General features: G+C 42.7%; 2 protein-coding genes across 2 annotated transcripts; both read left to right on the forward strand.

Moving 5' to 3' along the window:
* The first annotated feature begins 8410 nt into the window (after positions 1–8410).
* LOC142217270 (alcohol dehydrogenase 1-like) lies at positions 8411–36609 on the forward strand. The gene is made up of 9 exons (XM_075285467.1): positions 8411–8485; positions 16702–16803; positions 18411–18549; positions 19078–19165; positions 27103–27322; positions 28251–28511; positions 28600–28735; positions 30302–30440; positions 36497–36609. Exons 1-9 carry the CDS (start codon positions 8468–8470, stop codon positions 36519–36521), a joined length of 1128 nt encoding a protein of 375 aa, XP_075141568.1. The 5' UTR covers positions 8411–8467; the 3' UTR covers positions 36522–36609.
* An 11875-nt stretch (positions 36610–48484) lies between these two features.
* Positions 48485–65704, forward strand: LOC142217522 (alcohol dehydrogenase 1-like). Its single transcript, XM_075285809.1, has 9 exons — positions 48485–48512; positions 49972–50073; positions 53134–53275; positions 54805–54892; positions 58888–59107; positions 60985–61245; positions 61405–61540; positions 63258–63396; positions 65572–65704. The coding sequence occupies exons 1-9, from the start codon at positions 48495–48497 to the stop codon at positions 65603–65605; spliced, it is 1140 nt and encodes a 379-aa protein (XP_075141910.1). The 5' UTR covers positions 48485–48494; the 3' UTR covers positions 65606–65704.
* Positions 65705–72089: the final 6385 nt, after the last annotated feature.

Consider the following 72089-nt stretch of genomic DNA (forward strand, 5'->3'; position numbering starts at 1 on the left):
GCTTTCTCCGCTTGCGCAGTGCACATAGTCTGCAGCTGCTTCCTGTGTGTGTCCTAGCGAGGCCCCGGTGTCAGGTTGCTATGATGCCAGGCTGCATAGAGGACACTATGTGGACTGAGAGAGCGGCGGCAAGGGAGCGTGGCCAAGGTAAGTGCTACTACACTGGAGCCAATGTAGGAGGGGGACATGAAGCTGGGGGCAGAGATGGGGGGATATGAAGCTGGGGGCAGAGATGGAGGGGACATGAAGCTGGGGGAAGAGATGGGGGGACATGAAGCTGGGGGCAGAGATGTGGGGACATAAAGCTGGGGGCAGAGATGGGGGGACATGAAACTGGGGAATGTGGTTGATCCCTGGGGACACCCCCTCCCCCAGGACACCCCCTCCCCGGGACACCCCCTCCCTCCGCTGCACTGACCTGTATGTGGAGTGTTGGGTGCAGCAGCCTCCTCCGTCCGCGATGTGCGCAGGTGGCCTTGGATAGCTGCAGCTCCAGGACGATGTGGGCTGCCGATATCTTCTTCACTGTGTCCCTGCTCAATCGGCACGCCCATATTCAGCCCCCAACCTATGGTGCCGCAGCCCTTCCTCTATAGCCTGCCATGCACCAATAGGAGGTGCGTGGACAGACCAGAGCTGGCAGAATGCCAGGTCCTACAGCCAAGCCCGGAGGTGTTTTTGGGTGGTCACGGTGGCGATTTGGGGTGAGTGACCCACATTTTAAGTAGCCTACTACCTTTTCCTGGCAAATATGTGTGTGTGTGTGTGTGTGTGTGTGTGTGTGTGTGTGTGTGTGTGTGTGTGTGTGTGTGTGTGAAATTTCCCCAAAATTCATTCAGCCGTTTGGCTGTGATTGAGGAACAAACATCCAAACATCCAAGCATCCAAACACATAAACCCACAAACTCACAAACTTTCACCTTTAATAATATTAATAGGATAATAATATAACTCCCTATAATGAATAAATAAATGGAAATGGAACGTCACACTTGTAATTGTGCCAATAACAGTAGTTTATTAGGTAGAGTTAAACGTTTTTCGATATTTCATATATCTTCTTCAGACTCTACACACATAAAAATAAAACAAGAAAGAAACAAAATACATTTGCATTACTTCATGCACAAAATGATGAACAAAATTCTATATACAACAGAGCCAATCCAAATGGTGCCGATATGGGCGTGATTTCCAAGTCAAGTGAATTCATATGTCGTTCTGATGTAACGATAGGATAAGTCAGGTGAGAGGCCTCAGAGATGTTAAAGAGACGAGATGTTAAGAAAAACATAGATTGAATCTATGTAACAAATGAACAGTGACCAAATAGAAAAATAGAAAATAAGAGGAGGGGTAGAAAAAGAACTACGTGGATTATAGGTCATATACAAAACAAGGTAAATGAAATTAGAGGGAAAAAAAACATAACTAGGAAACAAAAATACCTTCAATTCAAAATCAAATTCCTAGCTAAGATTTCCTGGATATAGATACCGAGGATGATAAACTCTGTAAACCATAATAAAACAATACAAATGAATACTCAGTATCTAAGTAGGGGTTAATCCTCAGTCAGTGATATATAACAAAATTAAATAGAGACTACACTCCATAATGAACCATAAACACTGACCAATGAATTCACCATCACATATTCGGTATACTTGTGATTTTATATACACATACATGCATAATGCTGTTGCATGCATATGGTGGAAATACCAGGAAATGATTCACAGTTCTCAATAATTTTCAAATGTGTCCTATTGTTCAAATATATTCACTGAAGAGATTGATCAAATCTCAAAAATAGGATAAAAAGATAAAATATAACTTTTATTTGACTATGCTATTAAAATTTAAGCACAAACAACCCACACCAACTAGTGAGAAACAACTTAGTATCAGGGAGAAAGCATGAAATCCATGTTCAATATTACTGACTCCCTGTCTAATAGAGCCGGACTAACTCTCAGTCTAACTGCTGCAAGGGACTCTCAATGATGCTCAGCATATCATTCCCCAGCCTTCTGGAATGCCGGCTAAATGCCGCGCCAACCAGGGGGGGAAGGGTTAAATGCTGACTAGGACCCAGTGCAGATTCACTAAAGCCGATTACAAATAAAAGATGCGTATTTTCTTTGACCCAACGCGTTTCGTTTGACTCATCAGGGGTCAATCATAATGGTTCTCTCTCAGTATACTAGCAGTAAAGACTGCTGTATTAATTAAGAAGAAAGTGCGGTTGGTATTCTGACCGCCAGCAGGACCGCCGCTACCTTTATCAGCGATGAATTGCCCAGCTGGAAGGCACTCCTTTATCGTGCCCGTGGTCCCTCCCACTCCTCATAACCCGCCAATAGCCGCCGTGCGTCATGACGGCAGTGATACGTCAGAAGGGCTATACCGCCCTCAATTCTCCATTGGCCGGGAACAATAAAGCCCACTCATTCCAGCGCGCATGCGTGATACAGCTGACCCGCGCATGCGCGTCTTGTTGTCATGCCTGTTCCACCTAATTTACGGAGCTTTATGCTCCCTTCGCGTTCCACGCACCTGCGCACTGGGGATCAGAGCCCGTGCGCGCATGCGTGATGCAACTGACCCGCGCATGCGCGTATTGTTGTCATGCCTATTCAACTTGATTTACGGAGCTTTATGCTCCCTTCGCGTTCCACGCACATTCCCCTTTGCCCCATTCCGAATGGCACATTAGAAATGAAGGTCCACTTTGAGATGATTGATGGTCCAACATTTGGCCTCACTTTTTTGGGTTGTGAAGCGCTGGGCTGGCAGAGGGTTAAAATACTCTAAGCTCACACGTAATGTGAATTAGTCGCTTCACAGTAGTCATCGTTTGCGCACGGGCTTTGATCCCTAGTGCGCATGTGCGTGGAACGCGAAGGGAGCATAAAGCTCCGTAAATCAAGTTGAATAGGCATGACAACAATACGCGCATGCGCGGGTCAGTTGCATCACGCATGCGCGCACGGGCTCTGATCCCCAGTGCGCAGGTGCGTGGAACGCGAAGGGAGCATAAAGCTCCGTAAATTAGGTGGAACAGGCATGACAACAAGACGCGCATGCGCGGGTCAGCTGTATCACGCATGCGCGCTGGAATGAGTGGGCTTTATTGTTCCCGGCCAATGGAGAATTGAGGGCGGTATAGCCCTTCTGACGTATCACTGCCGTCATGACGCACGGCGGCTATTGGCGGGTTATGAGGAGTGGGAGGGACCACGGGCACGATAAAGGAGTGCCTTCCGGCTGGGCAATTCATCGCTGATAAAGGTAGCGGCGGTCCTGCTGGCGGTCAGAATACCAACCGCACTTTCTTCTTAATTAATACAGCAGTCTTTACTGCTAGTATACTGAGAGAGAACCATTATGATTGACCCCTGATGAGTCAAACGAAACGCGTTGGGTCAAAGAAAATACGCATCTTTTATTTGTAGTCGGCTTTAGTGAATCTGCACTGGGTCCTAGTCAGCATTTAACCCTTCCCCCCCTGGTTGGCGCGGCATTTAGCCGGCATTCCAGAAGGCTGGGGAATGATATGCTGAGCATCATTGAGAGTCCCTTGCAGCAGTTAGACTGAGAGTTAGTCCGGCTCTATTAGACAGGGAGTCAGTAATATTGAACATGGATTTCATGCTTTCTCCCTGATACTAAGTTGTTTCTCACTAGTTGGTGTGGGTTGTTTGTGCTTAAATTTTAATAGCATAGTCAAATAAAAGTTATATTTTATCTTTTTATCCTATTTTTGAGATTTGATGGAAATACCAGGAAAACTTAGAGCAGAAAGTAGCAGCTCGTGTCAGGATTAAAGGTCTTACCTCCGCACGGGGAGCCTGCAGGGTCCGCTTGACTGAATAGCAAATGCTATGAGTAGCGTGGTCACGCCAAAATAAATGCCAACCGGCGGGAAATCCTAGCTAGGAATTTGATTTTGAATTGAAGGTATTTTTGTTTCCTAGTTATGTTTTTTCCCCTCTAATTTCATTTACCTTGTTTTGTATATGACCTATAATCCACGTAGTTCTTTTTCTACCCCTCCTCTTATTTTCTATTTTTCTATTTGGTCACTGTTCATTTGTTACATAGATTCAATCTATGTTTTTCTTAACATCTCGTCTCTTTAACATCTCTGAGGCCTCTCACCTGACTTATCCTATCGTTACATCAGAACGACATATGAATTCACTTGACTTGGAAATCACGCCCATATCGGCACCATTTGGATTGGCTCTGTTGTATATAGAATTTTGTTCATCATTTTGTGCATGAAGTAATGCAAATGTATTTTGTTTCTTTCTTGTTTTATTTTTATGTGTGTAGAGTCTGAAGAAGATATATGAAATATCGAAAAACGTTTAACTCTACCTAATAAACTACTGTTATTGGCACAATTACAAGTGTGACGTTCCATTTCCATTTACATATTTTGGGTTGGGACCCTACGTCTACACCTACCCATTACCTTGGGCCTTGCATCCCTCAATCACATCCCTATAATGAATAACACCCCCAAAGTACATCTTTAAATTAATAGCGTCCCAGTGTACCTGCTTTAACCACTTCTGGACTGCCCATAGACTTTATACGTCTGGGAAGTGGTTTCCTTATTCTGACAGGATGTGCCAGTACGTCCTGTCAGAACACAGCTATTGTACGAGATCGTGCAATTGCTGAAACTGGAAGCCGGCTGGAACTTCAGTCGGAGCTCCCAGAGAGATGGCAGGGATAGTTTATTCCTGTTCCTGCCTTCTCGATCGCTGTGTATACAGAGCTCAATGAGCGCTGTATACAGCGCTCAATGAGCGCTGTATACACAGCTATGGGCGCCACCATCATTTGGCCACCCCCTGACCCAGCGGTTACGTGATCCACCGAGATCAGTGTCTTGCAAGAGCTGCTGGGTCCTACAAGACCGAGATTAGCTCTGTATACTGTGTATACAACGAGTAGGAGGCTGTATTCCTCCTGCAACTGGGGCTAAATGTACCAGCCTCAGTTGCAGGGGAAATCAGCTTCTCCGACAAAGAAAAAAATGATTAGATGTCCCCAAAGGTCTCTTGTGACCTTATGGGGACAACATCTGGAAAAAAAAATTAAAAAATTAATAAAAAAAGTTTTAAAAAAATTAAATAATATAATTTTAAAAAGTAAGTAAAATAAAATGCCAATAAAACGTCGTTATTAAAGGTTATAGCCCCACCCCCGACAACACCATACAAAATAAAAATTACCGTAATGGAGAGGAAAAGCTATTTTATAAAGTTTTTCAGTAGCAATTTGTGCTATTAAATTTAAAAAAAAAAGAAAAAAAGAAAACTGAAACCAGACACAATTTCCCTCCTATTTTGTTTATATGTTCCAGGATATAAAAAAAAATTAAAACACATTCGAAAATAAAAACAACATAAAAATAAAGCCCTATGTGTCCCCGAAAAAATACGCAAAAATTAGTTGAATGAGACGTATGAGAAAAACGTTACAGCCCTCAAAACCGCACATACAAAATAAACCTAAAATGTGTCTGGTCCTGGACTACAAATTGGCCTGAAGTGGTTAAATAGCATCCTTTATTAATAATGCCCCAAGTGTTTCCTATTTAAATGGTAAAAAAATTAGCAGGGTTCCAATACCTGGGACCCCCAGGATCAGCAGTTTGAATGGTCCATGGTATCTGTGCAAGCGCCGTGCTCTCTTCTCAATTTATATAGTACTAACCTCTGCCTGTGACTTTGTGTGTTGTTGGCATCGATGGTCCGTTTATATTAAGCAAGTTACTGCCATCAATGGTTTGCCTGCTCTGGCATTTCAGCAGCTCTCTAGCTGTCCTGCTGCTGAACTTGTTCCTCACGCTGTGTCTGTGATTGTTTCGGCATCTCAGCAGCTGGCTGGGATGCCATATAATGAGCGTGTTGTTGGCGTTGATGATCCGCCTGCTCTGGTGTTTCAGCAGTTGTCAAGCTCGCCTCCACTGAATTCGTTCCTCGCGCCGTGCCTGTGATTATTCCAGCATCTCAGGTGCTCGCTAGGATGCCATATAATGAGCATGTTGTTAGTATCGATGATCTGCATGCTCCGGCGTTTCGACAGCTCTCAAGCTGGCCTGCTGCTGAACTTGTTCTTTGCACCTTGCCTGTGATTTTTCTTGCATCTCAGCAGCTCGCTGGGATATAATGAGCGTGTTGTTGGCATTGATGACCCACTTCTCCAGCGTTTCGGCAGCTGTGAAGCTGGCCCGCCACTGAACTCGCACTGTGCTCCTGATTGTTCAGGCATTTCAGCAGCTCACTGGGACACCATATAATGAGCGTGTTGTTGGTGTTGATGAGCCGCCTGCTTTGGCGTTTTTCAGCAGCTGTTCCTTGTACAGTGCCCGTGATTGTTCCAGCATCTCAGCAGCTCACTGGGATGCCATATAATGAGTGTGTTGTTGGCTTCGATGATCCCCCTGAGCTCCGCTTGAAGAAAACTCTGTTGACTTCTGGCTATCTTCATAGCTCTCATTGTTTTAGAATTTTGTGACAAATTAGATTTTCTTTTTCCCGGCATGTTTAAAGGTGTTTTCCCATCCAGTGCGTCAGCACACTGCCTGGAGCAGATCAGAGAACATGCAAATGCATGTACACAATGGACTGAGGGTTAGCTCTCTGTTTACATAGACAGATAACAAACGTGGCTTCATCAGAACCTGATATAAGCTGCTGCCAAGAGCAGTTTAGCATATAGTATGTAAACTTAAATTTAGAACAGTCATGAAACCATGTCATTTACTGGTATAAAAAATAGCCAATGTGTTAATCCAGGTTACAAACTATCTATGTGCCAAATTTAATCCAAATCCGTTTTTTTTCAGCCGTTTTTGCATGATTGAATAACAAACATACAAACTTTCACATTTAGAATATTAGTAGGATCATACATCCCATAGTAGCTATGTAATGTAACTACAGCCTCGTCCTATACATGTGTGTGTGACAAGACTGTAACTACATCACAAGGTCACTATAGGCAGACAGCATGTAATATAAACAGGCGCCATGGCCCCTTCATACAGCTGATCAATGGGGAATCACTTATCTCTTATTGATAATCTATTCTGAGGATACTTTTGCAAGGCACTGCATGTCTGGGCAGTCCACTCTTAACCCTGTAAGGACGTACCTATATTGTGCAACTGTAGAACTGGGAAGCTGGCTGTAACTACAGCCGGAGCTCCTCTAGAGAAGTCAGGAAAGGTTTATTACCATCCCTAACTTCCTGATGATTGTATACACTACACTCATGGTGCTGTTTCTCTTTGACCCAGCTGTTACATGATCTGTCAGGAGCCTGGAACAGTATTTGCTGCTGTGTCCTAGATGACCCAGATCAGCTTTGTACTTATGGTTAGGAAGCTGCATTCCTCCTGTAAGGACTGAGTGTGCAAGCCAAGACACTCACGAAAGAACATCTGAGGCTCTGTTTCATTCCAATGAATATAGAGCAGGTCCTATCCTGCTCTGTGTTGTCAGCACAGAATGTATTGGAAACTTTCATAGAGGTGAGTGCATTGTGGAAAGCACTCGGAGAACATTCAGATATACCTCAGTGTCATCCGAGTTCATTCTGCTGCAAAATCAGTCACACTGCAGACAACAAGCAGGGGCTTACAGGGGCTAAATATATCAGCGTCAGTGCCAGGGGAAAATAATTAAAAAGAAGAAATACTTTCGAAATACGCCCTAATGATAGCACCTTGTAGAGGCGATTCTATAGTTTCCAAATACTCTCTGTTATTCAGCTTTGGAGCTCCATTCCCCTCATTTGCATATTAATAAAATAGTGATTTACATGAACATTGCCTTTACATGAGAATAACAGTGGCATATTTGGAAACTATAGAATCTCCTCTACAACCAATTTACTGCTGACAGACTCCTTTAAAGGGGCTGTATCAGCAAAATTATGCCATATGAGCCCCACATATGCCTGAATAGCCTTTAAAAAGGCTATTGAGGCACGGCTAATCGTATTTTAAAAGCCCCCCCCTGTTTTAAACTAAGACCGTAAAAACATATATGCAAATTATACTTACCGTGTACAGTAGGCGGTTCGTGCACTGGTGGACGTCTTCTTCCAGCGACGTCCTCCTTCCATGCCTTCATTTTCTTCTCTTCGGTGGGTTGTGTTTAAATCCCGCGCGTGCGCATTGGTGTGCCCCTTTAAGTTACAACATAAATAGGAATGTGAATAAAGTTCATATCTAAAAGGAAAGAGAATTGTTCTAATTGTTAATAACATTATATTGTGCCTCATCCCCTGTAACTACATGCAAGGGAGACGTGCTAATGCAGAGCTATATAGAAGGGAGGAACATGGGAGGAGTAATTCGGAGCCTTTCTAAATGAAAAGTGTGAGTGCTGTGCAGTTCACAGTTATCTCTGGACAAGTCTGTGGAAGGAAGTATAACATGGCTACCGCTGGGAAAGTAAGTAGGAATTTCTAATGTAATGCAAGGAGTGAAAACCTTTCACAGTGTATTCCCTAGATAAATATTCTTACTCATATACATGCAGAACACATTGAAGGGGGGACAGAAGGGCGACTCACTGCCCTCTACTGCTTCTTTGGCTCTCTGTAACTTCACCGCAAGGCTTCTCGTTTGTATTTGTCCGCACTAACCGCAAAGTGAAAAAGATTTTATCATTAAAAAAAGTTTTTAAACTAAAAGCACGTAGGAATAGCATTTAGACAGGCTAATATCTTACACAAGACCACCGCAAAATAGCCGCGGAACATGCGCAGTCTGCCGAAGAGGAGATGCGTCAGGAACAGAAGACAGAGGTGGCACTGGAATTGGGTGTGCTCTGAGCAAAGGGGGAACACACCCTGTGCCCTCTGACCACAATCAGCATATAGAAGAAAAATTCGAAAACGGCAGCATGGACATGCAAAATAAAAGTAAGCGATGAATAACCTTTATAAACACTATTCCTATGTGCTTTTAGTTTAAAAACTTTTTTAAACGATGGAATCCCTTTACAATTAAAAATGGAAGGTTCCTTCTGTTACATTCCTGTTTTGTAGATGGGGGGACTAACACTGCAATTAAAAAAAGAAATCCAACAGAAGGAACCTTTTGTTTTTTATTTTTAAAACAATGTAACCACCATGTAAAGCTAGTGTTTTACATCCAATATGGATACATTAGATCTTTGGCTATCAAAATGGCCAATTTCCAGGTATTGTTTTATGTGCAGTCCTACGAGGCAGACCTGTGATACACATTTGGCTATTTTCTAGGAATAGTACAGTGTACACATTTCTTACAACTGCATGAAAATGAAATGAACATAGAGCCCCACCCCCGAAACTGAACTGTGAATATGAAGTCTGCAATATGATTGCTGTACAACATTTTAGATTACAATGGCACGTTGGTATATTATTACATATCATATTTAAGGACTGACAGTTAAATACTGTATATACTGTGAGAAGATGACAGGTGAAGTGCTGGAGTCAAGGTATATCAGCCCCAGGTTCCTGACATATGTGTGGTCCAGGGCAGGTCAGGAGTAGACCTCAGCCCAGGTGTAGATCCTGGGCTCCTCACTGACCCATAAAAGGCTGCAGAGTCTGCAGACGAGAGCAGAACCTGGGAGTGAGAGGAGGTTCTGACTGCCCTGATATTTTGAGTCTGGTGAGACCAAGTTGGACTAGCTTGTTTTTGTTTGGGTGTCTGACAGTAAGCCACACATTTAAAGGGTCCATTCACACGGAGGAAAATGGCGCTTTATTTGGCGCTGAATTTTCCACACTGAAAAAAAGGGCTCTCATTGATTTCAATGGGCTCTGCTAGCTTTTTTTTCCGCTAGCGGAAAAATCTGCTAGTAGAAAAAAAGCTAGTGGCACCCATTGAAGTCAATGAGATATATATATATATTTTTTTTTTTTTTTCAGTATGGAAAATTCAGCGCCAAATAAAGCGCCATTTTCCTCCATGTGAATGGACCCTTAGTGAGGTATTATTTTTGTTACTGTGTAGTTAGTGCTCAGTCAAGCAGAGATTTGATTTAGTTTTGCCTAAGTTAAGGCTTTGTTTTTTTTTTGTTTTTTTTTATGCCTGAAGTCAAGGTTTGTTTTCTGTCTTTTTTTGTGTAAATAAAACCAGCCTGCTGAATTTTGTGTCCCTGTCTTGACTGTATGGGTCCGTACTAGAGATGAGCGAACAGTGTTCTATCGAACACATGTTCGATCGGATATCAGGCTGTTCGATGTGTTCGAATCGAACATCACGTGGCAAACTCCAAAAAAATTAGATTCCCCCTCCCAACTTCCCTGGCGCTTTTTTTGCACCAATAACAGCGCAGGGGAGGTGGGACAGGAACTACGACAACGGGGGCATCGAAAAAAATTGTAAAAAGTCATTGGCTGCCGAAATCAGGTGACCTCCATTTTAGACGAATAGTGGATTTCAAATCCGGGTCATAGGAGAATGTGAACTTTGTGACTATGAGACAGGGATAGCTGTACAGGCAGGGATAGCTAGGGATAACCTTTATTTAGGTAGGAATGTTATTAAAAATAACTTTTTGGGGCTCTATCGGGTGTGTAATTGTGATTTTTGTGAGATAAACTTTTTCCCATAGGAATGCATTGGACAGCGCTGATTGGCCAGAGTACGGAATTCGACCAATCAGCGCTGGCTCTGCTGGAGGAGGCGGAGTCTAAGATCGCTCCACACCAGTCTCCATTCTGGTCCAACCTTAGACTCCGCCTCCTCCAGCAAAGTCAGCGCTGATTGGTCGAATTCCGTACTCTGGCCAATCAGCGCTGGCCAATGCATTCTATTAGCATGATGAAGTAGAGCTGAATGTGTGTGCTTAGCTCAACTACGCCGGTGGAGTCAGCTCTGCTTCATCAGGCTAATAGAATGCATTGGCCAATCAGCGCTGGCCAATGCATTCTATTAGCGTGAGCTGAGTGTGCACAAGGGTTCCAGTGCACCCTCGGCTCTGATGTAGCAGAGCCGAGTGTGCACAAGGGTTCTAGCGCACCCTCGGCTCTGCTACATCTGATGTAGCAGAGCCGAGTGTGCACAAGGGTTCTAGCGCACCCTCGGCTTTGCTACATCTGATGTAGCAGAGCCGAGTGTGCACAAGGGTTCTAGTGCACCCTCGGCTCTGATGTAGCAGAGCCGAGGGTGCACAAGGGTTCTGCTGATTCTGTATACTGATTCTGTATACTGGCCAATCAATGCTGGCCAACGCCAGCGGTGATGCAGAGCTGAGTGTGTGCCGAGCTCGCACAGCAGGGCTGACCGGCACACGGTGTAGTTGAGCAGAACTGGCTCAACACTGCTGAGTCTCTGCATACCCATAGGAATGCATTGGCCAGCCTTCGGCCAATCAGCGCTGGCTCTGCCGGAGGAGGCGGAGTCTAAGGTCGGACCTGAATGGAGACTGGTGTGGAGCGATCTTAGACTCCGCCTCCTCCAGCAGAGCCAGCGCTGATTGGTCGAATTCCATACTCTGGCCAATGAATTCCTATGGGAAAAAGTTAGCTTGCGAAAATCGCAAGCTGACAGGGATTTCCGTGAAATAAAGTGACTTTTATGCCCCCAGACATGCTTCCCCTGCTGTCCCAGTGTCATTTCAGGGTGTTGGCATCATTTCCTGGGGTGTCATAGTGGACTTGGTGACTCTCCTGAGACGGATTTGGGTTTCCCCCTTAACGAGTATATGTTCCCCATAGACTATAATGGGGTTCAAAACCCGTTCGAACACTCGAACAGTGAGCGGCTGTTCGAATCGGATTTCGAACCTCGAACATTTTAGTGTTCGCTCATCTCTAGTCCGTACCACTGCTGCTACCAAGCTAACTTCTCCACAATACCCACAAGCCCCCCTGACTCATTGTGTCCCCACAAATACATCCCAGACTCTAACTACTATGAACAGAATCCCTTATACATTTATTATCACCTCTTCACAACTGAGCAAAAATACCACTAGTAGAGCTGTATTTCCATGCATCAGTCTGTATTGTGTAACTATGGTGTCACCTACTGACAGTTCATTGAAGTGCAATGTGTTTCTATGGATAAATATTATTATGCCTTTCTGTATTAGGTACAATTTAGTCTCTGTTCCCATTGTAAACACAGCAGAAATCTCCTAACTATCACTTTTGGCATATATACAATAGTATGAAATCATAGAAATCTATAGATACAGTAGGGCAGATCTACTACTGAAAAAGTGCCAGCATTCTGCTGGAGATAAGTGAACCGAAATTGATAAGGGGCATGGAAGACCTCAGTTATGAGCAGAGATTAAAGGAGTTAAATGTGTTTTAACGGAAAAAGGGTGTTTAAGGGAGATGTGATAAATCTATATAAATGATCCATATTAGAAATATGGGGAAAAGCTGTTCCAAGTAAAATCCCCTTTTATATGTGTTCTAGGGAAAGGCGTGTGATTTGAATTTTTAATACTTTTTTTTTTTTTAATTGCATTTATTAGACCCACTAAGGGTCTTGAACCACAGGGGTCTAATCACTAATGCAATGAATTACAATGCTAATGCATTGTAAAAATTTGGCAGCTCTATTGCAGGCTGCATAGAGTAGCCTGCAATAGAATCCATTGAATGACAGGCCAGGGAGCCTTCACAAGGCTCTTGGCTGCCATGCCAGTCCCTGATCACCAGGAAAATAGTGGCGTCCACGTTTCACTGGTAAAATGGCACCTTGGTTAGCTTTGACTGAGGTGTCAGAGGGGTTAATGCCTACAATCGGTGCGGACATTAGCGCCAAGTGTCTGCTGTATAAAACAGCAGACACCCGGCAGCTAAGGCTGCTGCCCGGCTCCCGAGTGGCCGCCATCTTTAAACTCCTGGGATCTGCCGTATTACATATGGTGGATGTCAAGAAAGGGTTAAACTAGAATTTTCATGAGTGATGGGTAGGTAGATTACAGTGCTGTTTGTTTGGCCTGTGGGTTTTTTTTTTTTTTTTTTGTGTGTGTGTGTGAAAAGGTTATGAGGGGAGAAAAACAGAACTGTTGTACCAACTATAATACAGAGACCAATTAGTCAAGAGTACAGGAAGTCAAGGAAATAGGATAGAGCGGGAAGATACTGCAAAAATATTAACCTTCACTTTATTTTATATAAGATAAAATCATATAGGAAAAATGAGGCACACTAAATATCACCACATATATCTCAATTAGAGATAAGCGAACACTGTTCAGATCAGCCGTTCCGAACAGCACGCTCCCATAGAAATGAATGGAAGCACATGGCATGTACACTTTGCCGGCGGCCGGTCGCCGTGCCAGGTGCTTCCATTCATTTCTATGGGAGCGTGCTGTTCGGAACGGCTGATCCGAACAGTGTTCGCCATCTCTAATCTCAATTGTCAGTGTAGAAATCAGAGATAAAGACATATATCATGCACATCAGGTGTAACACGTACAGTGGGGCAAAAAAGTATTTAGTCAGTCACCAATAGTGCAAGTTCCACCACTTAAAAAGATGAGAGGCGTCTGTAATTTACATCATAGGTAGACCTCAACTATGAGAGACAAAATGAGAAAAAAAATCCAGAAAATCACATTGTCTGATTTTGTAAGAATTTTTTTGCAAATTATGGTGGAAAATAAGTATTTGGTCAGTAACAAAATTTCATCTCAATACTTTGTTATATATCCTTAGTTGGCAATGACAGAGGTCAAACGTTTTCTGTAAGTCTTCACAAGGTTGGCACACACTGTTGTTGGTATGTTGGCCCATTCCTCCATGCAGATCTCCTCTAGAGCAGTCATGTTTTGGGGCTGTCGCTTGGCAACACGGACTTTCAACTCCCTCCAAAGGTTTTCGATAGGGTTGAGATCTGGAGACTGGCTAGGCCACTCCAGGACCTTGAAATGCTTCTTACAAAGCCACTCCTTCGTTGTCCTGGCGGTGTGCTTTGGATCATTGTCATGTTGAAAGACCCAGCCACGTTTCATCTTCAATGCCCTTGCTGATGGAAGGAGGTTTGCACTCAAAATCTCACGATACATGGCCCCATTCATTCTTTCATGTACCCGGATCAGTCGTCCTGGCCCCTTTGCAGAGAAACAGCCCCAAAGCATGATGTTTCCACCCCCATGCTTTACAGTAGGTATGGTGTTTGATGGATGCAACTCAGTATTCTTTTTCCTCCAAACACGAAAAGTTGTGTTTCTACAAAACAGTTCCAGTTTGGTTTCATCAGACCATAGGAAATTCTCCCAATACTCTTCTGGATCATCCAAATGCTCTCTAGCAAACTTCAGACGGGCCCGGACATGTACTGGCTTAAGCAGTGGGACACGTCTGGCACTGCAGGATCTGAGTCCCTGGCGGCGTAGTGTGTTACTGATGGTAGGCTTTGTTACATTGGTCCCAGCTCTCTGCAGTTCATTCACTAGGTCCCCTCGCGTTGTTCTGGGATTTTTGCTCACCGTTCTTGTGATCATTTTGACCCCACGGGGTGAGATTTTGCGTGGAGCCCCAGATCGAGGGAGATTATCAGTGGTCTTGTATGTCTTCCATTTTCTAATTATTGCTCCCACAGTTGATTTCTTCAATCCAAGCTGGTTGCCTATTGCAGATTCAGTCTTCCCAGCCTGGTGCAGGGCTACAATTTTGTTTCTGGTGTCCTTTGACAGCTCTTTGGTCTTCACCATATTGGAGTTTGGAGTCTGATTGTTTGAGGGTGTGCACAGGTGTCTTTTTATACTGATAACAAGTTTAAACAGGTGCCATTACTACAGGTAATGAGTGGAGGAAAGAGGAGACTCTTAAAGAAGAAGTTACAGGTCTGTGAGAGCCAGAAATCTTGGTTGCTTGTAGGTGACCAAATACTTATTTTCCACCATAATTTGCAAAAAAATTCTTACAAAATCAGACAATGTGATTTTCTGGATTTGTTTTCTCATTTTGTCTCTCATAGTTGAGGACTACCTATGATGTAAATTACAGACGCCTCTCATCTTTTTAAGTGGTGGAACTTGCACTATTGGTGACTGACTAAATACTTTTTTGCCCCACTGTATGTCAATATTATTCAGTCACATATGTCAATGATCCATTATCTCCATATACAAATGTTGAGTCAGGGTTCTGTGTGTTCTTACTCCTCCTCTGCTATTGTAATGCCTAATTTTCCATGCTGCCATTCTATACTGTCAACCATGTCCTCTTCATCTTATCTGACACAGATCCCATTCTCTATTAGTCATTTGTCATCTGCTGATAGAGATATTCCTCAAGCCTAAGTCTTTCTCTTCTTGATGAGTTGAATGAGAACAAAGATTGTTTTTATAATTTAGAGGAGGAAGGTAGAAGACATAACCATTGGGGTGTGGCACTGTTCGTCTTGCTGAAAGGGGCAGCACTAGAGGGAATCTGGAGGAAGGAATTTTGAGGGTATAGAATCCCATTGCCATGATGAATAAAAAAAAATGTGGGGAAGATGATAAAATTATTGAATCCAATGATGATTCTATTGCAGATGGGACCTGGCAACTGCCAGGGTGAGATCAGAGGAAGAGGGTGGTGGCAGAGGCTCAGGATATCAAATGTGTCAGCAGCAGAGACAACTGCAGCATTAGTGATGTCATCCCTTTAATATATATCTTGCATGAAACATTTATAGTTAGGCGATGAAAGGTAGAAGAAGAAGAATAACAACTTCTACCTCTTGTTTAATCTTGGAAGATAACCCAGCTTTTTCATCTGGCAGTCAGACACACTAACCAGAAATTTTGTTGAAATTCTGTATATTGCCACTCTATCAACACTATGTTGTTGTAGCGTTTCTTTTCATAAAGGGATGACCTGCAAGTCAGTTTGAAAGCCCTGGTTTGGTCCTAGAACAGGTGAAAAGAATTGTTTGTACCCTTCCTAACAACGGGGTATTTCCCATGAACATAACCAAATTTAATTTCGTAGACAATTAAAAGTTAAACATTTTTGCAAATATAAGTAAATAAAATTTTTGCAAACAACATCTCTAACCAGTGTATGTGACCATGAATGGGGGAACTTTTTATGGTCTAGTGCTTGTTAGAAACCCAGTCATGATTTCTTTGTAGTCAGGTGCATGCATGAAAAGATAACCCGGCCAAGGAATCATAGGTGGGTTAGTACGTGCCCACAATGAAGGCTGCCCGTATCATCTGGAATCTTCTGTCTCTGGAATATTGTCTGTTAAAGACAGCTGTGGTCTTCCACCTAACAAACAAGAGCTCCTCCTTTCTGTCTCTAATATTTAGGAGAGTGTTCATTTAGGTAGGTGTATATTCTTTGAGGGTTTTTTTTTTTTTTTGGTACTAGATAACCATCCATAGGAAAAGATATAAGGAAAATCAATTCTCTACAGTTTAGCAAATATCTCTTGTGTTTTTCTACTGGTTTGTACAAAATGCATGGTTTATCCTAAACACTTCAAGTACATCAGGTTACATAGAAGGTAGTTCTGTTCTGGTTGTATAGAGACATAATTATATCTGATTATTTATATATATATATATATATATATATATATATATATATATATATATATATATTGATCTAAAACAGGGTGACAAATGTGAATACAGAAATGGAGTGAATGCCATTTTTTTTTACATAGGCAGCTGAGGATATTGAATTCTACTATTATTTCAGGCAATCAAATGTAAGGCAGCCGTGTGCTGGGGACCGAAACAACCACTCTCCATTGAAGAGATTGAGGTTGCTCCGCCAAAGGCTCATGAAGTTCGCATAAAGGTGATCTACTATTTAGTTATGACAGACATTATAAATTTACCAATTGTATGTAGTGGTTCTGAAAGTGAAATATCACCCAAAAGTATGATCTAAGTAACATATAATCTAGCGTTTAGGTGACTGCAGAAACACAGCTTTTTCTTTTTTGTTGCAGATTTTTTTTTTGGCTACAAAAAAAAATATGAAATATGTAGGAAGTTCTTATACTTTCTGTTAATTCTCCTTGCTTTGGCTCAAAAAAACAAAGCAAAATCTGAAGCGATGGAAAATCACTAGGATATGCCATCAAGTTATGAACGCTGGGGGACCGACCACCAAAAGCAAACTGACAATTTTTCCAGGACACTGGTGGCTCCCAATCCCTAGCTTTGAAGGGGAGCCATAGCATTGTCCCTCTTAAAGAAGACCTATCATGTCCTCATCAATGTGTGATTTTTATATACTGCTAGAAAGCAGACCGTGAGTTGAATTCAGCGTGCTGTCGGGTTTCCTGGTATGTGCCCTGGTGCTGGAGATATCTCCCATCTGTGAGAAGGGCAGGGCTTACAGCCTAACGTCAAGCTGGAGAGTTAGGAACGCTCCCTCTGATAGTGCAAAGCTATGGAAGGTTACAGTCATGGGGACGGCCCTCACAGCCCAGTGATTATACTAGGCTGTAAGGCCTGCCCTTCTGACAGTGGGGAGATATTGGTGCCAAAATTAAAGGGGTATTCCCATAACCCTTGTTCACCAACCTGCAGGCTCTGTGCTCTGTTCAATTCCTGGTTTTCTCGGCACATTGGTGGGAGGGGTTTCACTTGCTCTGCTATCTGTTATGTTTGAAGTCAGTAATGAGGGATTGGTTGTAAATGCAGCTGATGTAGCAGAGCTGGATTTGAGTCAGCTTGCATTACATACAGAGGTATCGGACTCCCTATCCCAGCCCTTATCAATTAAACCGGCTGAAAAAGTGGAAGAGCTGAAGATAGAGTTCAGAATTCCTGGAGCTCTTACCTCCCCCTCCCCTGTCTGAGGAGCTCCATTACTTGTCAGACATAAACAGCTCAGAGCTGCTGCTGAGCACTTGTCCCCTTCCCCCCCCCCCCCCCTGAGAGCAGGCAGCTAGTCACTTGGGAAATGAGCAGATAAGCCCATGGCCATAGAAACAGAGTGTAAACAATGAAGTGAATAAATTAAGATAGCGGCCAAACAAAGCAGTTTTGATAAAGCAATGTATTTAGGAAAAGTCTTAAATCCACATAAACTAGCAATATAGATAGGATCCTTGTTATGGGACAACCCCTTTAATGGTAAAATTCAGCACACTGTCGGCTTTCTAGCACATTGATGAGGACGTGAAATGTCCTTTTTAAATATCTAGTATACAGTAAAATCTGTGTAAGTTAAGCAGCAGAGCTAAATCTCAAGATAAAACACACTAGGCATAGACCATGACTTTTCATGAGACACTGCCAATCTCCAAAGATACTAGAAGGAAACAATTCACTCTGATAAATAAATGGTCTTATGAAATACAATTCTGGAGAGATCCGTTGCTTGTGATATTTTACCTGAACTGGTGTTTGAATTCCAAACAATTCAATGTCAAATCTTGTGTATTCCTGCAGATTGTGGCGACTGGAGTTTGTCGCTCAGATGATCATGTTTTAAGTGGAGCGATAGATGTAAAATACCCTGTAATACTGGGGCATGAAGCTGCTGGTGTAGTGGAGAGTGTTGGTGAAGGAGTAACAAATATGCAACCCGGTAAGGCTTGTCATGTAGAGGGCTGTAAAAAAATTATCAACTGATATTAAATAATATTGATTAAAACAGCTTGCAAAAACAGTGAGGATTGCTATAAATGTAACACATTATAGGCTATGAACCGCTTTGTGATTTTATTTTTGCAAGTTAGTTGAAATAAAAATGATGCAAATGAACATAGTTTTGACTAAAGGTCTCCTACTATTTTCTGTCTACAGGTCCTATGAATATTTATATTTCCAGGGTTACCGACTACAAACAAACCCTGTGTAGTCTGAATCTCTGCTCTTTCAATCTGCCCCTACTTCTCAGATAGAGGTGGCTCAGTCATTGCGTAGGACCTCCCACTAGACTTATAAACCAATAATAAATGAAAAACATAAATGACAAATTGTAGTATATTTCCCCACAAACGTATGTACAATCTGGTTCATGTTTAACATGTCTGTTCACCTTGATACTATACTTGAAGGTATTTGTAAAATAAATTTTGTACACTAAAATGTTTCATACTTTGCATTTTTGTAGGAGATAAAGTCATCCCATTGTTTATTCCTCAGTGTGGAAAATGCAGATGTTGTTTAAATCCAGAGAGTAACCTTTGCTACAAAAATGAGTAAGTATAGGAACATCTCTAGATCATACAAAATAATTTTTAGATATAACTATTCCCCCCCCCCACATGTGATATTTTATTTTGTTTTTTAATAAATTTGCAAAAAATATTAACATTTCTATTTTTTCCTTTCAAGATGGAATGCTGAGTGTACACTAATGAGAAATAAAATGAACTTTTTTGATTTTAGCATATGGCTGCAATGAAACCAAAGAGTGAACATTTTTAAGGGGTCTGAATACTTTCCATACCCACTGTATTAGCAAAAAAGTCTGGTGGGTTGTAAACTGCTCTAATAACTTCCAAGGAGCTTTTGAATCTACACATATGCACCCAATGTGCCCCCAGAATCAATAAATACATCAAGTGTATTCCATAAAACAATTAACATAAATCAACCAAAAAGCCCAAAATACACACAAAAAAATAAATAAAAAAATAATCCAGCTGCCCCTTCCCAGACCACTTAACAGCTCCCCTGGAAACATCTTAGCTCAAAAACAAACATTGAACCCCTCCCTCCGACATACCACTGTGCCATCAGATAAGAAAAAAAACACCAATAACAATTAAATCCTGTTAAAGTCCATCCACTGATCAGCCTTTTCTGTAGTATCAAAAATTACAGGGCATCCTTCATAAATTACTCATTTAATCCAAAAACAACAAGTCCAACAGTAGTGTAAATCTGCCCTCCTGACCTTGTTTTTAACCTTTATAAAATGTAATACTTTTTTTTTTTTTAATATGTGAATAATGAGGATAGAAAGAAATGTTCAACTCAATATAAGGCATATCTAAGAAAGTTCTTCGCTCTTGAGTACTAAGTCTCGATATCTTTTAATCAAAATGGCTCTAGCTGGAGTCCATGGTGGTCTGGGCTTCAAAGGGATTCGATATGCTCTCTCCACTAAAAAGACACTAGATGAGGAGTGTAGAAAACAGAGGAAAAAGGCAGTGGCACTACTCACATTACTGCACCAAGTCCATAAATAAATATTTCGGCAGCATCTATAGGGAGGTGTTCATACTAGGATATTAAAGCCACACTAGGCTTAGCCTTAGTTAAGGAGGTGCTCTACTCTACTCTACTCGGAAATGGCCCATTTTCGATGACCAGATGCATCTATTCTTTCCTGATGTTTTTATGCTGCTATGAATAAAGAACCTGTGTTTTAAGGAAAATCAGCCTCGGCGAGTGCCCTTCCTCTCTTTTCCTCTTGCATATAACTGTTTCCACTAGATGAGGAGTCCTCTGCAAATTTATCCAGCAGCCAACTCTTGTTAAATGAAACAGTATGGGCCTTCACAATTCTTTGGAAAGCCTACTAAATACAGATTAAATCAGCGTTATCTGTCGTCCATATCAAGTTTGTTGGTAATTTCTTTATTGGGAGCATTCACACTTGCACCCCTGTGTGACCTGTGTCATTCCATTGGGTTTCCATTCTGAGCCCTAGAGAAACTGCATAGGGGACGGCTTCCCAGCAGTCAGTTTTAAAACCTATTCATTGTTCATATGCAGCCTCTTCGCAGGGAAATTATTTTTTTTGTCCGGGCACAAAGTCAGACATTCAGGACGTTGTGTCCAGCCAAAAAACCCGGTTTCCCCGCGGAGAGGCTGCATACGGACACTGGTGATTTCCTTTTAAAATCCATTCAAATGAATGGGTTTTAAAGATGCTCTATCAGCAAAATTATGCTGTATGAGCCCCACATATGCTTGAATAGCCTTTAAAAAGGCCATTCAGGCACCACTAATCTTATTTTAACCCTCCCCCCCATTTTAAAACAATACCCTGAAACCGAATATGCAAATTATACTAACCATGCTCGGTGGGCGGTCCTGCGATGCCCAACCTCATCTACTGTCATGCCTTCCTCTTCTTTCTTTCTTCCAGCGACGTCTTCCTGCCCTGGCTCTTCCCCCCACCTTGATCTTCTGCTGAGTTGTGTTCAAATCCCGCGTGTGCACAGTATCTCTCCCTCCGGAGCGCTACTGCACACGCGGCAGCACCATTTTTGTTGTAGTTCTATGTACCCCTTAGAACTATGTGAACGTACTGTGCATGCGCAGTACGCTCGCGAACTTCTTCTTCATTCCGGAAGAACAGAAGATCAAGGCGGGGAAGAGCCAGGACAGGAGGATGTCACTGGAAGAAGAAAGAAGAGGAAGGCGTGACAGCAAGATGACGTCCGACAGTTTAGGACCGCCCACTGTGCGTGGTAAGTATCATTTGAATAATTGTTTTTATGATATTATTTTAAAACTGAAGGGGGGGGGGGGGTTAAAATAAGATTAGTGGTGCCTAAATAGCCTCTTTAAAGGCTGTTCACGCATATGTGGGGCTCATACAGCATAATTTTGCTGATAGAGCCCCTTTAAAACTGACTGCCAGGAAGCCGCCCCCGATGCAAGTTCTCCGGGGTGTCACGGGATGGTTAGAGTCTATACTATAGGCAATGTGTAATATATATTTCATGTGGAATGTATTCTCTAACCTGTTGTAAACATCAGTGTGTAGTTGGCTGATTGGGGTCTAGTGTGTTAGCACATTGTATGCAAATACCTCTAACTAGTGAGGACAATGGGTGGAGATAATCTGATCAGTGTCTCCAAGAAGATGTTGGACTGTGCATTGTTCAAAAGAGACAGGGAGTCTGCTCTCCTTGGCATAGGTGAGGGGGGAAGGATCTGTGGCTCAGCCCTTCCCACCCCCAGGTATAGGAAGTAACAGTTTAGTATATAGATGTAGCTTGCAGTTAGTATGTGTTAGCCGGCCTGTGCACAGCTCTGCAGAGAGCCAGAATTTAGTTACAGGACCAAGGAACCAAAGTTATCATTGGATTGTGACTTCTGTGGACTTATTGTTATTACGGTTGATGTGACCGCCGCCGGCTACTAACTTTGTGGATTACAATAAATTGCTGTTGTCTCCCGACCTCTTGCGTCCCTGTTGATTCAAAAGACCATCCGGAGGAAGACGTATACCTTTGCTCCGTGACAACTGGTTGGCAGCGGTGGGATCAACAGCGGACAGCGAGATGGACTACAGCAGCCCAGCGATTAATGGAGCCACAACCTCAGAATACAGGAACTGGACTATGGCAAGTCTACAAGTAAGGGCCCGGGAACTAAACCTGAGTTACCAGGGAAGAACGAAAGATCAACTGATCGAGGCACTGGAGGAGATGACCCTGCAAAGCGACCATGAGGAGGGCTGCCCCCAGGAGACTGGAGAGATACAGGAGTGGCAGGTACAGACCCAAAAGAGCAGATGGGTTGTTTTGTATGAGGAGGAATTGGCAGTGCTGGGGCTAGAAGCAACTGCAGAGCAAAGGAGTAGAGCGTTACAGAGGGCTCAGGAAACGGAGAAGGAGGAACAGAGAATGGCGCATGAAAAGGAAAGAATGGCGCATGAAATGCGAATGGCTGAGATAACTGCGCGGAATTATAATCAAACGTCGACCCCCAGCCCAACAGTGAGAGAACCACCATATGTCTCCCATAAACACTTCAAGACCTTTGATGAAACGGCTGGGGATGTTGATGGATATTTTCAGGACTTCGAACACCAGTGCCGCCTGATGGAAGTCCCAGAGAAGGATTGGGTCCGGTATCTGGTGGGGCACCTACGAGATGGAGCTGCGGAAGCTCTCAGAGCCATGGACCCTAGTGATCAGCGGGACTATGAGGCCATTAAAAGAGCGGTGCAGAAGTATTATGCCGTCACTCCAGAGACCTACCGAGTTCAATTCCGCTCTTTGTCTTACAATGGGGGAAGCTCCTTCCACATGTTCGCCCACAAGTTGAAGCAAGCATGCAAGCGCTGGCTAGAAGGAGAGGAGGCTGTCACAGTCGATAAGATCCTCCAAGTCATACTTAAGGAACAGTTCTTTTCCCAGTGCCCCGCTGAGATCCGTGAGTGGGTGCTGGAACGGAACCCAGCCACAGTGGAGCAAGCTGCTTCCCTTGCAGATGAGGGCCTGACCATCAAGCCGCAGTGGAAGAGGTTGTTTGCAGAGGAGCGGAAAACTACCACAGTCCGCCAGACACCCTTCATCCAGCCACCCACCTTTCGTGCCCGGCCTCAGGATTACAATTCCCCCTCTACCCCTGCCCCAGCCCATCGGCCTCCAGCTATGAACAACCCTGTCCCTAGACAACGACCTACTGGAAGAATGCTAGAGCGCAGATGTTTTGGGTGCGGGCGGCCTGGACATTTGCAAGCTAGTTGCCCTGTTAACATGGGGGCACGGGCCACCGTGGCATCCCGGCCTATTCACTACCTGGGAACCACCCCTAGGACTGAAAGTTTGGCCCCATTTCCAGATGACTCCATGAATGACCCATCTGTTCCACCTCCAGGGGTCTATGGGATTCAGCCTTCCGCCACACATCCCGCAAACCTTCAGCGGAAGCACTTGCAGGAGGTCCTACTGGATGGCCGAACAGTTGTTGGATTCCGGGACTCGGGAGCTTTCCTAACGGTAGCGGACCCCCGAGTGGTTCGACCCGAGGCCCTAGAGGAGGGCCCTGGCCTTTCTATCGAGTTGGCAGGAGGTACTCGGAAACGTATTCCTAAAGCTACCGTGGAACTCGACTATGGTTATGGACCAAAACGATGCACAATTGGTGTGATGAGCGGGCTGCCGGCCGATGTTCTGTTAGGCAACGATGTTGGAAATCTACAGTGCCACTTTGTGGGAGCAGTGACCCGAAGCCAAGCTCAGAGAGACGCCAACATGGATCGACCGGATTTTTTGCCAGATGCCAGCCCTTCAACCCTACAACTTTACCATTCAGTACCGCCGAGGGAACCAACACCAGAACGCAGATGGGTTATCCCGGCAGGAGGACATATGAGCTATAGAGACTGATGTGCATTCCCCAATTTACCTGTGTAGGCCAATTGTGTCATGCACATGTTTTGAGAGGGGGAGGGGTTGTCACGGGATGGTTAGAGTCTATACTATAGGCAATGTGTAATATATATTTCATGTGGAATGTATTCTCTAACCTGTTGTAAACATCAGTGTGTAGTTGGCTGATTGGGGTCTAGTGTGTTAGCACATTGTATGCAAATACCTCTAACTAGTGAGGACAATGGGTGGAGATAATCTGATCAGTGTCTCCAAGAAGATGTTGGACTGTGCATTGTTCAAAAGAGACAGGGAGTCTGCTCTCCTTGGCATAGGTGAGGGGGGAAGGATCTGTGGCTCAGCCCTTCCCACCCCCAGGTATAGGAAGTAACAGTTTAGTATATAGATGTAGCTTGCAGTTAGTATGTGTTAGCCGGCCTGTGCACAGCTCTGCAGAGAGCCAGAATTTAGTTACAGGACCAAGGAACCAAAGTTATCATTGGATTGTGACTTCTGTGGACTTATTGTTATTACGGTTGATGTGACCGCCGCCGGCTACTAACTTTGTGGATTACAATAAATTGCTGTTGTCTCCCGACCTCTTGCGTCCCTGTTGATTCAAAAGACCATCCGGAGGAAGACGTATACCTTTGCTCCGTGACACGGGGCTTAGGACGGAAACCCGGCGGAATGACACAGAGCGCACAGGGGTGCAAGTGTGAACGCCACCTTACACTCTTTCAACATTGAAACCCCTTATCAGATTTGAGACCACGTCTTCCAGATGTGAAGTCCTGCCCTCAACCAGACATACTTGTGCCTTAATTTCACAAAGCATCTCTAATCTCCATGATATCACTTCTCAGCCCTTCTATTTGTTTTGACAAACCAGACTGTGACTGGGTAAATAAGTGAGAGCTGACAGAGATGGGAAACTGAAGAGTTATAAAGGAAAACTTTAATAAATCCCTCAATCTTAGCTCAACATTCTAACACATCAGTAGGTAAAACAGATCAGGGAGTGCCACCCAGAGTTCCGACACCAGGCAAGATATAGTCCCAAGTTCTTACTGTGGCAACCATGACCGTGACATGGCCTCATTATCTTCATCATCATTGTTATTTTTATTTATTTATTTTTAGAGCATCATTAATTCCATGGTGCCATACATTTAAGGGTTAGCAAAGACTTACAATCTATGAGGCAGAGGGGATAGAGACACTAGGTGAGGGTAGCAGCTGTCTAGATGGTGGTGTGGTTTCAGTAGTGTTATGCTCACTAAGAGGTTCCTAAAGAGGTGAGCATTCAAATTCTTCATGAAGCTTGTGATTGTAGGGGATTTTATGTGTTGAGGTAGTGAGTTCCAGAGTATAGGAGGATACATGTGGGAAGTCTTGGAGGCAGTTGTGTGAAGAGGAGATAACTGTAGCGCAAAGTAGGAGGTCTTTGTCTACATGTGGGTAGGTAACTGGAGGTTAGGTCAGAGATGTATGGAGGGGATAGATAGTGGTTGGTTTTTATATGTTAGCGTTTTAAACATTTTAAACTCTATTCATTGGTTGATGAGTAACCAGTGAAGAGATAGGCAGATGAACAAGGAGTTATTGAGTGCTTGGATGTGCAGGTTGAAGGAAGTCAGTCAATGTTATTCCAAGGCAACGGACCTCTGACATTGGGGTAACTGTGGTACCATTAACTATGATAAATGGGTCAAGTAGGGGAGCCATGTGAAGCAGGATGAAGATGATGGACTCAGTTTGCTCCACGTCGAGCTTGAGAAAGCAGAAGGAGAAAGAGGAGGCTATGTCTGCTAAACATTCTGGAACTCTGAACAACAGATGGTAATGTCTGGTCCAGAGAGATATTTGAGGTAGTCAGTGTAGTGATGATATTGAAAACTGTGGGATTCTATGTGAAGGCCAAGGGTGTAGATGGAGAACAGGAGAGGTCTCAGAGCCTTTGGGGACACCTACAAAAAAAGGGCACAGTGAGGAAATGGTGTGTGAGTGGGAGACTGTAAATGTGTAGTTGGTTAGGTATAAGAAGATCCAGGATGGGCCAAGTCAATGATGCCAAGCCAGGGGATGAGAGTTTGTAACAAGAGGGAGTGGTCGACTGTGTTGAAAGCAGAGGAAAGCTCAATAAGGAGGAGAACAGATAGTGCTGCTTGGCAGTTATTAGGTCATTTATGACTTTGGTTAGGGCAGTTTCTGTGGAGTGGTAGGGTCAGAAGCCTGACTATAGTCTGTCAAAGGCTAAGTTGGACGAAAGATAGTAGGATAGTTCAAAGTGGACGTGTTCAAGGAGTTTTGAGAATAAAGGAGCAATAAGAGATGATAGTTGGCTACTGAGGATGGGTCAAGGGATGGGAGTGATAGTAGCCTGTTTAAAGGAAGAAGGGAAGGTACCTTTGCTTATAAATAGGTTGAAGAGGTGGGTTAGAGCAGGAGTAAAGACTTCATTGGGGATAAGGTGTGATTGCACAGTTGATGAGGTGGGATTTTGGAATTGGGGTTGAGAGCTTTTCATTGGTGACAATTGAGAAGCAGGTTAAGGGTGAAGACCACCGCACAGTTGCGTAGAGTTGTTGTGAGAGTGTAGATTGAGGCTCTCTTATGGTGTCAATTTTATTTTTGCAGTAAGAAATCAATGATATTGGAGGGAGCCCTGGAGGATGGAGAAGGGAGATGAAGGTATTGAATAACTGTTTGGGGTTGTAGGATAGGAAGATAATAGTATGGTGAAATAGACCTGTTTTGGACAGTCTGTTTATAACTAATCAGTGGCTGGAGTGGCTTTTCTTCTGGAGGCATTCCTCAATCCATGAAGCAAGTCTGTTTTTTTTAGTCAGCACCATATGTCCCATATGTCAGGGTTGTCTATTGGTCAGTCATGCTCTGATGAGTGTGAGGGGTGTCAGGTCTTGTCCCTTGTCCCTCAGTCACAGACTGATGGGCAAGGTCCAAGTCATTATATATATGACTGTTTATGTATAGGTGTGTGTGTGTGTGTTTTTTAGATAGATATAACAACAATAATAGTTTCCAATGATTTATTGTCATTTCTTAAACAGCATTGGAAAATATAGTGGTGTGTTATTGGACGGCACTACTAGATTTACCTGCAAGGGAAAACCGGTTTATAACTTAGCTAGCACCAGCACATTTACTGAGTACACAGTGGTTGATGACATTTGTGTAGCCAAGATACACAAGGATGCTCCGCTGGACAAGGTCTGTCTTATTGGATGTGGATTCTCTACTGGATATGGCTCTGCTCTGAATACTGCTAAGGTAATTGAAAGATTTAATTCTAGATATACATTTTACTTAATGCATTTGTCCATTTAATACATCCTTTGCAGCTACAGTATGTTCGTATAAAAGTCTCTTCACTTTTTCGTGGTTTTTTTTTTTTTTCTGTGCCTTACCTGTTTTGCTTCTTATGTAACATTTAACCTTTGCATTGCTAACCGTATATGAGACCTACAACCAGTATTGGACTGGCCCACCAGAGTACCAAAGGATCCTCTGGTGGGCCCAGAATTTTGGTCAAGCAGATTCCCAAATTTGAAAGGTCTATTTCCTATGAGTTTGTTGAAGGGTGGGCTCCCAGAATCATTTTATCTGGTGGGCCCAAGGAACCTCAGTCCAACACTGCCTACTACAATAATTGACATGTTGTGGGTTTAAAACTGCTGTGGTTTATTTGTAGCATTTTGTGGATTTGTAAAAATCTCATTCACAGTGCTGCTACTGTAGATGGCAGTGGGTTAGATACTGGCAAGTTTGCAGCAAATTATTTGCAACTATTACCGGTGTCTCCCCAGCGTCTTGTTCATAATGTATTATACATTATAAAATATCCAAAAGAATTAGCCAGACAGCATTACTAATGTTATAGCCGCATACAATATAATGTCTTGTCGTACCCCCAAAGTGTAATAGCCCCCCTTATGCCCCACACAGTAATGATTCCATTATTATGCCCCAACACAGTGCAATGGCCCCCTTAAGTCCCAATACAGTATAATGAACCCCTTATGACTCCACACAATATAAATAAACTGTGTTTCATAACAGTAATTTTAGAACTCATGAAGCTATGCACTGCAACAGATACAGTGTAGATAATGCAAAATAAAAATGATTAAAGTAGCATGGTAAGTATACATATTATCAGTAGCGGAAGCGGTGGTTACAAATGTTTTACTTACTACAGGTTAAACCCGGCTCTACCTGCGCAGTATTTGGTCTCGGGGGAGTTGGATTGTCAGTGATTATTGGATGTAAAGTAGCTGGCGCTTCAAGGATTATTGGAATTGATATAAATCCTGATAAGTTTGCAAAAGCCAAAGAGTTTGGAGCCACAGAATGTATCAACCCCAAAGATTATGACCGTCCTATCCATGAAGTTTTGGCAGAGATGACTGGTGGTGGAGTGGACTATGCCTTTGAGGTCATTGGAAACCCTGGGGTCATGGTATGTTGACAAAAACACTTGAATACTGTACTTACATTATTATGTATTTATTGCACTTTATGAACTGTATTTTTGCATTTTCCACTAGACATCTGCTCTGTTATCCAGTCACTTTGGCTGTGGAAAAGCTGTATTAATAGGTGTAGCTCCTTCATCTGCTACCATCACATTTGATCCATTGCTAATCCTAACTGGACGTGTTTTGACTGGAGCACTTTTTGGAGGTAATGTATTATACAGAAGAAATTACATTCTTTGAGCTCATGTACTATAACTTTTATTTGCTTTACACAGCAAATCTTCAATTCAGTGGTATAACTAGGAATGGCGTGGGCCCCAATGCGAACATTTGACATGCCCCATAGTGTCCCTACATACACATAGTGTTATGCCCCATAGTGGCCCCTGTACAGTGTTATGCCCCTGCACACAGTATTACTCAAAAAAGAGCTGCTAATGATCTTGTGAAGCATGTTTCTTTGGTCACCGCACTACAGAAACAGTGTAATTTTTTTAATTTTATGAATTAAAAGTCAAGTTTTATGAATTTTGGAGAGCTGCCGGTATATCCTTTATTCCACTACCGACAGTGTCACAGTGGTGGTTGAGAAATAAAATGCCAATACCACTTTTTTGGCTGCTTGTTACAGGTGCAGTGGTTCAATTCTGACTACGAATAGTGGGAGCTGAACATCACATGTAGTTTGGTGAGATTTAGGTCTGAGAGATGAGAGAACGTAGTATTTAAATCTAGATGACTTTAGTATGTCAGGTTGGAATTTAGATACCCTCTAACATTTTCTGGACGCTCCTTTTGAGTCTATTGGTCATTATGGGCAACAGTTGGGTATAAGGTGGTGGAAGCAACACTCCTTCCACAAAATTACTTTAGGTAGGTGACCACCAGGTCCTTAGACATGATTGGCCTGTCAATGTTGTATACAAGACTGTGCAAAGGTAAAAATAGAATTGTTAATAGTTTTATTTTTGTCAATTAACATAAGCAAATGAACAAACATTGTCTAAATTTAAATCGATATTTAGTGTGACCAACCTTTGTCTTCAAAACACCATCAATTCTTCTAGGTGCATTTGCACATAGTTTTTGAAGGGATTTGGCAGGAAGATTATTTCAAACTTCTCAGAAAACTAACTGATCCTAACAGATCTTCTGTGGATGTAGGCTTGCTCAGATCCTTCTGTTTCTTGGTGTAATACCAGATTGACTCAATTATATTAAAATCAGGGATATTTGAGGACCATATTCTTACTTCCAAGTCTCCTTCTCCAATTGGTGGTCACACCAAGTATTAATTAGAATTAGATTTCTCTTTTGCTTAAGTTAATTTTGTTAACTCACAAGAATAAACTGAATTCTAAAACTAACGCCTAAAACTTTTGCATGGTATTGTATAAATGTTTGTGTTTTGTATGTTATTCTGCACTGTATGATTTCATGCTGATTATTGCCATGTATATGCTGATAAATAATTGCTCTCTTGGATGCAACACTGTCACTTCAATTGTCTTTGTTGCTAAGTCTTTGTGCCTACTTCAGACTGGTACTTTCTGGAAAAAAAAGACAGAAAACATATAAATTAGTCAAATTCCAATGCTCAGCAACCCATCCACAATAGTACAGAATTGTAGTGGTGCTGGGGTAGGGGGGCAGTATTAGTGTTTTGAGAATTTTTACTTAATGAGGTAACCTTGTTGTTTTCTTAAACTGATGGTGGCTTAAAATTAAAAGGAAAATTATGCTATAGTTTATATCTTCTTTGTTTGAACAGGTTGGAAGAGTAAAGATGATGTACCAAAACTTGTGTGTGACTATATGAATAAGAAGTTTGACTTTGATGGCCTGATAACACACAAACTACCACTTGAAAAGATCAATGAAGCATTTGACCTTCTGCACAAAGGAGAGAGGTGTGTGTGTATAAATATACAGGGCTAGTGTAAGGTTAGGTGAAACCCTGTGCAAAATCTGATTGAGCTGCTACTCACCCATCTTAAATAGGACCGTTCACCATCTGGGGCACATGCGGTTTAATATACCTCTAAAAAGCCAACAGTTAGCTGAATTCAGCGCACTATCGGTTTTCACGTTCTGTGCCCCCGGGAAGAGCTATAGGTGCCGGTACCGTAGCTCTTCGCCGTCAGAAGGGCGTTGCTGACAGCAGTGTCTATAACTTTGTACTGTGAGAGCGGGGAGGAACACCCTCTCCCCTCCTGATAGTATTCGTCCATAGACTAGTACTGGGGGGGGGGGGGGGCGTCCTTCACCACTCAGCGTTATCGCCGGGCGGTAGGCAACGACCCCTCTCACAGTACAGTGCAATAGATGCTGCTGTGAAGAAGGGCATTCCTGACTGACTGTCAGAAATGCCCTTCTGACAGTGAAGAGCTATAGTACCGGCACCAATAGCTCTTCACCAGGGCACAGAACGTGAAAGGCTTTCTAGCGGTGTAGTAAACTGCATGTGCCCCAGATGGTGAAAGGTCCTATTTAAGAAAAAGATTCCTTAAGTCTTTTAGGGTGAAGGGACATGGTTCCCATTTGCTTCTTTTTGCCTCTTTAGGCCACTCTAATGTGCCCAGATTTCCTGCAAATCCTGTTCAGACCTCAGGTCTAATGAGAAGAACTTAATATGTGATAGATTCTTATATTTTTACGGATTACTCCACTCTAGAGATGAGCGAACAACATTTGATCGAATAGGTTTTCAATCGAATATCAGGCCGTTCGAGGTATTCGTTTTCAATCGAATACCATGCGGCATACGCAGTAAAAATTCGTATCCCCTCCCACCTTCCCTGGGATGCCATATAATGAGTGTGTTGTTGGCGTCGATGATCCCCCTGAGCTCCGCTTGAGGAAAACTCTGTTGACTTCTGGCTATCTTCATAGCTCTCATTGTTTTAGAATTTTGCGACAAATTATGGTAGATTTTTTTTCCCGACATGTTTGAAGGTGTTTTCCCATCCAGTGTATCAACACACTGCCTGGAGCAGATTAGATAATATGCAAATTGACTGAGGGTTAGCTCTGTGTTTACATAGACAGATAACAAACCTGGCTTCATCAGAACCTGAGATAAGCTGCTGCCTAGAGCAGTTTAATATAGCACGTGAACATAAATTCATAACAGTCATGAAGCCATGTCATTTACTGGTATAAAAAGAAGTCAATGTGTTAATCCAGGTTACAAACTATCTATGTGACAAATTTTATCCAAATCTGTTCAGCCGTTTTTGCGTGATTGAATAACAAACAAACAAACATCCAAGCTTTCACATTTATAATAGTAGGATCATACATCCCACAGTAGCTATGTAATGTAACTACTAGAGATGAGCGAATGCCATTCGATCGAATAGGTATTCGATCGAATATCATGTCGTTCGATGTATTCGTTCACAATCAAATACTAGGCCGCATACGCAGTAAAAATTTGTGTCCCCCTTCCCTGGCGCATTTTTTTGCACCAATAATTGTGCAGGGGAGGTGGGACAGGAACTACGACAATGGAGGCATTGAAAAAAAATGAAAAAACCCATTGGCTGCCGAAAACATGTGACCTCCCATTTATAAGAATAGCCAGCGTCATCATAGTGTCATTTTGCGGCTTGTAGACATAGGGACAGATGTACTGCTGAGGGCTAGAGAGGATTAGCTTCTAGTAGGCAGGGAAAAACTGAAGAACAACAGCTCTTTTCAGAGCTATACTGCATGGAGAGGAGTCGAGCTTTCCACAGGGTGTCCCCCCTAAACAGGGATACAGAGCAATTCAGTCCAGTTCTATACCCTCAACCCAGCTTTGCAGGCGGTGTCCCCCCAAACACCTACCAGGGATACAGAGCAATTAATATATAGAAAAAATAGGTAAGGCTCACCTATGAGTTGACAATATCCAAGGGCTTTGTATGTCCACAATCATTCGGGGTGCACGGCAATACACTCTATTCCAAGAGCGTGTAGTATATTCCATGTGAAAAATAGATGTCCGGCAGCTCTCCGTTTAAAATATAACTTTTATTTAATCCAACATCATAAAATGACCAAAAAAATTGATGTAACAAAGAAAAGAAATAAATAGAAAAAACAGAGCAATTAAGTCCGGCTATGTACGCTCAATCTAGATATTCCCGGTGTGTACCCTCAAAACCTACCTGGGAGACACAGCCGTTCATTCAGTCCATGTATGGTCAAACCTTTTTTTAATGCTGTACCCCCCCAAAGCTATATGGTATACACAGCAATTCAGTCAGTCTAGATCAGGGGTCCTCAAACTTTTTAAACAGTGGGCCGGAGGCAGAGCAGGTCGCACAGATATCGGGAGCGGTGCCCTCCAACAGGTAAAGTGAAGTGCGCTCCATGGCCTGGCCCGAGCTCCGCAGGAGCTTCATTATAAATGCACGCCTGCCGGCGTTGTCGGCGGGGCCAGACAGAAGTGCTTGGAGGGCCGCATGTGGCCCTTGGGCCGCAGTTTGAGGACCCCTGGTCTAGATACACAACATCCAGCTTTTCACATGCTGTACCCCCAAAGCTAAGTGGGAGACAGCCATTCAGTCAGGCCATGTATGGTCAAACCTGTTTTTAATGCTGTAACCCCCAAAGCTAAGTGGGAGACACAGCAATTCAATCAGGCTATATCAGTTCAATCAAATTTTAAAGGTCTACCCCCCCCCAAAAGCTAAATGTGATACACAGCAATTCAGTCACGCTATAAAAGGTCAATCCAGTTTTTTGTTCAATCCAGTTTTTTGTTCAATCCAGTATTGTTTGCCCTCCATGATGTGAACTATGCCTTTGTCTCTTGAAAAGCAACCCAACATGAAGTCAGCCATGTGTGCCAGTGTGTTACTTGGCATGACTTCACTGCCCCAACTGTAAGGGTCACTTTCCACTCCTCTTCACACCATCCGTGCTGAAGCAATGGGATGCACTGAACTTCACCCTCAAGCCTCGTGTGGGACAGTGACATAAAATGCCACTTCATCCCCCTCGTCTTCCTCCACCAGCCAATGGTGCCAGATGACAGGAGTGTGGTCTGAATGTTTTCAGCCTAGCAGAGGCTACTTTTCACTTATGAAAATGGCCGCACTTTGACCAGTATATCAGGCACAATGGTGTCGGTTTCAAAGTCCACAAGTTGAAAACGTGGACCGAGTTGGAGTCTGGCAAGCTCCAGATCTGCTACCAGGTTTCGGCCATTATCACATACGCAAACATACCTGGGCCCAGGTGTAGCGGGGAAAACCATATTACCATATCATCCAGGATGGATGCACTGTCAGCTGACAGCCAGCTGTGCTTATCCGTGATGATGCCACCGGCTGCGCTGAAGACACTTTCTGATAGCACGCTGGCGTCAGGGCAGGAAAGGACCTCCAAAGTGCATAGCACAAGTTCCAGCCACAAATCCAACTTGGAGACCGAATAAGTGTAGGGCGCAGAGGGATCGGAGAGGACAGGGCTGGGGTCGGCCAGGTACTCCCGCAACATGTGCCTATACTTGTCCCTCCTAGTGACACTAGGCCCCTCAGTGGCAGTAGTTTGGCCAGGGGGTGCTGCTAGCCTCCTGTGTGACAATGAGATCATCTGCCACTTCGTCATCCTCCTCTTCCTCCATCAATATACGCTGTGAAGCGGACAGGAGTGTGCACTGACTATCCTGCTGGGATGGTTCTGCTCCTATGCCCGACGCCTCAGCGTACAATGCGTTATCCCTGATGACGAGGAGGGATTCTTGTATCACATACAGGAGCGGGATTGTTACACTCACAAGAACCTTCTTCACAGCTGACCCTCATGGTGGACTCCTCAAAGACAGAGAGATCTCGCATAAGTCTGCCAACATGGGCCAGTTTTGCACGAGTGGCTAGTACATGGAAAATCTTTGGCCTTGCTGCCTCTGGACATGCCTCTGCCTCTAGCCACCTTTTTTTCCTGCTTAGCTGGTCTCCACATCTATACTGCTTTCGTCCCTAGACATCACCCCTGTCCAAGTTGGGTCGGTGGCCTCGTCGTCCACCAACTCCTCTTCCAATTGCTCACTCTCCCCTTACTGCAAACCGCAGATAACCACAGCTTGCCCTGATGGCAACTGTGTCTCGTCATCATCACTGAGGCCCAGAAACCGTTGCACCAATAAGTTGAAAACATGGGCCAGGCATGGACCGTTTTGGAGGCTGGCAAGTTCGAGAGCTGCTACCAGGTTCGGTCCATTATCACACACACGACAAAAATACCTTGCCCCAGGTGCAGCGGGGAAAAACACATTGCCATATCATCCAGGATGGCATTCCTCACCTCGGAGGCAGTGTGCTGTCTGTCCCCCAAGCTGATGAGCTTCAGCACGGCCTGCTGATGTCTCCCCATGCCAGTGTTGCAGCGTTTCCAGCTCCTAGCTGGGGTCAATTTAACGGAGGAGGAGGAGGGTGGTGTTTCAGCACTCCAGCCAGGAATATTGGGCGGGGAGACAAGGCAGAGCCACAGTTTGCAACCCGGTCCCAGCCTCAACTACATTCAGCCAGTGTGCCGTGATTGAGATGTAGCATCCCTGGCTGCATGCACTTGTCCACGCGTCGGTGGTCAAGGAAAACTTTGTGCAACTTAGCGCAGAACTTAAGGCCCGCCTGATGTTACGGGACATGTGCTGGTGCAAGGCTCAACTCACCCTAAGGGCCAAAAAACACTGCTGGTGAGTTTTGTTCTGTTCCAAAGGACTCTGTGTTTAGATTTGGCTCAGTTACAGCTCCACAACATGCCTTGGAAGGCAAGGTTTCCTTTAGTGTCTCCATCTCAGCAGGACGATGATGATGCTGCTGCTGATGAAGCTTGGTTAAATCTGGTGTCGGAAGGGAAAGTGGTTTCTGATCTACATGTGGAGCACTGGAGCAAGTTGTTTGGACTATTAACACCTGATCAGAACTGATATTAGAGGACCATTACTGGTAGTAGTGGTTGCAGCCAATTCTCCACCTTTGCGGTCCTGGTGTATACAGCCTGCAAAAGAGATGATGCTTTTTTGCAATGCATTGCAATGCATTAGCATTGTAATGCATTGCATTAGTGATCAGACCCCCTGGGGTTCAACACCCCTAGGGGGTCTAATAAATGCAAAAAAAAAAAAAAAAAAAAAAAGTAAAAAAAAATATAAAAATATATAAAAAGTATTAAAAGTTCAAATCACCCCCCTTTCCCTAGAACAGATATAAAAGTAGTTAAAAACTGTGAAACATATACATGTTAGGTATCCCCGCGTCCGAAATCGCCCGCTCTACAAATCTATACAAATATTTTTCCTGTTCGGTAAATGCCGTAGCAGGAAAAATAGTCAAAAGTGCCAAACCGCCGTTTTTTCACTGTTTTAATTCTGCTAAAAATTTGAATAAAAAGTGATGAAAGCAATAACATTTCCCGAAAATGGTAGAACTAAAAAGTACACCCGGCCCCGCAAAAAAAGACGCCTTATGCATCCCCGTACACCTATGTATAAAAAAGTTACGGCCGTCGGAATATGGCGACTTTTAGAAAAAAAAAATTTTAACACCGTTTTGGAATTTTTTTTAGGGGTCAAAATGTAAATAAAACCATATAAATTTGGTATCCCTGGAACCGTACCGAAACACAGAATACAGGGGACATGTCATTTTGGCTGCACAGTGAACGCCGTAAAACCAAAGCCCGTAAGAAAGTCGCAGAAATGCATTTTTTCTTCAAATCCACCCCATTCTGAATTTTTTTCCTGCTTCCCAGTACATTATATAGAATAATTACTGGTGGCATCATGAAGAAAAAATTGTCCCGCAAAAATTAAGACCTCATATGACTCTGGGAGCGGAGAAATAAAAAAGTTATGGGGTTTAGAAGGAGGGGAGTCAAAAACGAAAAAAGAAAATCAAAAAATGCCATCGGCGGGAAGGGGTTAATACTGTTTGTAACGTAAAAGTCTATAACCATTATATTTTCTTTTTAGTATCCGTACAGTGTTATGCCTTTAAGGAGCCTGATCCTGGTTGACATCTAACAAAGAAATCTCAAAAGTCATCTACTTGGAAGAAATAATATTCATTCATCATAAGAAAAATTTATTACCTCCTATTATATAACTGGAAGGTCTAATTTTAGAGAACATGGCTGATGTATACTGTGTCTTCAATATATCTAATCTTATTTACACAAGCTTTCTTTATAGCCACATTCAGCAATGGGAGATGGTTGTAGGCCGCATAATAAAATATGCGCACAATACTTGCTGGCGGTCAGAAGGTTACATTGGCAACTGTCCCACAGGTATAGAGCAGCATGTTTCCAGGCTTTATTAGAGGCTCTGCACTGTGACTGTAAACAGCTATGATTTATTAGCGTACAATGTTACACCACTTATTAAATCAAGCTTTCTGCCCCAATGGTATGATATTCTTTTAGGTGGCCATACTCAAGCTGACTGCATTCCTGAAACCTGTGTAAGTGAAGATAAAATCAACATAGTAATAGGATGGATACTTTCATCTTGAGAATCCTTGCTTTAGGCCGGGACCTCAGGTAGCATAATCGCCACCCTGTTTTATAGTCCCTGCAAAGTGGATGGGATTCTGGATAATCCTAAACGCTCATCGCAGAAAATAATACCACAGCAGAAATGCTGCGATTTGACATATCAGAAAGGCTATTGATTTCCCTATAGGTACAATAGGGGCAGAAAGTCCACAAAGTAAAACTCTGCAGACTTCATATAGATATTTAATTTCCATCTATTCGCAGAATAGTGTGCACAAATACATATCTCACTTGTAGCAACACCAGCGGTTCAATGTACCAAGTCAAAGTTTCCAGGGTCACACAGCTATGATAATTTTTTTTCTCTAGTCCTGATAAATGATTATATTGTGATGTCTCCCTTTAAGTGTCACTATTGCTGTGCATAATGTGTTCTAATTAATAAAATTGTCTGTTAATAGTCCTGAAAATGGTGTGCAAATGATTTTCATGTCATTTCCCAGTCTTACTTGAGTAGCAAACAATGTGCGTTTATTTAGCAGAACAAACAGCTTACAACTTATAGAATCCAGTTCGGTGGAGACACTGCAGCAGGTCCTGCAGCCATGACATATGGAGGGAGAAAGAGAGACACAGGAAGAAGGGGAGGAACATCCTATCTGTGAGTTTTGTTGTTTTTTTTTCAGCAGAACTTAAAGGGTCTCTATCAGCAAAATCATGCTGATAGTGCCCCACATATGCGTGAATAGCCTTTAAAAAGTCTATTCAGGCACCATAAATGTTATATTAAACTACCCCCCCCCCCCCCCCCCCCCGTTTTAAAATAAAACCCTAAAAAAGAATGTGCTCTACTTACGCATCGTACCCCCTATTGGGGGTAGTAGTCCCTCTGATAGCTGAGCTGTTGTAATGGTCACAGTAGCTGTAGTGGTGGTCCTGACTGTGGGGCACCTCTAATAGGACACACAGCAAGTCAATTTTCAAAAGAAGGATAGCAAAAGACAGTCCTTTGTTAACCAAAATTTTCTTTACTGAGGACTCTCATGAAGTACAGCAATACCTCACAGTGATACAGTCTCATGTACAATACAGTGGGTGCATGTGATGCAGGATTCCCTTGTAAGCTGACAGGTAATGGCTGATGCTAACACAACTTTCCTCAGATTTGGTAGTTTAGAGTATTGAGGAGACACAGTCCAGATTATAGCTACAGAAGAGGGATCTTCACCGGTTGGCTCCTGGTGGGTGACTAATTTGGGGTATATGTAGTTACTCACGGTTACTGGGTCGCGGTATCCGATAGCTGGACGCAGACCTAATACACATGGCCTGGAAACCACGGAGCACTGGACTTGACTGGAGGCCCTCTTTAGGTCCAGGAATGCAGAAAGGCTCCTTTCTAGCTGCTCCTTTCTGTCAGGTTCTCTCCTTCTTGGAGGCAGTAGAAATATGGCTGTTATCCCCTCTGTATGGACTGGTGAATAGTCCTAGGAGGATCTGTATCTTACATGGCCTGTGAGATTCACCATGTAGCTCCTAGGATTGGCAGGAGGACCAGGAGGTGCTGTTACCTCACACACTACACTCTCTAGAACAACAGTGCCCAATACGTCAATCGGGATCTACCGGTCGATCGCAGCAGCTCCGGTGGATGACGCGCACCCTGCTCTTAGGGATGGAGGGAGCCGGGGTGCTGCTTGTTCACAGCGTAGGCTGAGAGCCATCTCCGGACACTGGCAGGCGGGGCTGCCGCAGCCCCAGACTGCCAGTGTCCAGAGATAACTCTCAGCCTGCGCTGTGAACAAGCAGAGACCGGGGATCCCTGGGCGGCCAGAGAACGCCGCTGTCTCCTGCTCTCACGCTCTGCCCAACCCCGCCCACAGGCCTTCCCCAGCCCCGCCCACAAGAAGTGGGTAGTAGATCTTTTGCCTTGGTCAGTTTATAAAGTAGCTCACATGCTGAAAAAGTGTGAGCACCCCTGCTCTAGAACATGGCTGCTCTGGTTTCCTTTCCCCTGCTAAGAGGGAGGTGGGGCTAAAGTCTCCACCCACAGCTTGCTAGAAACTTCTGCAGAAGCTCGTGCTGTGTATGGAGTGATTGGGTTCCTATATCATATGCATCTACATAGCGTAAACCATAGGTGGCAGCAAAGTAATACATGGCAATAAACACAATGTATGCACACAGGAAATACAGATTATACAATAGATAGTGATACTCAGCATTAGTGTATGTGAGAAACATTATATTACATAGCATACAACTATTATAATGGAAGGAAGGAGTGTACTGGGACACTACACATGTTTATGTTACAAGGTGACTTTGAGGGTGCGTGCGATTGGGACAATGACAGTTGCACAGAAAATACTTGCATCAAAGTTTACTTAACAGGTTTCTTTCAGTCACACGTAACATGGAAGCACATTCTCTCACATCAAGCAGAATTCACTATTTTGGGCACACTAAAAACATGAACAGCAGTGGTTTCTGTTCTTTACTCCATTAATCTTCTGATCCTTTCCATCTTGAGATATTTGGGCGCTCCTTAGAATTTGATGATCAGTGTGCATTTATTTATTCATATAGTATATATGTGAGTTTGAATGTTGTGTAGTTGTGTTACCATGGACAGTGTACCCCGAGCAATAAAGAGGCACAAGCATTCGTTATAACTGAAAACACTTGAGATGCAGGTACTCTGTGTGCCTCCATATTATGATACAAGAAGGTACAATATGCATCTTATTAAGCATATAGCATGTTTTCAAATTCATATGGAAGCAGAGATGTAGCTAGCAGGTGGGGTAGAGGGGGCAGCTGCTCCAGGCCCACTGACTCTGTGGGGATCACTCCCAGGGCCACCATTAATGCTTTACTTTTAACTAGATCGGTGTCTGCAGACACCGATCTATTTAAAACCCATCCTGTCTTGTAAACTGCAATCCGCTCCAGGTCTGCAGTTTACAGGACATCGAGACCAGATAAAACACATTTGTTCTCGGCACAGACCATCACGATGACATCATAGCATCGCACCTCCTGCATCGGGACGCAGACTTTGTATGCGTGGACCCCGCACATAGAACATAGGGCCAACAAAACAAAATGAATCACGTTTTTTCCTGCAGCGCTTTTCACAGAAAGTCTACAGAGGTTTTCTCTGTGGAGCTTCGGCTTCCATTATACCTATAGGGACACTGCCAGTGGTTTTGGAAATCGAATCATGTCCACTTCGCATGTTTTTCTGCAATGTGTGGATGGAATTTGTTAGAATCCCATCCACTTTACAGGAACTGTAAAATGCTGAATTTTTTTCTATTGTGTTTACACCATGGCCAAACCACGGCATTTACACCACATGAGGCCTGGCCTTATACTAAGGTGCCACTTTGTGGAAACACAGCATTTTTTGTTGCAGATTTTGTTGTGGTTTTTTGAGCCAAAGCCAAGAATGGCTACAAAAGGAATCGGAAATATATAGAAAGCTCTTACACTTCTAACTTTTGCTGAATCCACTCCGGGCTTTGGCTTAAAAAACTGCAACAAAATCTGCAACAAAAAAAAGCTGTGTTTCTGTAACTTGGGGCCTTAACCTTAAGGAGTTTTCCAGCTCATTTTTATTGATGATCTCTACTCAGAATAGATCATCAATAAGAGATCAGTGACTCCCCGCTGATCAGCTGTATGCAGGGGCTATAGCACCTGCTTATATCACACACTGTCTGTCTATAGTGACCGTGTTATGTAATTCCATCCTTGTCACATAGACTTGTATTAGAGGATGAGATTGTACGCCTATTTCGTCATTGCAGTGGACCCTCTAGATTACGTACATGACTTTGGATTCAACTTCCAGTTACCTGTTCATCATCCGGAGGGTCCTTTGAGTCCGTTCCCTGGTGGAAGGTATACTGGTCGGTGGAGGAGCCTGATGTCTACAACGGATGACCGACGGGGGGGCACCAGCAGCTGGACGTGGTGAAAAATCAGCCTCAGCTATTAGTTATAGCAGGAGAAGGAACTCATTGAAGTCAATGGGCGGGGTTTTTTTTCAGCGCTGAAATTCCATACCAAATTCCTTACCATTTTCCTCCGTGTGAATTGACCCTAAGACTCCCCCCTCCAGTTCATAAAGGACATCCGCATATGTCAATGGAGTGGAATTACTTTCCTCCTGCTTTTGTTACTCTTGTGGAGCAAGGGATTCCAACTGGTCCTCTGGCTCCGGTAAGTTTCCAGAGGTTCTATTTGTAAACAAAAATGGAATAAGTAAAAAAATGACAAAAAATACTTGTGGATAAGTTGGATTATCAGTTCTTACAGTTGTTGTCCCCTGCTGGACAGGAGGAACAGGGGCTTCTCATACTTCAGCTGGCCTTCAAGAACCATACACTCTTACACTGGCTTTTGATATCCTTCTCTGTACAAGCAATATTTTTGTCAATTTGTTTTTTTACAATTTATAATAATTAATCCTATTGAGAAAAAAAAACATTTAAAAAATGTATCTAAAAATTTGACTCACCAGTACGATCCTTCTTCTAGCATCAAAGTCATCCCATTATGGATAGAGACCATGGCACACATCAAACCACGCATCCATCCTGACATGCTTGTCAGCATATGCTTCAACTGATTTGTCCCACAATGTTTCATCTCTGAATGTTTACGTAGTTGAAGCTGTATTCATACCGGCTTTGGAGACTCCGCTGCAGAATCTGCTTAAAATCAGCGGAGAGAAAAGTTCCTGCAAGGAAGTTTTCCCGTGTAACCACTTTTTAATCGAACAGGGTTTCCATTTTCTGGGCCCCCATGCGGACTAGAACAACGGAAATCCGAAAGCTAGTGTGTACCCAGAGTAAGTATGGTAGTGAGTGGTCCCCATGAAGAATGTAGAAAAAAAAATGGCTGACAACTTCTAAAATTTTGTGAAAACATTGTGCATGTGACCAGGATTAACCCAATAATTATTTTTAAAAAGTACAAGCGTGTTTGAAGTAAATTCGCAAGTTCAATAAGTTGTGCGACATTCATATCCATGTGATACGGAGATCGTTGTGGCATTTTATTATAGGGAAACTTGTTCAATGTAATACAATGCAACTGCCAATCAATCCTGTTGTTGCCATGGAAACACATTGACACCTCCCAAATGTACATTAAGCGGGTCAGATATTGCTGGGGCAGCACTTGAGAAAATAGGATATTTAGCATAAAATCTTGGTGCATTCAGAAAAATTAGAAAGACTGCTTAGGGCCCCTTCACACAGAGTAAAAGCGCGTGTATTTTGGCAAAATACACGTGTAAAAATAAGACTGCCATTGACTTCAATGACATTTTACATGTATTTCGTGTATATTACGTGTATTTTGACGTGTATTTTGACGTGTTTTTTTACACATGTAAAAAAAAATGCCATTGAAGTCAATGGGAGTCTGATTTTTACACGTGTATTTTGCCAAAATACACGCGCGTTTACTCCGTGTGAAGGAGCCCTAGGCTAAGGCCACACGTAGTGAGCCACAGACAAAAAAAACACTGTGGAAAAGACCACAGAGTTTTTTACAGAAAGTCCGCAGAGTTTTCCACTGCCGACTTTTTGCCTTTATTATATCTATACGAAAAACTGCAGCCTTTCCACAAGTATAATTGACATGCTGCAATTCACAAAAACACAAGCATTTTTGAAATCTCAGCATTTCCGATGTGGTTTGTTTTCTGCAATGTGTACTTTGCAGGTACTGTTGTAAAACAGCGTTTTTGCCCAAGCATTTCCGCCACAGCCAAATTGCGGCATTTATGTTACATGGGGCACCATCCTAACTTGTTACAGTATGTACAAATCTGCCCAGACATATAAAAATGTAGGGGCCACACGGTAGCACTGTAGCCTTGCAGCGCTGGAGTCCTGGTGTTCAAATCCCACCAAGCGCAAAAACCCATCTGCAGTTTGTATGTTCTCCCCATGTTTGCATGGATTTCCATCCCATATTCTAAAGACATACTAATAGGGAAAATGTCCATTGTGGGGTATGTGGGGCTCACAATCTACATTTAAGAAATATATATGTATATACCTATATATAAAAATATGGAACAATAATGTGATTGAACATGATTCCGTGTTAAGGCATGCTTCAAAGTAAGCAAATGAGGAATGTACAGTGAAGAGTGCCAAATAATTGTATGCTAAGACTTGCATTACATGCCGTTGAATAGAGGTATTTACAAATATAATTCACCTCTTATTGCTGTGTTTTGTTCATACTAAAGTAATTAATGGTTTATTCTGTGTAATGCAAATATGATGCTAGTCAAGTCAGGAAACTTTTTAAAATTTAACATTTGAAAATGACTCTTTTCATCCTTCCTAAGACTGTGACATAGCAGAAACTTACACATCTAAGGCTAAAGTCCCAGGTGGCGAAACGCAACTAAAAAACGCTGCAGAAATAGGTATAACTGACATGCTGCAATTTTCAAAAACGCAAGTGTTTTCCGCTTCAGATTTTTTTCCTGCAATATGTGGATGGGATTAGCCAGAATCCCTTTGACTTTGCAGGTACTGTAAAATGCAGCATTTTTTGCTGCGGCCCTGGTCTAAGGCAGCACCAAACAGTGTGAAGGAGGAGGATGGGAATAGAGGCAGAGCTGCAAGCTGCAAAGACAATGATGTGTTTTTACTATTATTTTTTATTATTATATAAACTGTATGTGAATCCAGGGTGAGGGGTAACATTGACTTCTGTCCATATAACCCCCTCCCTGATTAAACAGAGAACATAAGTCAATGGTAGCTGAGCTGCAATACAAGCACCCGGCCACCAACTGCTTATGCTTTTGCAATGCACCTGTACAACTGTAAAACCACTTTAATATAAGGCTTTGCACAAGTTTTCTGACATAAGATAGCTACCAAATTTGGTGCCGATGATTTTGCAAAGAAATTTACAAACTTCAGCTTAGTTCACATCTGTGTCTATGTTGGAGACTTAGAAACACAGAAACTGACTGAAATTGGCCTGCACGGAGGATTGTTCTCTCTGCCAGTTTTAGTATAAAGACAATGGGCACCTGATGGACACCCCATAGACTATAATGGAATCTGTTGATGTATGTGGGTAACTGCTGTTTTAGTGGTCGTCTCTCCATCATTTTGGTCCCTCGTGGACCCAAAAGACGGAGAGCCATGCACAGATGAACCAAGTCTTAACATAAAAGAGGCAGGTATCAAGACTAATGTGTCATATGCCTGTCTTGGTCTAATGTGCTCTGGAGAGAGTCTAATTTAATGTATATATATATATTTTTGTTAATGATTTAGGTGCATCTGTGGTCCTTCCAGCGCAAGAAAGTTAAAACTATTTGAGTTAGGAGCTTGTGCAGATTTAAACTATAATTTACCCCAGTTTCTGGTGTGTTATACTAAATATGCTAAATCCTGACATCCCCCATCTGCTTATCAGTACCATGGCAAGTATGCTAATAGTAAGAACTCATACATAAGAACTCGTACATAAATCTGCAACTTCTTCGTAGGGGGCGTCATACGTTTTTCCCTAATGATTGCAATACTTTTGAACATAATAATGCCGGAAAGTTTCTCCATCACTAAGTTTCAAAGATTCTAATTGGTCTAATTGATCAAATAATCTAATTGATTCTTGAATTGGCTAAAATTCTAATAGGAATTTTACCTTAAAAATACTCTTCTTCCTACTAATAAAAGTCAATGTACTTGTTTATGTTCTCAAATTGTTATTGCAAAGTTTTGTAGCATCAGATTCCTCCAAGGCATGCTGTATTGCCCAATATTAAGCAATAAGCCACTGAACATCTCCTTCCCTGTCGTCATACAGCAGCACAAGTGGGGTATTCTGCCCCTGTGTGCTGGTAGGACAGATGGAATTTTTAATTAATTAATCAATCAATCACAACTTGCCCCTATAAGAGGGCACAAGGACCTCCCACCTGCGTGTTTTTTTCTGTCTTGTGGACGGTAGGACAGGTGGGGGGACCTTGTGTCCTCTTTGGGCAGGTTGGGTCTCACCTCCTGTCTGCTACACTTCCCTCCGTCTGTCCGGGCTTGGTCAGCGGCGGAGGGACTTCTCCTGTTCTGGGGTGGCTGCCGGGGATGGGGAAAATCCCTCCGGCGGCCGTTCCTTTCAGGCTCCTGGCTTGAATGTGGTGCCGGCCGTGTCACTTCCGGCACTGGCTGAGGGTTGGCCGGCGCGCCGAGATGAAGTAGTTCCGCCACAGCTTCCAGCAGCGTTTCTGCTGCCTTGTTGGTTGCAAGGGGCCACAGCGCTCACCCCCTGTGCAGCTTGCTTGGCTGCGGGGGCTGTTCAGAGGAGAGAGTTTTTTCTCCCTTTGGAGTATTTTTTGATTTTGTGTTTTGCCCTCACTGGGTGTTCTCTTTGCCTCCACCCTCCCCCTGGGTGGAGTCAGCGGGTAGCCACGCCTTCCGGTAAGGCGGGCTATTTAAACTCCCTTCCTTCCTGTGATCATTGCCTCCCTATCCTGTAGTGGGGCTGTGCTGTGGTCTGGGGCACCTTGTTCAGCCAGAAACTCCTGTGATACCTACTCTCTTCTCAGCCGGATCGGCGATTGGTCACAGTAAGTACACTTCTAGGTCTTGCAAGTTCCTTTTATGTGACTAGTGACGATCAATGTAAATTCCGTAGAGTCGAGTGGTCTGGCGAGTGCCATTATGTCCTCGTACCCCTCCTCCGGACGATTGCAGATGCCAGAAACCCTCCTCTAATAGGAGACATTTAGCCTGCGCCGATTGTGAAACACCCCTTCCTGATGGTAAGAAGGGGTTGGCGGGCTGAGAAGAGGTTTTGGAGGTGAAGGATGGAGAATAAGAAAAAAAAAACCCTCTCTTTTGTGTTTTAAGGCTATGGTGAGTCCCGCTGTCACTCCTATAGGGGTCCTCCTCCTTCTCTGGAGGAATTATCCACCCGTGACGTTGTGGTCTGGGTGAAGGAATACATGGTAGATGTATTCGGGGTGGGGGGGAGGGGCCCTTCGGGGTAGAAGTGTATGAGAGTTGTTTTTTCCGTGTTTTTCAGGAGAAATCTCTGAAGGACATCAGGGATTTCATTTCCCACATTTCCAAGAGGAGACGTACGGATAGACGCTCTCTCTCTCTGCCTTCCTTTGGGCAGCTTCATATGGAAGAAGTCTTGGTGGCATCTGAGGAGGAGGATGCTCATTCCAGCAGACCCTTTTTCTCCATAGAAAAGATGGGAGATTTGCTGAAGTCCATCCGATCAGGCGATCGTGATGTTGATGGGGAAACCTACCCGTCCACCTCTGGGGGCCGGAGAGCCTTTCAAGTGGACGCAGGTCTGGCCAAGCTGATGTCGGAGCAATGGAAACACCCCGAGAAGCCTCATCTCAATTCCAGGGTGTTCAAGGCACTATTCCTGGTTGCCTCTTCCCAGCTGGATTAGTGAGGCCCGCCTCCAAAGGTAGACATGGCAGTCGCCAAATTGTCCCAGCGTACGATTGTCCCTTTGGAGGACGGGTCGAACTTGCAAGACCTCCTGGACCGACGCTCTGATGGGACTCTGAAGAAGGCCTATACGGCCGCAGTCGCCCAGGCATCGGTAGCCATAGCCTCCACCTCCGTGGCTGATAGCTTGCGTTCCTGCCTCTCCCAGCTTGAGCGGGATGTGGATTCCGGAGTCCCCAGAGACAACATCTTAGCCTCCTTGTCCTCCCTGTTTACTGCAGGGAGGACAGACTAAATGGGCGAAGCCTCCAGTCAGCAACTGTGGGCAAATTGCGGCGTTTACATCCCGTGGGGCCCTGGCCTAAAGATACACTTTTGGATTTTGGCTAGAAAATGAATTACAAACAAAAATGTACAATCTAAATGTACAGAATACAAGCAAAAATGATTATTTACATATGTAAAAATAATAGGAATTCTAACTAAAGCCATTAATGTCCTACCTGTTCAATGAAGAACAAATCTATTTTAGACAAAAATGTTCTTCTGGATTCTTGTAATCCTAATAAAAATCCGGAAAGGAACCTAACACAGAAACACTTGAGACTGTGCCTGCCCAAATGTAGTGTGAACACATGACCACAAGTTCACATGACGATTTCAATAGTAGTAAAATCAGACCAGAGTCAATCACCTGGCAGGAGGTCACATGACTATGTTGGTCCAATTAGCTTACATGTAACTGTGTATCAGTAGAGTAGTGTCAAATCTAAATTAAAAGTAACAGCGGGCAATGTGACTCGCAACAAAAAAGGGACACTTGTAGCAGATGCCCTAATAGACACATGACCAATCCCCGATGCTATTAAACTTGAGAAAGATTAGCTTGAGAAAGGGACACTTGTTGTTGCACATGTTCTATAGAGAATAAGCACCTAACCACTGAATCATATAGCAATTTGTATGATCGAAGGTCACATGACTATATCCAACCAATATACTTGCATTTATCTATAACGGGAAGGCAGAAAACACAAATTGATGATATTGGGACAAGCAGCCACTACTCCCACAAACTCTCCCCGCCACCCCCAACAATTCCTGGCCCATAAAGGTGGCAAATCTACAGCACAGCAGCACACACAAAATATAACAAAATTTCCTAACAAGAACTCTCCCCCTTCTCCAACTGGAATTACAACCTTTGAGGTCTAATAAAAAGTATCTAACATAAAGAGAAGTTGCCAGAGGGAAGAGACCATTTATTAGAAGCAACCTATATTAACATCATGGGAGACAGATTTGCATATTCTTCCCATGATCCCTCAGAGTGGAGCGCAAATGGCTTGATAAGTCTCCACACACCTATATGGTGGTCTCTTCATAAGGAGTGACAATATCCCCTTAACCTGGTCTGATCTGCCAAGTTAGTCTTCTCTGCACCGGGTTGAAGAGATCCAATCAGATCGAAACAGCTGTCCTTGGCTGAGAGACTGACTTGGTAAAATCCCAAATCATTGCAACAAAGGCCTCTAGGAAGGTCGGGCATGATGTTAAAGGGAGCGCCCCCTAGTGGGCTGCATGACTGAGGCACTGTCTCCCTATATTAACATCATGGGAGACAGATTTGCATATTCTTCCCATGTATATTCGGTGTAATATCTCACTAATGGATTGTTAATAGCTTTTGTGTTAAAAGAAGATAAAAATAAAGTTTGCTAAATCTGTACATAGTAATTAAAATATAGTTCATATAGGACAAATGTTTGCATTTGTTGATAAGTAAAGGATCATTATTGTTATGTGCTTTACCTTTATTCTAGCAGTGTCTGTACAGAAATTGAAAAACACTAGGATTTATTCTGTAAATGTTGTTTCAAGGGTGAAGTCCAAGGCACAGAGCCAAGTGGAATGGAAGAAATATGGGAGGTGTAACTTGGAACTGTTATAAAGAACAGTACGAGTATGATTCCATTCATCTCTGGAAAGCCTTGTGAAAAGAAGTGTATTATGGCTACAGCTGGAAAAGTAAGTAGGATTCTTCATGTGTCTAAATATTCCTAGTTTACTATAAAATAAGTCTCTATCTCTTCACTTTTATCTGCCTGGCTTTTTTCTTATTAATAAAGACTATCTGAGAATACTTAGTTACATTGCTTGTTTCTTTACATCTTAAGGTTTATTAGACAAGCTGTTTGTACTCAAGTTTACAAGTGCTGTGTTCCTATTACAATGCAAACGATACACATTGATCAAAAATGCAAAAGACACGTGGTTTCAAGAAATGCTGCATTTTACAGTGCCTGCAAAGTGGATGGTATTGTGGCTAATCCCATCCACATATTGCAGAAAAACATCCGCAGCGGAAAAACAGCATTTTTAAAACACTTGCATTCTTGGAAGTTGCAGCATGTCAAGTATACCTATGGAAACACTGCAATTTTCTGTGTAGGCGTAATAGGGCCAGGAAAACTCTGAAAAATCGCACTGCAGAAAAAAAATGTGAAACGTTTCCACAACTTTTTTTTCTGGAGTGTTTTTTTGGATGCGTTTTGTGGGATCTTAGCCTTAAAAGTTCTTATTTAATGAAACTGCTTCTCTTAAACTACTTCCACCTAAACATAAAGAGTATGTTTTAGGCTGGGGCCCCACATGGCACAAACTATAGAAGTGTCTATATTACTTGGCAAAGCACTTTAATTCCGTCTCATTCACAAATTCCATGACAAATCTCTTGAAGGGGTTTTCTGCTATTTTTTTTAAAATGTCTGTTGGTGCTATTAAGTGCACCAATATATCTTTTGAAGTGCTTTGAGTGATTTCTGGGTTTCTCTGAGAGTTCCTGGCATTTTCTGCATTTGTTTACAAGATATAGCTTCCCGCTGCCTTAGTTGATGCAATGCATTCTGGTAGTTGTAGGCTCTCACACTTTCCCTCTCACTCCTCTTTCTCCAAGCACCCCTTCCTTGTTATCCTAGCTATTCCTCCCACTGCTAGCCCTTCCCAACTCAGTCAGCCCACTCCATACCCTATTATACTTTACCAGTCTTCTTTCTGTCCAGGCTTCCTTCTGCAGGGACAGCTCCTCCTCTTTTGAGATTCTGGTAGCGCACAACCTTCACTACATCTCTATTGTGCAGCCCCCAGCCAGTGCATCTGGCCATAAGTGTGGGCTTCTGTGGCTAGCCAAACAGATGGGAGTTGCAAGCTATATGTTGCTCCAGATCTACCGGTTGGGGAACACTGTTCCACTGGTTTGAACTTGACCACAATACATGATTTATCTTACAACCTTTCAATTACATCTTATAAAAGTACATTCATGGGATTGGTATTTTATGGGTGAATATCATATATAATTAAAATTTTAAAATGGAATCTGAAAGTGGGGTGACAATTGTGAATAGAAAAATAGAAAAGTGGATTGCATGTTATCCTTTGAACTATGACCTGAGGATATTCAATTCGATTATTATTTCACATTCAGGTAATCAAATGTAAGGCAGCCATATGCTGGGGCCCTAAACAACCACTGTCCATTGAAGAGATTGAGGTTGCTCCACCAAAGGCTCATGAAGTTCGCATAAAGGTGATAATAATATTTTATTATAATATTTAGTTATAAAAAGATATTCCATATCTACTATAATGTGTAGTGGTTCCGACTCTGAAATATTACCCAACAATATGTTCTAGGTTTGTAGTTAGGGGAGTTTTAAATGACTTTAAGGGTATTCTTATCTGAAGTGACTGCATATTTGTGGAACCCCATAGATCTGCTTTTCCCTTCAGTATGACACTCCTCACACCAACCATGCAGGGGAACTGAAAAAGCATCTTTTTAAGTGGAGTCTGTATATGTTTAAGAAACAGAGTTAAATTTCACATCTACAACTTGTGGATACATCATGATTTTTTGAAGCAGTCCACTCTCTAATAAATACATTAATGTACTTATAAAATACCATTTTGGAGAATGAGGCCGCCTTTTTCTATTGTACACTGCTCAAAAAAATAAAGGGAACACTTAAGCAACACAATGTAACTCCAAGCAACACTGATTGACAATCAATTTCACATGCTGTTGTGCAAATGGAATAGACAACAGATGGAAATTCTTGCCAATTATCGAGACCCACTCAATAAAGGAGGGGTTCTTGAGGTGGGGACCACAGACCACATCTCATAACCAATGCTTTCTGGCTGAAGTTTTGGTCTCTTTTGAAAGTTGGTTGTGCTTTCACACTTGTGGTAGCATGAGACGGACTCTAAAACCCACACAAGTGGCTCAGGTAGTGCAGCTCATCCAGGATGGCACTGCAGCACCCCAGAGCATGCTGCTAAATGTTTCTGTGTTTTTCATTGGTACCTGCAGTTTTTCTTGATTGTCTTGTCTTATGGTAGATGCAATATGTGTGCCATTTCTCTGTGTAGATGCACTTTTCTGCAGTTTGATAAGTGCTGTACTACCTCATGACCAATCATAGGCCATTGGGCGGTGTTGAAGAAAGGGTTTATATTCTCCTGTAGCTATTGCAAGGTTAGTCCAGTGCCCAGAGGTCTAGGGTTCCAAAGGACTAGAAGTCCGGTGTCTAGTGTTCAGAGTCTAGGTCCAAGTCCAGGTCCAGCTCAGTCTTCAGTTGCAGAGTTCAGAGCCCAGCAGTCATCTTGCATATGCCCTGCTGAGTGAGACAGCAGAAGAACTCATCCTATAAACTAGAGAACCAAGTCATCTTATTCCAGGTATACCCGGAGACAGTCTCAGAGTTAGTGAGAGAACTTGTGGTGTCACCGAGCGACATCTCTGTCTGTGCCATTAGGAGCTACAGAGGTACCCGACAGGAGTATTGAATACGGGCATATCTTCCAGGTTCCCGGGTTTCCCTATCAGGACTCATAGCACCGCTACGTCCCCTATCTGCTGAGTTAGGGAAGGGTATGAGAGGAGGAGAGATGAAAAGTATGTCAAGTACTGCGAGTCTAAATTACCCTTGGTGGGTCTCTTAAAGTCTAAGACATTGTCTATTGAACTGTATGCTGTAATCCATCTTGCAAGGCTGCTAGTGCATCTGTTGGCGCTGTTGAATGAAAAGTTATTTGGTTTACCCTAAAACACTGGGCTCCTGAGCCATTGCCTGCATCACCTTCAGGGCAGCTCCTGTACAACATCACACCGACTCAGTATTGAGAGGTCCCCTCTCCAACAAGGAGTGCCCCGGGGGAAAGACAAGGACACTACCGCATCCAACAGGTAGTACTGCAGGACCCTCCGTACTTCTGCACAGACCTAGGGAGGGTTCAGAGTTTGTGAGTAGCGTACCAGGCCTAGCGGTCGGCACAGCCCGTGTTGTCTTGTTCTGTACTCTCCGATCCCCTCCACTGGGTTGCTGCAGCACATCAATACAATAGCAAGAAGTTTTGCTGTGTCTCTGAGCGTAGTGTCCAGAGGCTGGAGGCGCTACCAGGAGACAGGCCAATAAACCAAGAGATGTGGAGGGGGCCATAGTAGGGCAACAACCCAGCAGCAGGACTGCTACCTCCGCCTTTGTGCAAGGAGGAACAGGAGGAGAACTGCCAGAGCCCTGCAAAATGACCTCCAGCAGGCCTCAAATGTGCATGAGTCTGCACAAACGGTTAGAAACCGACTCCATGAGGATGGTATGAGGGCCCGACGTCCACAGATGGGGGTTGTGATCACAGCCCAACCACGTGCAGGACACTTGGCATTTGTCACAGAACACCAGGATTGGCAACTTCGCCACAGTTGCCCTGTGTTCTTCACAGATAAAAGCAGGTTCACACTGAGCACATGTGACAGAGTTTGGAGACACCATGAAGAGCGATCTTTTGCCTGCAACATCCTTCAGCATGACCGGTTTGGCAGTGGATCAGTAATGGTGTGGGGTGGCATTTCTTTGGAGGGCTTCACAGCCCTCCATGTGCTCGCCAGAGGTAGCCTGACTGTCATTAGATATCGAGACGAGATCCTCAGACCCCTTGTGAGACCATATGCTGGTGCAGTTGGTCCTGGGTTCCTCCTAATGCAGGACAATGCCAGACCTCATGTGGCTGGCCAATCCGTTCCCCAAACCCGAATCCGATTGAGCACATCTGAGACATCATGTCTCGCTCCATCCACCAACGTCACATTGCACCACAGACTGTCCAGGAGTAGATGCTTTAGTCCAGATCTGGGAGGAGATCCCTCAGGAGACCATCCACAACCTCATCAGGAGCATGCCCGGGCATTGTAGGGGGGTCATACAGGCACGTGGAGGCCACACACACTACTGAACCTCATTTTGACTTGTTTTAAGGACATTGCATCAAAGTTGGATCAGCCTGTAGTATGTTTTTCCACTTTAATTTTGGGGGTGACTCCAAATCCAGGCCTCCATTGGTTAATAAATTTAATTTCCATTGATGATTTTTATGTGATTTTGTTGTCATCACATTCAACTTTGTACAGAAAAAAGTATTCAATGAGAATATTTCATTCATTCAGATCTAGGATGTGTTATATGAGTGTTCCTTTTATTTTTTTGAGCAGTGCATGTGTAACCATGGCATACACTGCAACATTTAAGCTGGATTTGGTCCTGCTTGAACTCAAAAAAAGTATCACCTTAAATCTTATGTATTCCTACAGATTGTGGCATCTGGAATTTGTCGTTCAGATCATCATGCTTTATCTGGTGAATTAGGTGATGTAAAATACCCTGTAATCTTGGGCCATGAAGGTGCTGGAATTGTAGAGAGCATTGGTGAAGGAGTGACAAATGTGCAACCTGGTAAGGCTAAAGTGATAATATGTTAAAGCATAACTAAATATTTGGAAAAGGTTTGATTTTCTTGAAGTATTTGTGTAAACAATTGAAGAAATACATTTTTGAGCAGTTCATAGATACAGTGTGTGAAAGTTTTATTGAGATCAGGTCCATGGTTGTCATACCGCACAAGGGGCAGATTTTTAAACTGTGTAAAAGAAAAACTGACTTTGTTGCCCATATTAAGCAATAGCAAGCAGCTTAAAAAGGGTTGTCCAGGATAAACAGATAATTAACCCCTAAACTATACTACCTGCCACCAACTAACTTCTAATTTACTTCAATTAAAAAATTTGTATAATTACCCATATCCCTGGAGCGCTTATCGTGACTGCTCCAGGGACACTTACTGATAATCTGGTGATGTTCAGTTTCAACGCTTCTGAAACAGAACGTCACCATCACTCTTTCCCCTCCCTTATCCCCTGCAAGACTTACCAAGCCTTCCTGTGCCCGGGGAATGGCTCCTCCCTGTCTTCTAGTAGTGAGCAGAATAGCTAGGGTTATTGGGGCTAGTAATGGGCGGGATTGCTAGGCTAAAGAGAGACAGGGCAGGTGGGAGAGGCTAGTAATGAGTGGGATCGATAGACTTAGTGAGATCCTGAGGGTGGGAGGGGCTAGGCTTAGCGACACGGAGGGTTTTGTAATGGAGTGAGAGAGGAGGGGGCTGAGTGAGAGGGAGTTAGTGCAGCAGCTACAGGAAGCTGCACAGCAGGAAGTTAACAGTGTGTAAACAAACACAGAGGATACAGCAGCATCCAGAGACACTCAGAAATCACTCCAAAAACTTCTAAAGGTATATGGGTGTGCTTATTAACTTATCACTAGCACTAACAGACCTTTATATAAAAAAAAAAAAATTCTGCTTGGAAAACCCCTTTCATTTTTCAGGCACAGAATATCAAATGAACGCTATGCTGTGCTTTATTGGAACTATTTAGTTTTAAAAAATCTCCGACCATTTTATGTACTTCTTTACAGACTTGTGTGTTTCCATGTTTAACCAACAAGCTCTGAAGTCTGATTCTGCTATCGTGCTCCATTCCATCTGTCCTTACCTCCCAGACATATCTCCATCATTGAGTAGGATCTCGCACTAGACTCTAAACTAAGCATCATTTAAATCCAAAAAGGTTTTTTTTTTTAAAAAAAAATACTATGTATTAGCGTAATGCATATTCAACATGAAAGTTCTGTGTATATCAAAATAGAAAACTCTGTGCACACACAAAATGTATATTATATACTAACTAGAGATGAGAGAGTACTGTTCGGATCAGCCGATCTGAACAGCACGCACGCATTGAAATGAATTGACATAGCCGGCACACGGGGGGTTAAGCGGCCGGCGTCAAAGCGGAAGTACCAGGTGCTTCCATTCATTTCAATGCGTGCGTGCTGTTCGGATCGGCTGATCCGAACAGTACTCGCTCATCTCTAATACTAACCTATAACGTAATACTATATTCTTTCTTATACTACCTTTCTTACAGGAGACAAGGTCATCCCACTGTGCGTTCCTCAGTGTGGAAAATGCAGATGTTGTATAAATCCAGACAGTAACCTTTGCTACAAACATGAGTAAGTAATAACCAGTGCCAGAAAATACATAATCCTTTTTAATACTGTCATTCCTATAATGTATGCCACCTTATATAAGAAAGTTTAATTATCCCTAGGAGTGGTAAAGGGGTTTCCCAGACAAAAAAAAAATGTTTAAAAACAGGTAAATTAGTCATACTAATAGGTTAATAAATGCCTCTAAATACCTTTAGGACGGGTTCACACCTGCACCTGTGTTCACTTTCGGCAATCCTGCTGGGTTTCCATCTTCTGCCCCAAGAAACTGGACAGGGGACGGAAACCCGGCAGTCAGTTTTCAAACCCATTCACTTGAATGGGTTTGCAAAGTGAGCGTTTTGTGCCTGTCCGTGGCGAAACTGTTTTTTTTTTAACCGGAAACAAAGTCCTGCATATCTAACTCACCCCTTCTATTTCTCGCACACTCCTCCTCCCTCTCACACACATTCCCTCCCCCTTCCTTCCAGAGAATATTTGCATCCTTTACATGCCAGCATTTCACTATGTTGGCAGATGCATTAGAGTTGGAGCGTGACGTCGCTTCCAGAAGTGACGTCACGGTTCCACTTTGGTCCGCAAAGGAAGAGAAGGCTGGTGAGTATGATGTGCGCTTTCTCAACACTATTGCGAATGAGTGGAGAGCCAGCACACGGAAGAAGAGTGGTGGGGATGATGCGTCTGCCTGGATCTACAGGAAAAGGTAAGTTCAAAGGTGTTTGGGGAGGATGGGGGAGATACCTTTTGACTGAAGTAACGAGTCAGGATATGGATTATACCAATGACCCATTACATCAGCGGAAAGGTTAAAAATTTAATATATGTAGGTCACACGACCTACATATATTATTGGCTATATATATACAATATGTTAAATAAACATATATTAGAAAGTTAGAGGGAGGGTATGGAGGTCTTAGTTTGAAAATATTGAATTATACTGGACAACCCCTTTAAATACTCTATACAAAAACATATTTGGCAATCTATTCTGTAGGCAGGGCAGGTTTTAGAAAAAGTGTGGCCCTGGGCAAAATTAAAAGCGGAGCCCCCATATCCTGATATACCAACACCATCATATTCAGTCATTTCATAAGTCAGGGCTGCACTTCCAGCGGCATTTATATAGTCTCAAAAGATCAGGAATCCAAAAAAAAGTTGTAGAGATCTATATAGTTGTGAAACTGCTTTGTGTGTATCGCTGTACTGGGGAGAATTATTACCACTATACAGACAATTACCAGACAATACACCTATGCAAGGCCCAGACAGTACATGACCTCCACACTGTGACTACCGCTATTATATTGCATAGTGAATCAAAGACACAATAGTTGTGCACTACACAGACATCTAACCTAATAAATATCACATCAATTAGCCCCTTAAGGACACAGCCCAAAAGTGCCTAAGGACCAGGCCTCTTTTTTCAAATCTGACATGTGTCACTTTAAAAGGCAATAACTTTAAGACGCTTTAACTTACACAAGTGATTTTGAGATTGTTTTCTTGTAACACATTATACTTCATGTTAGTGGTAAACATTGATCAATATTTTTGTATTTACTTATACAAAAAATAGGAAATTTGATGGAAATTTGGAAAAAATAGCAATTTTCAAAATGTGAAATGCTCTGCTTTTCAGGCAGATAGTCATACCACCCAAATACATGAATAAATATGATCTACCATATCTCTGCTTTATATCTCTACATCTTTTGATTGTCTTTTAATTTATTTTGGACGTTACAAGGCTTACAAGTGTAACAGCGATTTTCCAGATTTACAAGAAAATTCTCCAAACTAATTTTTTAGGGACGACTTCAGTTCTGAAAGGAATGATAAAGGCCTATATAATAGAGACCACTATAAATCACTCCATTTTCAAAAATGCACCCCTCAAATTATTCAAAACAGCATTTGGGATGTTTGTTAACCCTTTAAAGAGGACCTTTCACCAATTTGGGCACAGGCAGTTCTATATACTGCTGGAAAGCTGACAGTGCGCTGAATTCAACACCTTGTCGGCTTTCCCGATCTGTGCCCTGGGTAAAGAGCTATCGGTCCCGGTACCGTAGCGCTTTACAGTCAGAAGGGCGTTTCTGACAGTCAGTCAGGTACGTCCTTCTTCACAGCAGTGCCTATCGCGCTGTACAGCATGAGTGGGGAGGAACGCCTCCCCGCTCACACAGTACAGCGCGATAGGCGCTGCTGTGAAGAAGGACGTACCTGACTGACTGTCAGAAACGCCCTTCTGACTGTAAAGCGCTACGGTACCGGGACCGATAGCTCTTTACCCAGGGCACAGATCGGGAAAGCCGACAAGGTGTTGAATTCAGCGCACTGTCAGCTTTCCAGCAGTATATAGAACTGCCTGTGCCCAAATCGGTGAAAGGTCATCTTTAAGCTTTTCATAAGAATAAAAATATGGAGGTGAAATTTAGACATTTAATTTTTTTCACTAATTCATTTAACCCTAAAATTAACACATTCACAAAGGGTTAAAGTAGAAAATGCATCTGGCAGTTTATTGTGCAATTTCTCCCGTGCACAGAAATACCCCACATGTGGGTGTAAACTGATTTTTGGGCAAACGGCAGCGCATGGAAGGGAAGGAGCGACACCTGACGTTTGAAAAGCAGAATTTGCTGGAATGGTTTTAGGTGCCATGTCTTATTTGCAGTGCCCCTAGAGTACCAAAAAATTGAAAACCCCCCAAAAGTGACCCCATTTTGGAAACTACACCCCTCACAGAATTCGTCAAGGGATAGCGTGAGCATTTTGATCCTATAGCCGTTTCACAGATTTTACTGGCCGATGTAGCAGTGTCCGATGTAGCAGTCCAATGCAGCAGAGCTGAGTGTGTAGCAGGTCCAGCTCTGCTGCATCGGACTGCTACATCGGACCCTGCTACATTGGCCATCACTTAGGGTTGAGCCGATCTTGACATTTCAGGATCGTTTTTAAAATCCAATTTCCGATCATTCGGAGATTGGATTTTAAAAACGATTCTATTCACTACACAGCATGTAGTGATTAACCCCCCCACCGCTGTCCACTTACCTGCATAGCTGCAGCTCCCAGCTCTTCTTCTTGGTCTGGTCCTCTATCCACATGTCTTCAGAGCACCCTGCCCCCGCCTCCCGAGACTAGTATTATGGAGAAGGCGGGGATTATGAGAGTGTGGGCGGGTACTGGGAGGGGAGACATGAGTGATGCACTCATGTTCCCCGCCCACATTCTCCAGCTACACTAAGCCCCGCCTACTCCCTGCATCTCTACAATACTAGTCTAGGGAGGCAAGTCCCCTGTCCTCTTCAGAGCGCCCTGCGCCCCGCCTCCCTGGACTAGTTTTCTTTAATTGTTGGTGTGTAAAGGTCTTTCTTTTCAATTACAATTCGCCAAGTTAAAGGGATTGTCCAGCTTTCTGATTCTGATAACAGATTCTAATAAGAGTTCAACAATAGCAGATCGGTGGCAGAGCAGTCTACTTGGGAAAGCCCTTCAGGGGGTGATACTCAAACAGTAGATTGTGTCAAAATTTTAAGTGATCTTTTGGGGGGGTGTATTACAGAAAAGTGTGTGACTAAGTATAAATAGAGTGGCGCAGTTGCTATGTACAGAGACAATAGCAGTTTAGCATTACCTGTGAGTTGCTATTCCCCTTTCCGACACACTCCCATTCCCACACTACGGCAACATTTCGGTATCCCACACAGAATATAACAGCTTACATTCCCACCCAGCATTCACCATCATAGATCCCCTTCCCCCAGTACTCCCAGTAGGCAGCACCTGACTTACCATTAATTTAAATGTGAAAATCCAAGTATGTCACAGCAATTGATGCATTGTGTATGTAGCAAGAATGCATTGTGTATGGGGGCCCTCTACTTGGTATTTAGCAGATAATCATATAACAAGTCACAACATATAACACAATAAAGAAGCTACATTAATACTTTCCATTAGGTTATTTCCTTCTATTTCTTTCACAGTGTTGGGACATATCGTGGACTTCTACTGGATAACACTACTAGATTTACCTACAAGGGGAAACCTGTCTATAACTTTGTCTGTACCAGCACATTTACTGAGTACACAGTGGTTGATGACATTTGTGTAGCTAAGATACACAAGGATGCCCCACTGGATAAGGTCTGTCTCATGGGCTGTGCATTCCCCACTGGATATGGTTCTGCTGTGAAAATTGCTAAGGTAAGTGGTAGATTTAGCTCTAGTTATATACATTACCAATTAAGTTAAAGGGATTGATCAACTCAGAATGGCCTAACAAGTCAAAGTATGGGCTTGACAGTAAACAATTCCCCATGATTATCATTAGATGATACCCAATATACCCAGGTCATGCTGTTGTTTTAAGAACCTAAGCTTGTGTGCCTGAGCACTTTCTGACATTAATCATTCTATGATTATTCTCTTTAATTTCTTCATCAGACATAGTAAAGAAAACATTTTAACTTTATTTTGCAGAAACTTTATATTTACTGTATATATTTTATTTAATTAGGGCTAGTCACTTGTGTACAGTATTTCAAGGTTTTATTGCTTCTGGTAATTCATTGCGTGCACGGACTTACAATGACACGGGATAGGAATAGAAAATGGTAAGCTCTGGAAGTGGCAGCGGTTGGTAGAGAGCAGAGATAGTCTTGTGATATTAGTTACTACCATATGTTTCCAGTGCTTCATTTTGAGACCCATTGTCTTTGTCACAAATGTGGAATACAGGACAAGAGCAGAGAAGCTGAGGCCCCATGTTGCAGAAACGCTGCTTTTTTTGTTGCGTTTTTTTGAGCCAAAGCCAGTGGTGGTTTGAGCAGAAAAGAGAACTATAAGAACTTAGTATGTATTTCCCATTACTTTTGTAGCGACTCTAGGCTTTGGCTGAAAAAAAAAAAAAAAAAAAAAGGCAACAAAATCTGCAACAAAAAAAGCTGCATTTCCGCAACATGGGCCCTCAGCCTTAGGCTAGGGCCCCAGAGGACATCCCCAGCAGTAAAGCACTGTACGAAAAACCGGGGTGGCAACGCATTGCGGTTCTTTCTGCAGTGCTTTAAACAGAAAGTTCACAGAGTTTTCCTCCGCAAACTTTCTGTTACAATTATACCTATGAAGAAACCACTGGTTTTTCCGTGTGTTTAATTGATATGCTGCGATTTCCAAAACCAACCCAGTTCACACAGCAGTTTTTACCACAAATTGGGCATGCGATTCTAGCGAATCCCATCCACTTTAGCCGTAATGGAAAATGCTGCAATTTTTCACGCAGTGTTTCCGCCGCGGGCAAATCACAGCGTTTCCGTCCTGTGGGGCCCCGGCCTTAAAGTGATTTTTCCAGGAGCGATCAGCTGGTTGAAATTACCATTGTGCTGAGTGCCACTTCTACTCCACAGGCCTGTGACATTGCATTTATGAGTCACATGACCTATTTGCATCACAGTCCTATCCAAATAAAGGGGACTGAGCTGCAATAATAAGCAGACACACTATACAATGTACAGCACTCTGAACAGTACGTAGTGAAGACGCTGCAGCACTGCGGTCTCTTGAAACAGCTGATTCATGAGGTTGGGGGTCTGACATCCACATTACAACATCAGTGACCTGTCCTGGTATATGTTGGCAGCATATAAATAAAGATTATTATTTTTAGCTTTGGAAAGTCTCTTTAAAACCACCTCTAAATGAAGCATCTGGAAATAGAGGAAGGGATAGATGAGAACAGATTAGTTCCATAGTCAATAAATGCAGCGGGAACGTGCCGCATCTGTGTCTTGTCCATTCAGAGAAAAGAATAGGACCCCCTTCTAATCAGTAGTAGTCCCAGTGATTGGACCCCCACCAGTCAGATAGCTAGCTTTATTCTGCTTATAGGTGATGATCTTAAAAGTTGAACCAGCTCATTTATTTATATAGGTAGGCGTAATCGATTGGTTAACACAGTTCTAATAAAGGTTGTAAATTGTACATACCATTTACATCCCGATGATCTCATAATAAGTAATGTAGAGTTTTATGTTAATACATCACCAGTAGTTGGAACAATGTCTCTACTATTTTACTTATTACAGGTTAAACCCGGCTCTTCCTGCGCAGTATTTGGTCTCGGGGGAGTTGGATTGCCTGTAGTTATTGGATGTAAAGTAGCTGGTGCTTCCAGGATTATTGGAATTGATACAAACCCTAATAAGTTTGCAAAAGCAAAGGAGTTTGGTGCCACTGAATGTATCAACCCCAAAGATTATGACCGTCCTATCCATGAAGTGGTGGCAGAAATGACTGGTGACGGAGCAGACTATGCCTTTGAGGTTGTTGGAGAAACTGGGCTCATGGTATGTTGATGACATAACAATGGAATATTAGGATTACCTTTTTATGTAATGTTAAATGGTGGCCATCATTTTTTTGAAAATTTGGGTCCCACACTAATATAAGCTGCATTGTAACCATGGCTTTAATGCTGAATTGTGTTTTATCTGTCTTTCCAATAGGTGTCTGCTCTATTATCTAGTCATTTTGGCTGTGGAAAAACTGTTATTATAGGTGTACCTCATGCAAATGATACCCTGACATTTGATCCATTGCTGCTGCTAACTGGGCGTGTTTTGGCTGGAGCTATATTTGGTGGTAATGTATTATTTAAAATAACCTCTTTCTCTGACCTCAAGCATCATAATTCATATGCAAAGGTTGTGTCATCGGTGAAGACTTTACTTGTGTTATACAGCAGATCTTCCATCTTTGGTGGGCAACTGCTCACACATAATTCATTGGGCAACAGTAGGCAGGCCACACACAAGGTAGTCTCTGTAAATGGGGTATACATTTGTCAGTTGGCATAAGGAGCTTTTCAAGTACAGGCAATGAACCTTACAACAGTTAAAAATAATTTTTATACTAATAATCTATTTTCAGTATAGCTCATCAATCCCTTACTAAACTCTCCCCTCTATAATCTATTCTGAATGCAGCGGCCAGGCTCATTTATCAGTCTAGATGCTACAGCGATGCCTCCGGTCTGTGCCAGTCACTACATTGGCTGCCTATTCATTATAGAATAAAATATAAAGTTATCACCCTCATCCACAAGACTCTCCATAATGCTGCACCTGACTACATTTCCTCCCACATCTCTGTCTATTGCTCAACCCATGTTCTCTGTTCACTCAATGACATAAGACTTACATCCTGTATTATCAGAACCTGCCACTCTCATATACAAGACTTCTCCCAAGTTGCACTCCTCCTCTGTAATGCTCTATCCATGACATATTTTTTCAGACAGGTCTATTACAATTCATGTAAACCCATCCGTACTGTAATTAGAATCCCTAAAATGAACCCTCCTTTGCTCCCACTCACACATTACCCCACACAATATGATGCCATTTCAGGCTAACTTTATATGTCCAGACACAATCTGCATGTTAAAGGACAGGACTGGTGATGGCTCATACAGTTCTATGTTTGTGTAATGACAGTAACCTCTATTACAGAATTGTCTGACCACTGTGTAAGCAATGCTGCCTCCAATGCTGCCCCTGCTACCTCTTCTGTCATCCTCTCTACCTCATAGATTGTAAGCTCTTGTGAGCAGGGCCCTCAGTCCCATTGTGTGAAGTGACTATTTCTTTGTAATGTCTCTTTTTGTCTGTACTTGAACCCTACAAATTGTACAGTGCTGCAGAATATGTTGGCACTATTTAAATAAAATGTATTATTATTTTTATTATTATCAATATCACATCAGCAGGAGTTCCATACCTGTCTCCCCCAATAATTAGCTGTTCCCTGCAGTCAATGACATTGGAACTATACCGTGGATGCAGACACCTACTCCTGGCTCCAGGCATTGTAATGTGGCAGTGTCAGGTTAGCTCCCATTCACTAAGTGCTGCCTCCTTAAAGTAAAAAATGACCAATCCTGATGTGTGGTAGCCAGATGTGAAAATGGGTGCTTTGACAAAGGTAGTCACACCCTGGGTGCACCAAACAGTTCACTTGCATCGGATTAAAGCTAAGGCTTCGCATACAAAAAAATTCTGCTTTTCCTCTAGTACAACTGACATGCTGAGATTTTCAAAAACATGGGCGTTTTCGAAACCACAGCTTTCCCACAGTTGATTTTTTTTTTTCCTGCAATGTATTGATAGCATTATTTAGAATCTCATTCACTTTCCTGCAGCATTTGCACAGTGGTAAAAATGCTGCATTTTTGCAATGTGGAGCTTTAGCCTAAATCAATATATATTCTTCCTCATGATAATGGAAGACATGAAGCATAAAAGGGAAATGCTCTAGTATCTTTAATATACTTAACAAGAACTTTTGTTTGTTGGAACAGGTTTTAAGAGCAAAGATGATGTGCCGAAACTTGTGTGTGATTATATGAATAAGAAATTTGACTTGGATGGTCTGATAACCCACAAACTACCATTTGAGCAGATCAATAAGGGATTTGAACTTCTAGAGAAAGGAGAGAGGTATGATTTATGTGTTATAACAGTCCAAATGATATAGATAGATAGATAGATAGATAGATAGATAGATAGATAGATAGATAGATAGATAAGTAATCACTATTTGATTGTGAATGCGAATCTGCCCCGACAAGGGAACCTATTTTAGTCAGGAAACTTCTCTTGTGCCTGGATGTAGGCCTATAAAGTGAACTCGTATAGATTATATATATATATATATATATATTATAAAGTATAAAGTATATAGTATAAAGTTAGAATGCTTTATGTAATGATATGGACCCCACAATTAGAATAAGATGAAGAGAGAAAAGGATTTGCGCAAGCCTGCATCCACAGAAGATCTATGGTGAATTCTCCTAGATATAAGGAACAGAATCCCAGCCAAGTTCCTTCAAAAACTATGTGCAAGTGTACCTAGAAGAATTGAAGTGTTTTTGTTTGTTTTTTTTAAGGCAAAAAGTGGTCATACCAAATATTAATTTGATTTAGATTTTTCTTTTATTCTCTCACAATTTTTGCATATTTACTACACTTGATTGTGTCAGATCATCTGGGTTCTGCCACACAATGTATGTTTAGCTACAGTTGGGCTGGTGTGCAATTTTGCTTCAGTAAGGCCACATTCACACAATTGAGTCCTGTCTAGGAAACAGAGATCTGGCTGTTCATGAGCTCACTGCATCAGAACTCACTATAACACAGTTAGTTCAATTCACACAGCTGAGTTCAGTCCAGGAAACACGTCTTGCACAAAAGCATGTTTACTGGATGGCACTCAGTTGTGTGAATACTGCATAAGGGTTGGTTCACATCTGCTTTTGTATTCCATCCAGGGAGAGTCCGCATGGAGACCCCCTGAACAGAATATAAACGCAACTGCAAGCGCTGTGCTGTAAAAGCACACGGAACCCAAAGACTATAATGGGGTCCATGAGCTTGCTGGTTCCCATAATGATCAGGAAGAAGGGGCCTTAAACCTCTTTGTGAATAAAGCACATGCATGAGTGGCTCCATTCACTTCTATGGGACTGTGGGCATTCCTGGCAGCCCCATAGAAGAGTGCTGGTCATGCAAGCGCACTGATGCTGAATTTACAAGGAGGCTTTAGAGGGAGTTTCAGTCCCCTGTCCTCCCAGACACTTATCCCTTGTCCTGTGGATAGAGGATAAGTGTCCATAATGTCACAACCCCCTTTAAGTAGAACCTGTCTGACAGTGTCCTCAAAAAGCAGCACATGATGCCATGTTCCAAAGACCTTCAAATAAAGATGTGAAACAGTCATTGAAGTCTACCAGTCTGAAAAGGGTTACAAGTCTAAGCTGGGAATTTTCCAAATAGTTCAAGACTTGGAACAGTGGAGAACCTTCCCAGGAGCACACCGCCTATGAACATTTTTACCAAATATGTATCAGTAACTCATCCAGGTCATGAAAGAATCCCAATAACATTCTAAAGAACTGCAGTCCTTACCAATCGGCACGACTGGGCTTGAAGGAATAGGGAGCCCAATGGCCAGCTGGAGTTGGCCAGGACCACACATTAATTGACACTGGTTGAGAAAGCCTCATTCACCGACCACTGAAGATATCATAGCTCCATCAACAGAGCTCAGCACTCATCCCTGCTACCTGTAGAGATCACTGTCTTGAATTCTTCAGGTAGCAGAGAGGACAGCCGATATCTGCTTCCAAAGATGTATTATATTTACAAAGGAGACACTGGCCTGGGTATCAGGCTTTCCCTTACTGCTGTCATGGGCTGTAGTGAGAACCCCTCAATGGATAACCCCTTTTAGGCATTTATTTTTTTCCCGTGGCTCTTTTCACTGAAAATCCACAGAGGTTTCCGGCCTTAAAGAGTTATCAATAAAAGATCTATGGGGGTCCAACACTTCAGAGGTCCCGCTGATGCTCTGTTAGGAAGGACCGCAGCGCTTGTGCGAACACAATGAACACTTCAATATTTACATTGCACACTATTCTATTTTTTAGCAGGCATACGGTGTAGTTAAGTATAATCCCAGCACAGGAAATATTTCTTTATGGATGGACAAATATATTTACACTTAATATGTCATGCAGTGATCTTTAAAAAGAGAAAGATAGATTTACTCTAAATAATGATTCTACTGTATATGTGCTGTAGAAATTTATAACCATTGTATTTTCTTTCTAGTATCCGTACAGTATTGAGTTTTCCAAGAGCCTAGTCCTGGTTGACATCTAGCGATGAAATCCCTAATCTGCCTGCAAGATGTAATATTCATTTATCACAGGAAAAGGTTTTTACCTTCTATCATATAACTGAAAAGCATAATGTTACAGAATATGGTTGGTATAAACTGTATCTTCAATACATCAAATCTTATTTAGCTAAAGCTACACATACGGGTACAGTTACTAATCCTGTGTAATAGCTTCACAGTATAAATTTTTGTTAAATAAAAGTTTGATGCACAATGTCGTATAAGTCTCCTTCTTGGTAAGCCACTCACCTTTCCATTAAACTCTGCCCCTTGTAAGTTAAAGCACAAAAAAATCTAACATAAACTAGTTTAAACTTTTTGGCACAAACGGTGCAAGAATTCTGGCTCATTTTATTAAAAAATCTGCCCCAATATGTTTAGAACCATATGTCTTTCCCCAATGTTTCTTGATAAGACACATTGAGCCATATTGAGTGTGGTTATTAGAGATGAGCGAGTAGTGAAATATTCGAGATTCGATATTCATTTCGAGTAGAGCCTCAATATTTGACTACTCTGTCGAATCCCATTATAGTCTATGGAAAAAAATGCTAGTTTAAGGGAAACCACTATTAGACTAAAGAAGAGTCACCAAGTCCACGAGTAGCAGGAAGAGAGTGTTTAGGAGGAGCGCTGTGCAGTTAAAGCGCACGGACCCCATTATAGTCTATGTATATGCTTGCAGTTTCGCTGATATTCCGTCTGAGGGGGGGTTCCTCCTGCGAACTCCTTCCAGACGGGAGGCAAGCACTAATGTGAAGCGGCCCTTACTCGTCCTGCAGACCCAGCATTGATTGGCTGAATGCTAGACACTGTATGGCATTCGGCAAATCAATGCTGGTTCTGCAGCAGGTTCATCCTTGCTAGTCGGGAGAGCTGGCAGCTTGCGTTTATGCGGGAGCTTACTTTTTCTCATAGAAATGCATTGACTAACGTTGATTGGCCAGTGTACAGCATTCGGCCAATCAACGCTGGTTCTGCCGGAGGCTCATCTGTGAGGAGGCGGAGACTAAGATCGACCACAGCAGTCTCTATTGTGGTCCGATCTTAGACTCCGCCTCCTCACAGACGAGGCTCCGGCAGAACCGGCGTTGATTGACCTAATGCTGTACACTGTATAGAATTCGGCCAATCAACGCTGGTCAATGCATTCCTAGCTTATCCATGTGGACCAACCTACATTAACAGGTTCCATTCAGCGGCTGAACCTGTCACCCTTATCTTCTATGTTGATGCATCACTAAAGACCTTGTTTGTTTTTGCTCACTACATTATAGGCTCGCATGCTCAGGTTGCTTTCTTATGAGCCATTTCCTGTAAATTGACTGGCACAGTTCACTCACAGGTCAGACATTAATCATTTAAAGGGGTTGTCCCAAAACAAGGATCCTATCTATACTGCTAGTTTAAATACATTGCTTTATCAAATCTGCTTTGTTTGGTGTGCTATCTTAATTTATTCACTTCATTGTTTACATGCATTTCTATGACCACGGCCCGTTCTGAGCTTATCTGCTCAGTCCCCAAGTGTTAGGAACAGTTCTGAGCTGTGTATGTCTCTGCCACAGACAAGCAACGGAGCTCCTCAGATAGGGGAGGGGGGAGGTGAGAGCTCTGGGATTTCTGAGATCTTATCTCCTGCTCTTTCACTTATCAGTCGGTTTAATTGAATTTGGCTGATAAGGGCTGAGATAGGGAGTCCAATACCTCTATATGTATTAAAAACTGACTCAAATCAGCCTCTACATCAGCTTCATACTGTGGTAATTCATTTACAACCAATCCCTCATTACTGACTGCAAACATAGGACTAGCCTGCTGCAGAACCAGCGTTGATTTGCCGAATGACATACAGTATATAGCATTCGGCAAATCAATGCTGGTTCTGCAGCAGGCTCGTCTTTTCTAGTCGGGAGAGCTGGCAGCTTGCGGTTACGAGGGAAGTTACTTTTTCTTATAGGAATGCATTGACCCACATTGATTGGCTGAATGCTATACAGTGTACAGCATTTGGCCAATCAACGCTGGTTCTGCCGGAGGCTCATCTGTGAGGAGGCGGAGTCTAAGATCAGACCATAATGGCTACTGCTGTGGTCCAATCTTAGACTCCGCCTCCTCACAGACGAGCCTCCGGCAGAACCAGCCTTGATTGGCAGAAAGCTGTACACTGGCCAATCAACACTGGTCAATGCATTCCTATGAAAAAAAGTCAGCTCCCGCATAAACGCAAGGTGGCAGCTCCCCCGACTAGCAAGGACGAGCCTGCTGCAGAACCAGCGTTGATTTGCCGAATGCTATACAGCATTCAGCAAATCAACGCTGGTTCTGAATTGAATCTTTACTGCAAATAGCGATGGTATTTGAACAAGTATGAGTATTTCGAATACCGTAGTATTTGTTTGAATACCAACTCGATTGAATACTACTCGCTCATCTCTAGTTATTATGCATACACCCAATAGTAATTAATAGGATAAATGCACCATCCTATTCTTAAAATGGCCAATAATGGAAGGTCACCCAACACATCTAGCATGCTACCTCCATAAAACACACTGCTATTGCACTAGTTTTTCTGTGCAAGTGCAGGTGAAAGGCTGATATCAAGATGACAGATACTTTTATCTGGGAACTGGTGCACACACAATGCATTTCCAGGTATGTTGTCAGGGCAGAAGGTCTGGCATAACAAGGTAATGTGGCTTTTTATTGTAATAAAACAGTACAGAACTAAAACTGATACCGTATGTCAGTAAACTGCTCCTATTTCACAAACACTTGCAAAAACCATGTTTTATCAAAAAGGCCAATTCTTTTACACATAAGTATGGCTCCTCACCTCAAGCATCTCTTTTCCCACCTGTTAGGGGGCATTCACACTACCGTTGGCGTCCGACAACAGTGTCCATAGCTACTGTCCGTTCGAAATTTTAGCAACAGACACTAGCTGTGTCCGTTACAATTTCCATTAATTTCAATGGGATTTTATCTGTTGTCCTTTAGTGTTCTTAAAGGGGTTATCCCATGAAAAGCATCCTATCTATACTGCTAGTTTGTGTGGATTTAAGACATTTCCTAAATACATTGCTTTATCAATACTGCTATGTTTGGCCGCTTTCTTAATTTATTCACTTCATTGTTGACATTGCGATTCTATGGCCACTGGACTTATCTGCTCAGTTCCCAAGTGACGTAGCTGCCTGCTCTCAGGGGGGAGGGAGGGGCTCAGTGCTGGGAGCAGCTCTGAGCTGTGTGTGTCTGACAAGCAACGGAGCTCCTCAGATGGGGGAGGTGAGAGCTCCAGGATTACTGTGCTGTCTATCTTCAGCTTTTCCACTTATCAGCTGGTTTAATTGAATTTGGCTGATAAGGTCTGAGATAAGGAGTCCTTTACCTCTGTATGTAATGCTGACTCTAATCCAGCTCTGCTACATCAGTTTCCACATCAACTTTATACTGTGGTAATGCATTTACAACCAATCTCTCATTACTAACTGCAAACACAGCAGATAGCAGAGCAAGTGAAACCCCGCCCACCAATGTGCCGAGAAATCCAGGAAGTGAAGACAGCACAGAACAAAAGTTATGGGAATACCCCTTTAAGTGTCTGTTTACAACCATGTCCGTTTTTACAAGCGGACAAAAAAATCCTACATGCAGGACTTTTCTGTCCGTTTCAAAAAATGGACAGCAAGTGTCCGTTTTTTTTTTGTTTTTTTTTTTAACATTGAGGTATATGGGCAAAGGACAGTAACTGATAACCATCAGTTACTGTCTGTTTGTGTCCGTTATGATAGGTGTCCGCTTTTTGTTGTTTAAACGGACACCTTCTGTGCGGACACCAATCGTAGTGTGAACCCTACATTTCCTAGTGACTATGCATCATTACTGGAGAAGATTGTGGAGGAACTTATGGGTTTGGCAAAGAGATGAGGAGCCATGCTATGCCGTTACTGATGATACACATACCAGATGGAGAATATGGAGAATAAAGTTTAGCCTTCTCTTAAGCTTGGTATGTAATATGGGTAGCAGTGAGAAGAAGGCGACCCAACATTTTTGGCTTATTTCACTTTAGCTAGTTCTTTCTGCTGCAGTAACAAATATTTCCACTGTCTACTAGACCTTTGTACATGTTCTGGTTTTGCAGACATTTGAGTGACATAGCAGGGGCATATGTTTAGTGACATATGTGCATGAAGATTGAGCAGAGTTACTCAAGTTAGGACATATTTCACGTAGGTATGCTGTCCCAGACTGCATTTTTCTCAAACTGCATATAAATTGATTTATTTTATTTTATTTTTATTAAGACATCCTTTTTGTTTTTTGATAAAAATAATACAGCATGTTGTTTTTTTTTTTACATATATATGGATGCATCATAGATGCAACCCACCAATAAAAATACATAGCGATATATTAACATGGTACATAAGGTTGGACAAAGAGAGGTCGATCAAGTTCAACCAATAAACCTACCAAGTTAATCCAAGGAAGGTAAAAAGAAACCCTACAAGAATAAAGCCAAAGGAAAACAAATCCTTCAAATATGGCAACTGAACCAAGTCTGTAAATTAACATCCTGTCCCAAAAAATTCTAGCTCCTATAACACGACAGTCTTACTTTTAAGAAAGACATCCAGATCCATCTTGATCTTGTATACGTTATTACTGTAAAGAAGCCCCACCAATGACTGTGGTAAAACCATTTTTCTTCTAGACATAGACTATGGGTTCTTGTAACAGTTACAAGCTTTGGTATAGAGAGATCAATGGAAATATCGCTGTATTGTCATATATTTGTACATGATAATCAGGTTGCTCCTAAACTGTCTCTTTTCCAAATGGAAGAACCCCAAATTTGATAATCTTCTTCATACTCTAATCCACCCACTCTCTGAATTACCTTAGTTGCTATTCCAGGTCATTAATGAAGATATTAAAAATGAAGTGGACCCGTACTGACCCCTGTGACATCCCACTGGTGACTGTGATACTATCTGAGTATGTACCATTAATAACCAACCTCTGTTTCCTATTTGTAACCTAGCTATAAACCCAGTTACAAACATTTTCCCCTAATCCCAGAATTGTCATTTTGTATACCAACCTTTTATGTGGCACAGTATCAAATACCTTTGAAAAATCCAGATATAAAATAATAATGGGAGGTTTGTGGAGTTGGAGTTAGTGGCTTCTGTACAGGCACTCATCCCCAACACCCACAAGGGTCAGTTGTTTTACAGGAAGCCTATTTACCTAGCAGTATTTTTTGTCATATACCAGATCTAAGGAATTACCCAAGTCCAATATAGAACTTACCTCCTCATAACAACTGATCAGATTAGTCTGACAAGACCGATCCTTCATAAACCAATGATGATGCTGTGATAGAAGTTTATTATCATTGAGATATTCCAGGATATTCCAAATATCCACTGACGTCAAATTTACCAACCTATAGTTTCCAGGCTCACTTCTAGATGTCTTTTTGAATATTGGCACCACATCCTTAAATCTTAGATATAAGGCTCGGTCTATCACCATGCATAATTCCCTCAGAACTTGGGGTGTATGACACCTAGACCTGGTGATTTGTCTATTTTAGTATTTAGAAGGTGGTGTTGCACTTCTTCCTGGGTTAAATAGGTGACATTTAATGGAGAATTTGCAAATTTATCATTGCATCTACACAAGTTTTCTGGCTTAGATGGGCACATCTTTGGCACAAGGCCATTTCTTGCTACAAAATTCCAACTCCTGATTCTTTGCCTCACTTTCTGAGATTGTGGGTGGAGCAGCGCTGACCTGGACGCCTCAGCCCGACAAATTTATTATAACTTACATGGGTTTTCTGGCATGAGTTATACAGGAAATCTACTGCCTTGAGTCTGAATTATTAAAAGGCCAGAGCTTTCTGGTAATTCAGGTGCTCCCTATGCCAATTGGGTCTTTTATTAAGACTGGCATACAAAATGCCTTTCATAATAAATCTGTCCCATTGATTATCTACATGTCTGCTTTTTTAACTCTCTCTTTTAAGAGACCATCAGAAAATAGGACATGTCCTATGTTTCACCAAGTTCATGAATCTGTCATTAAACTCAAGTCTATCCGTGACAGGAATCCGTGACAACCATTGCTTCACAGATGCAAATCTGTAGTGAAAAAATTCACCATTTTCATCAACTTTTGCGTGAATTGAGCTTAAGCAGAATATCTTTAAGGTTGAGGCCACATTTTGTGGAAACGCAGTTTTATTTTGCTGTGCTTTTTGTGCCAAAGCCAGGAGTGGATTGAGTACAAGGTAGAAGTACAAGAGCCTCCTATATATTTCCCATTCCCTTTGTAGTCATTTTTGGCTTTAGCTTAACAAAATGCAACAAAATCTGTAAGAAAAAAGCTGAGTTTCCACAACATGGGGCCTAAGCCTAAAATTTCACTA

The sequence above is a fragment of the Leptodactylus fuscus genome, chromosome 1, assembly GCF_031893055.1.
Source record: "Leptodactylus fuscus isolate aLepFus1 chromosome 1, aLepFus1.hap2, whole genome shotgun sequence".
Lineage (NCBI taxonomy): Eukaryota > Metazoa > Chordata > Amphibia > Anura > Leptodactylidae > Leptodactylus > Leptodactylus fuscus.

Excerpts from the sequence above, each read along its gene's own strand:
- LOC142217270 (XM_075285467.1), top strand. Across the intron at positions 19,166-27,102 it reads AACCTTTGCTACAAAAATGA|CATTGGAAAATATAGTGGTG; the intron begins GTAAGTATAGGA and ends TTTCTTAAACAG. Across the intron at positions 28,512-28,599 it reads TTGGAAACCCTGGGGTCATG|ACATCTGCTCTGTTATCCAG; the intron begins GTATGTTGACAA and ends ATTTTCCACTAG.
- LOC142217522 (XM_075285809.1), top strand. Across the intron at positions 50,074-53,133 it reads CTCATGAAGTTCGCATAAAG|ATTGTGGCATCTGGAATTTG; the intron begins GTGATAATAATA and ends GTATTCCTACAG. Across the intron at positions 61,246-61,404 it reads TTGGAGAAACTGGGCTCATG|GTGTCTGCTCTATTATCTAG; the intron begins GTATGTTGATGA and ends TCTTTCCAATAG.